This window comes from Leptonychotes weddellii, chromosome 1 (assembly GCF_054177405.1).
Source record: "Leptonychotes weddellii isolate Sample4059 chromosome 1, ASM5417740v2, whole genome shotgun sequence".
In the NCBI taxonomy this organism is placed as follows: domain Eukaryota; kingdom Metazoa; phylum Chordata; class Mammalia; order Carnivora; family Phocidae; genus Leptonychotes; species Leptonychotes weddellii.
Genome location: NC_138369.1, coordinates 67,872,838 through 67,944,926, shown reverse-complemented (window position 1 = coordinate 67,944,926; position 72,089 = coordinate 67,872,838). Strand labels below are relative to the sequence as shown.

Genomic DNA, 72,089 nt, shown 5'->3' with positions numbered 1-72,089 from the left:
AATGGATAAATGGGTAAATTCCTAGGAACATATAACCTCCCAAACCTAAATCAGGAAGAAATAGAAAATTTGAATAGACCAATTACCAGGAATGCAATTGAATCAGTATTCAAAAAACTCCCACCAAACAGAAGTCCAGGACCACACAGCTTCACAGGTGAATTCTACCAAACATTTAAAGAAGAGTTAATACCTATTCTTCACTAACTGTTCCAAAAAATAGAAGAGGAAGAGAAGTTTCCAAATTCATTCTATGAGGCTAGAATTACCCTGATACCAAAACCAGATAAAGACACCACAAAAAAAGAGAACTACCGGCCAGTATCTCTCATGAATATAGATATAAAAATCCTCAACAAAATATTAGCAAACAGAATCCAACAATACATTTTAAAGAACATTCACCACTACCAAGTGGGGTTTATTCCCGGGGTGCAAGTGTAGTTCAATATTTGCAAATCAGGGGTGCGTGGGTGGCTCAGTTGGTTAAGTGACGACCTATGAAATGGGAGAAGATATTTGTAAATGACATATTTGATAAAGGGTTAATATCCAAAATATATAAAGAACTTCTACAACTCAGCACCAAAAAAAAAAAAAAAACATAATGCAATTAAAAATGGGCAGAACACATGAACAAACATTTCTCCAAAAAAGACACACAGATGGCCAAAAGGCACATGAAAAGATGCTCAACATCACTTATCATCAAGTAAATCAAATCAAAACCACAATGAGATACCACCTCATATCTATCAGAATGGCTAAAATAAAAAACACAGGAAATAAGAAGTATTGGGTAGAGTATGGAGAAAAAGGAGTCCTCACGCACTGTTGGTAGGAGTGCAAACTGGTGTGGCCATGTGGAAAACAGCATACAGGTTCCTCAAAGAAGTAAAAGTAGAATTATCATATGATCCAGAAATTCCAATCCTGGGTATTTACCCAAAGAAAATGAAAACACTAATTTGAAAAGATATATGCACCCCTATATTTAATGTAGCATTATTTACAATAGCCAAGATATGGAAACAGCCCAAGTGTCTATTGACAGATGAATGGATAAAGAAGAGGTGGTATTTATCAACACAAAGGAATATTACTAGGCCATAAAAAGAATGAAAGGTTGCAATTTGCAACAACATGGATGGTTCCAGAGGGTATAGGTGAAATAAGTCAGTCAGAGAAAGACAAATAAGTGAAATAAGTCAGTCAGAGAAAGACAAATACCATATGATTTCACCCATATGTAGAATTTAAGAAATAAAACCAACAAAATAAGAAAAAAAAAAAAAAGAGAGAGAGAGGCAAACCAAGAAATAGACTCTTAACTATAGAGAACAAACTGGTGGCTACCAGAGGGAGTGGGTGAAACAGGTGATGGGGATTAAGAGTACACTTATCATGATGAGCACTGAGTAATGCACAGAAATGTTGAATCACCATGTTGTACACCTGAAACGAATATAACACTGTGTGTTAACTATACTGGAATTAATATAAAAAACAAAAACAAAAGCCACTGCCTTTTTTAATAAAATAAAACTTTAATCTCAAGGGCTTGTAGATGTGGAATGGTCTCCAAATGGGATTGGGTGGCCAGACTATTCAAGATTCCCTTGACCTTCTAGGGCTCTTAGTGGTCACCTGTGTTACCACCATGACCCCCCGTTAATACTCTGTAGTGTAGCTGGGACCAGGAGAAACTGTTTAAAGAGGATTTTAGATGAATCAAGAGGTTAACAGGAAGGAAAGAACTAGGCACACATCCAACTAGGTAATCTAGTTTGGGGGAGCTTGGCTGACTCAGTCAGAAGAGTATGTGACTCTTTTTTTTAAAGATTTTTAAAATTTATTTGAAAGAGAGAGAGCATGAGCAGGGGGAGGGGCAGAAGGAGGAGCAAACGCCCTACTGAGCCAGGAACCCGACTCAATCCAGAGACCATGAGATCATGACCTGAGCCAAAGGCAGACGCTTAGCCAACTGAGCCACCCAGGCACCCTGAGCATCTTGATCTCAAGGTCATGAGTTCGAGCCCCATATTGGGTATAGAGATTACTAAAAATAAGTAAGTAAATAAATAAACTTAAAAAAATAAAGTATGGGGGCGCCTGGGTGGCTCAGTTGGTTAGGCGACTGCCTTCGGCTCAGGTCATGATCCTGGAGTCCCGGGATCGAGTCCTGCATCGGGCTCCCTGCTCGGCAGGGAGCCTGCTTCTGCCTCTGACCCTCCCCCCTCTCATGTGCTCTCTCTCTCTCATTCTGTCTGTCTCAAATAAATAAATAAATAAATCTTTAAAAAAAAAAAATAATGTAATTTTTTTTAAAAGATTTTATTTATTTATTTGACAGAGAGAGAGAGAGCAGGAACACAAGCAGGGGGAGTGGGAGAGGGAGAAGCAGGCTTCCCGCCGAGCAGGGAGCCTGATGCGGGGCTCGATCCCAGGCCCCCGGGACCATGACCTGAGCCGAAGGCGGACGCCTAACGACTGAGCCACCCAGGCGCCCCTAAAGTATATAATTTTTTTTTTAAAAGATAATCTAGTTTTACCATTTGGGACTCATTCTGATGCCTCAGGCAAGCTTCTTAGTCTCTCTTGTGCTTATATCTCCCATTATCAACATGAGAGCTGATGCTGTGTGTTAGTAGGGCAATAGTTAATGACAAGGACTCTGGCGTCAGATTGCTGGAGTTCAAACTCCTGTACTCCCAATTCCTGGCAGGAATCATCTTGGGCACATGGCTTCAAGTTCTTGTGTAAAATGGATAACACAATAAATCCAGGGTTTGTCAATAATTTTCCAATTCTATCTGGGAGAAGGAGTATTCTTGGAGTCTGGATGTCTAGGTCAGATTTTTTTTTTTTTTAAGATTTTACTTATTTATTTGACAGAGAGACAGAGAGAGAGGGAACACAAGCAGGGGGAGTGGGAGAGGGAGAAGCAGGCTCCCTGCTGAGCAGTGAGGCCGATGTGGGGCTCCATCCCAGGACCCTGGGATCATGACCTGAGCCGAAGGCAGATGCCTAATGACTGAGCCACCCAGGCCCCTGGGTCAGATTTTTTAGAGAGAAGTATTTCTGTAGTGGAACAAAGGAATCTACTTAGGTCATGATGGCTTGACTGAAATTTCTCGTAAGAGCCAATTTCCTGCCCTCTAATTCTGCATTTCCCCAAGCAATCACTTAATCAATAATTTGGTCTTCCACCTAGACCAGGAATAGCTCTTTTTTCTGCAGACCCTAGGTCTGGATTTTCAGTTTATATATCATCATATAAAAATGGTCCTAACTGTATACTATTAGTGCTCATTAACCCTCCACTCCCTAAGAACTCCTTAGTAAACTAATAACATTAAATTTCTGAATATATAAAGTATATTTAATTCCAATGTATGTCATATGTGACTTGTGTATAAAAATAAATCCTGTTGCATTTTGACATGATCTAGAAAAAAGTTTTATACTAATTTTTTTCCCTAGAGAAGTTGTAATCTGAAATAATGACATATATAGAAATTGACTCCAAATCAGGGATTCCTGTGCTAGTGGTTATCACAGAAGTCCTCTTGGGGGAATACTGGTGTGTAAGTTATGCCTCAGAGTTTGTCCCAACACATAGGAATAAAACTGGGCTTTCACAGACTCCTGCACCAGTTTGTCACGGGCTTAGGGTCACCTGGGGAGAGTGTAAACTCCCAGGCACTAGAACGTAACCTAGCAGGCAAGTGGCACCTGAAGCTCAAGGTCCCAGGTGCAGGCCCTTAGAAACAAAACCACACAGAAGCTGAGGAGGGCAACGCAGAAGCAGTAAAAAGTAAATCTAAAGTGTTCTGGCTGAGCACCAACAATGTCTGTCTCACAAAATTACAGCGCTTTCATGATCTTCTCTCCATTTTTTTTCTGAAAGCATTTTCATTATCAATAATTTCTTTGGCCAACATTTCAAGTCTAATAGAGTCAAGGAACAGTTTTGCACAAATTACTTAGCCTTCAATGTTTTGGAACTTCTTAAAACTTTACCAGTTTTAGATAAATATTTAAATGTGGTGTTTCAAAATACATTTGTGCCTCTAGTGGAAACATAATTGTTTACATGTAGTCTCTTCTATATACAATGATTTTTTTTTCTTAAGTTTTATTTATTTAAGTAATCTCTACACCTAACATGGGGCCCAAACTCACAATTCCGAGATCAAGAGTCCCATGCTCTTCTGACAGAGCCAACCAGGGCCCCTAATGATTTTCTAATAATCAATTAAATATTGTAATTTCTAGGTGAAGGATGTTTTAAAAATCTCACATATCTTAAAATAAACGACAGTGTTCTTAACAAGTTTACCCTAAATCACTTCTAATTTTAAATAAATAGTAAATATATGTTTGACTTTTTAGCTAATCAAGTGTTCAGACTATTCCAAGGAATAGTAAGTTACTTTAAATTTTTCACATCATTTAAAGGAATGTTTAAAATGTACATTAAAATTAACTCTAAAAACCACATTCTAGACTACCTGTACAAATTATTTCTATTTTTAAATATGCTTAGAATGTGTCAGACTTTTTTTTTTATGTAATCTCTTCACCTGATGTGGGGCTCAAACTCACAACCCCTGAGATTAAGAGTCACATGCTCTACTGACTGAGCCAGCTAGATGCCCCTGGGCTTTCAAACTTCTTCTTCTTCTTCTTTTTTTTTTTTTTTAAAGATTTTTATTTATTTATTTTAGAGAGAAAGAGTAAGCATTGGGGGGGGAGGGCCAGAGGGAGAGGGAGAGAGAGAATCCCAAGCTGACTCTCCACCGAGCATGGAGCCCAATGAGGGGCTCGATCCTATGACCTCGAGATCATGACCCCAAGATCACGACCCTGAGATCACGACCCAAGCTGAAATCAAGAGTCAGATGCTCAATGCACTGAGTCACTAAGGCTCCCCGGACTTTTAACTTCTTGAACATAATGCTAACAAGCAAGAAGTCTTTTTTTTTTAAATACATAAATTTTGAAAATACAAAAAAAAAAAAATTACCTGAATTCCACCACTTAGAGAGAACCATGTTATTTTGATTTCTTTTCTTCGAGTTTTTTTTTTTTTTAATTAAAAAAGTCATAGAGGGACGCCTGGGTGGCTCAGTCGTTAAGCGTCTGCCTTTAACTCAGGCCATGATCCCACCAGGGTCCTGGGATCGAGCCCCACATCAGGCTCCCTGCTTGGCAGGGAGCCTGCTTCTCCCTCTGCCTGCCTCTCCCCTGCTTGTGCTCTCTGTCTCTCTCCCTCTCTCTCTGACAAATAGATAAATAAAGTCTTTAAAAAAATCATAGATATTCCACCTTTAATAATGGTGGGATCTATAATTGGTAGAATAGGTAATCTGGACAAGCTCTCCCTCTGAGGACAACTAGAAAGGTAGAACAAATTTTATATATAATTATATACATACACACATATACATATATAAAGTAAATAAAGTATATATATACATATACACATACAAGTATATATACATATAAGTATATAAAGTATATATACATGCATGTAAGTATATAAACTATATGTATACTTTATATATATATTTATGTATATACAGGCATTGGAGCTAACAAGCAGTGAAAACTTATAGAACCCAGATCCAGGAGAACATGGAGAGTCTGGAGAAGATGTGGACTGCTTCTGGAAGGGGTAGCTGAGATGCAGAGAGGCTGAGCAGCCCTCTGACTGTTGGTGGGCTACGATGATAAAAGCGTAGGGATACACCAAGCAGTATAGGAGGAGGGTCCTGATAAACCTTTTACATTTTGAGTTGGGATTCCCTAAAATCTATTCTCCACAAAGTAGCAAGAGTGACATTTCTAAAACTTATCAGATCCTGGTACTCTTGCTCAAAACTCCCCAGTGTTTTTCAATCTCAGAGTAAAAGATAAAATAAGAAAAAAAAAAAAAAAGGACAAAAGGCCTACAAGACTCCTACACTAGCAGTTTCCACCCTATTTTGAGATTCAAAGGACCCAACACTCTCTTTTTTAAATTTAAATTCCAGTTAGTTGACATACAGTGTTATATTAGCTTCAGGTGTACAATTTAGTGATTCAACACTTCTCTACATCATCTTTTTTTTTTTTAAAGATTTTTATTTATTTATTTGACAGAGAGAGAGACAGCGAGAGAGGGATCACAAGCAGGGGGAGTGGGAGAGGGAGAAGCAGGCTTCCCGCCTAGCAGGGAGCCCGATGCGGGGTTTGATCCCAGAACCCTGGGATCATGACCTGAGCCGAAGGCAGATGCTTAACGACTGAGCCACCAGGCGCCCCTCTATACATCATCTTGTGCTCATCACAACTGCACTCCTTAATCCCCATCACCTATTGCACCCATCCCTCACCCCCTCCCCTCTGGTAACCATCAGTTTGTTCCCTATGGTTGAGTTTGTTTCTGGGTTTGTCTCTCTCTCTCTCTCTCTTTTTTTTCACCTCTGCTTGTTTGTTTTGTTTCTTAAATTCCACATATGAGTGACAGCATATGGTATTTGTCTTTCTCTGATGATTTATTTCACTTAGCATAATACTCTGTAGCTCCATCCATGTCGTTGCAAATTTCATTCTTTCTTATGGCTGAGTAATATATTCCATTATATATATCTATGTATTGATACATATAACACATTTTCTTTATTAATCAGTCAATGGACACTTGGGCTGTTTCTATAATTTGGCTATTGTAGATACTGCTGCTATAAACATTGGAGTGGGTGCATGTATGCCTTTGAATTAGTGGTTTTGTATTCTTTGGGTAAATACCTAGTAGTGCAATTGCTGGGTCTTAAGGTAGTTCTATTTTTAACTTTCTGAGGAACCTCCCTACTGTTTTCCAGAGTGGCTGCACCAGTTTCATTCCCACCAACAGTGTAAGAGGGTTCCCCTTTCTCCACATCCTTGCCAACACTTGTTGTTTCTTGTGCTGTTCAAGTTAGCCATTCTGACAGGTGTGAGGTGACATCTCATTGTAGCTTTGATTTGCATTTTCTTGATGATAAGTGATGTTGAGCATCTCATGTGTCTGTTGGCCATCTTCTTTGGAAAAATGTCTATTCATGTCTTCTGCCCATTTTTAATTGGATTATTTGTTTTGGGGTCAACACCCTCTTTTTTTTTTAAAGATTTTATTTATTTATTTATTTATTTATTTATTTATTTATTTATTTATTTAAGAAAGAGAGTGAGAGAGAGAAAGCACGAGAGGAGGGAGGGTCAGAGGGAGAAGCAGACTCCCCGCTGAGCAGAGAACCTGATGTGGGACTCAATCCTGGGACTCCAGGATCATGACCTGAGCTGAAGGCAGACGCTTAACTGACTGAGCCACCCAGGTGCCCTACACCCTCTTTTTTTTTGAGAGAGAGAGCAAGCACGTGTGCATGAGTGGGGAGGGGAAGAGGGGGAGGGAGAGAGAGAATCTCAGGTAGGCTCCACACCCAGCGTGGAGCCCAATCCAGTTGAGCACAGGGCTCAATTTCACAGCCCTGAGATCATGACCTGAGCCAAAATCAAGAGTCCAACACCTAACTAACTGAGCCACCCAGGTGCCCCAACACCCTCTTTTTATAATAAGAATTTATAATGCCCTCTTTATTATCATAATATGAAATGTATATATAACAACTAATCTACAAATATAATTTCAGAAAAATCAATATAATGCCCAAACTGTAATATAAAGGAAATATAAAAGTAATCTATAATAAAACAATATGTATGTCAATATGTAAATTTCTACATATATGTAAATTTCTACATATAGGTCAGACAATATAATGAAGTGATAAGATGGTGTTTATACCTGTATGCAGAATGACTGTAAATATAGCCTGATACAAGTGTGTATGCTATCGGCCACTCGAATACCATAAACAGTGTTGCCATCAATGATCTGATTCCTGAACTGTTTAAAAAATCTTGATAAAGTTCCAAACTAGACAAACAACAACCTTCCCTTCATTCACAAAGTGGTTACACTCTAGAAAATATGGTATATATTAAAACCGTACAAAAAGTAGTTTGTGTTTATATGTGAAACGAAGTTCTAGGCTCATATAATAAAATAAAATTTTCTTTCCCCTCTGTCACTGTGGCAAGACATTTGGAAGTTGTGTCAAACACAGAACAATTCCCCATTGAGTGGGACTGTCCCACACAGTTGCAGGATTTCTGGCAGTCTTGGCCTCCATGAAATGTGGGTACCACCCTTGCCATTGTTGTGACAATCAAAAACACCCCCACCAATTTTCAAAATGCCCCCCGAGACAGAGGAACGCACTCACTGCCTTTGAGTCTCACTCTTACCAGGGACCTGGGGCACAGTTACCTCCCTGAGTTCATTTCCCACTCTTTTTCCTTGTACCTGCCTTTGCAGCTACATTGGCCTCCTTGCTGCCCTCAAATACAATCATGCCTGCTCCAGCTTTAGGCTCTTTGGGTTGGCTATTCTCTCTACCCAGAATGTTCTTCCTCCAAAGACATGACCCACTCCCTCACTTCCTTCAGGTCTTTGCTCAAATGTCACCTTCTCAGTGGGACCTTCCTGGGCCCTTTGTTTAAAATTTAAAATTCCCTCATCCTTGCCCTTGGCATTCCCTCTTCTCCCTTTCTCTATTTATTTTATCCCCATAACAGCACCATCTGACATTCCTTGCGTTTTACTTATTTATTTACTGTTTATCTGGCCACCTTCACCCCCAGAAGTCGTAAGTCTGGTGCAGTTAGGTTTCTTGTCTCTTTTTGTCCACTGTGGCGTTCAATAAATAGCAGTGGAAGGGAGGGGGAGGGAAGGAAAAACGAAAAAGGGAAAGGAAGGAGAGGGAGAGAGTGAGGGAAGGAAGTGGGGAACAGGAGTGGGCTTCCAAAAAGTATCAAAGGGGTATGAGACCCAGATCTGTCTTCTCGCCCTCAACTACCCAGTGAGTTAAAAAATGCACTGTTGCTTCCTTGCCCCAAAGACTGTCTCATTTTTCCTTCTTCTGGGAACTGGGCAGAGACAGAGTTTTCTATCTGGTGTTTATCTGGCGCTGTAATACTAGTTATTAGTCAGTGGATTAGTCAGTGGAGTCTACCCTGTTTTTTAAAGTTGTTGTAAATGGAGAGGTTAATTTTGGGGTGAGAGTTGGTAAGAACCTCTATGAGCCATATTACCCCGAAGCCAACAGACTACAGAGGGTTGGAAAGGAACATGGCTTAGAGCCCTTGATCTCTTTATAATGTGGTGCGTTTATGGACCAGAAAACTCACAACTAAATGGAAACATCAGACGCGATTATGGATACAGAAGGCTTTTCAAGGGATGTTTTGAGTTAGTCCCAGGAGGCAGGCTTTAATAATAGCTATTGTGAGAGTGCCTATAAAATAAGCCTAAATAAACAGGTGTTTAATAAACAAAGAAATCACACAATGAAATTCCACTCATTTGCATAAACTGCTATACCAAATTATATCTGCAGGTCCCTGTCTTCACCTGCAATTTCGTGAGCTGAAGTGTACATCTTTAACAAAACAAACCCATGTAAGGATTATATATTATTACCTACCACGAAATAACTTCCATTGTTTTATAAAGAAATGGAGAAGATTGCAGGTACCTCTCAATGGAAACAGAAGGAACTTGGAGTGTGTTCCCCTCTTGCTTCTTCCTCCAAAGCAGGGTTTTGTTTTGTTTTGTTTTCCTATGGCAGAAATCAGCAATATGAACATTAATGGGATTGTTCCATATGCATTTGTGGTAGGCAGAACAATGGCCCTTCTGAAGACATCCATGTCCTGAATCCTGTGATATTTATACCTGAATCCTGTGATATTTATATATTAAGTTACAAAGCAAAGGGGAATTAAGGTTGCAGATGGAGTTAAGGTTGCTAGGCAGCCAGCCTTGAAATGGGGAGATTATCTGGTGGGCTCAATGTAATCACAAGGGTCCTTTAAATATGAGAGGGAAGCAGAAAAGCAGGGGTGTCCAAGAGATGGGCACATGAGAAGGATTTGACTTCACGTAGTTGACTTTGAAGATGGAAGGGGAGGACAATCCAAAAAATGTGGGCAGCCTCCTACAGTTTTTGGCAAAGGCAAGAAAACAGGGATTCTCCCCAAGAGCCTCCAGAGAGGAATGCAGCCCTGCTAATACTTTGATTTTAGTCTAGTGAGACCTTGGTTGGACTTCTGACCTATAGAACCGTTGGATAAAAAATATGCATTGTGTTAAAGCACTAAGTTGGTGGCAATTTGTTACAGCAGCAATAAGAAATGAATACAGTATTATTCTGCTCTCTCCATTTGTCATTTAACCTCACCCACAGAAGTTACTCTCTCTCCTACCACATAACCCAGAGCTCTAGTTCTCCTTTCTGTTGTCAGTTTGTAAATCACTAGTGGTTCTCAATGGGGGCAATTTCCCTCCTCTCCCTCCCCCCGACCAGGGGACATTTGTCAATGTCTGGAGACAGTTCTGGTTGTCACAACTCGGGACTGGGAGGTTTGGTCCTGGCATCTAGTGGGGAGAAGCCAGGGATGCTGCTAAATACCCTATAATGCACAGGACACCCGTCACAACAGGATTATCCAGCCCAAAACGTCAATAGCACCACTCTTGGGAAAAATCTGCTGTACACACGTATCAGCTTATATAATACATGGGGTTAGGGGGATAACTGCCCACATTCAATGAGTTTTTGTATCCTCCCTCCTCCACCTCTTCCTCCTTCCCCTCTACTCCTCTCTGGACACCCCAGCCCTTACTTTTTTTGGTCTTGCTTTCTTTACACCATGAATTCTCGAAGGGGCACCCCCCCAGGAAGTGAAAATTGTTTTTTAAGGGGCAAAAATACAGATATTACAGTAGTTTGTGGCCCTTCACCCACCTGAAAAACTCCTGTTCCTTAGTACTTCATTTCTCCCATTAGGGAGCATTTAAGTTATATTTATTTATTTTTTCCCTTAGGTGGGTGATAATGAAAAAAAGGTTGGGAAACATGCTTTGCACTAAAGTGTGTTATTAATCACTTCCAAAGATGGTCTTTTCTTCTGACCTTTTCTGTTAGATTTAAGGGGAACTTACTCATAAGCTGTTAGAGCAGTTGTGTTGTTTAACAAACAGTGTTAATGAACAAATGTTTTTGCAAGCTAGTAAATTCATTTTTAAATTTGCATGCTTATGAATTTTTAAAAATGTACTTAAAAATGATGTACAAAATTATTGTTCAACTGCTAACATCTGGTTTAAGATGTTTTGCCCTGTTTTTACTTATTCCTTCATTTTTCCTAGGATAAGTCATTAACTTGAAGAAGGAAAATCTAGGGGTGTGGCACAGTCATGAATATATAACCACAAATAATGAAAATTCGAAAATAGAGTATGTTTAGTTTCATACCACGTAACACTTTTTCACTTTTGTTAAACAATGCTTCCAAGAGTTTAATAAGGTGTATCCTAGCAGCCTAATAAATATTTGTATGAGAATACAATTTTTTGCCTTTTGAAATTTACATATTCATATTACAAATATTAACAATGCTCCTGAGACATTTCTAAATCTAGCTCACCAAAGAATGGCAAAGTAATGACCTGACTTCAATATTAGTCCAAAAGAAATGGGGAGGGTTTGTGTGTGTGTGTGTGTGTGTGTGTGTGTGTGTTTATCATTGGCTCCTTCCTTCCTTCCATCTTTTACGTGCAGAAACTTTTTTCTACAAAGGAAAACCAAACATCTCACCTTTCTTTGCCCCCAAACAAAGCACTCCAATAAACCGAAACAGAACACCAAATGTAATTGTCTCCTTATGTTTTGTCCTGGGTATAAAGTAAGAAGGAAACATCCATTGTAGGCAGCTGTGGGCCATGCTGTCATAATGACATGTCTTTTATGATATTGGTTCTTTGAATGATTAAATGCTTATTCAGTGATTTGAATGATGTCATTCCGTTGCAGTTCCTCTGGCTATTTTGCTTTCATACTGCAATGTGTTAAAAATTTAAGTCCCAGCTTGAACTTTTATTTATGCTGAGATCAGCCCTGTGGATTGTCTCATTATACAGGGCCTGCAGGGTGGCGCTTTTGGGCTGCCAGCCAGCACTCTCGGGTCAGCAGGAACTATTTCAGCTCAATTTATAAAGCAAAAGAAAGGGATCTGGTTGACCTATAAGGATCAACTCTGCAAGAATTAATGCTAACCACAATGGTGATTATTCACAGCTTGCCCATCTTCCTGAGAAAACAAAACATTCTTCAGAGATTTTTTTTCCCTCCTTTAAATGAAAGCATCCAGTTTCTCTCTAGTTCAAAAAAAAAAATTCAGAGAATATCAGAAGACTCAGTACCTAATAGATTTTTTAGAATCTATAAAAGATTGCTTAAGAGATCCATGTAATAAATGATTTCTGAATCTTGAAAGGATGACAAGGGAAAGCAATAGTGATCACTCAGCAGGCTCCTTTCCCCGTCTCATTCACCCACTCTTTCCCTCTGTGCTTTGAAGGTGTTCTTAAGGATTTCTCAGTTCTTCACGTTGTTTTCACATGTTGTGCAAACAAAGATGAACTGCGTGCAGTCAGCATTCCAAGAGCAGAATGCAGTCTCTCTACTGCTTACCAGACCTTTTCTACTCACCAGTCCATAAACTCAAAACTAGCTGGGAGCTTTGTTTTTCCTTTCCTCATTTTACCTGAGTGACTTCATGGTGTCTGTATTTGTTCTCTATTGCTTCTATAACAAGTCACCACAAATTTGGCGTCATATTGCAACCCAAATTTATTAATTTATAGGTCTGGAGGTCAGAAGTCCAAAGTGGATCTCTTTCAGCTAAAATCGAGGCGTCCGTAGGGCTGTATTCTTTTCCGGAGGCTCTAGGGGAAGATCCTTTGCCAACTTCTAGAGGTTGCCCGCATTCCTTGTTTTGTGGCAGCCCTTCCATCTTCAAAACCAGCAATGGCCTGCGTGGTCTTTCTCAGCCTGCATCACACTGACACTGACTTTCTGCCCTGCTCTTTTCCATTTGAAGGACCCCTGTGATTACATCGGGCCCCCCAGGCTAATCTCTTTAGTTTAAGGTCAGCCGATGAACAACCTTATTCCATCCGCACCGTAATTCTCCCTCCTCACGTAACTTAAGATAATCACAGATTCTGGGGAATCACGATACAGAATGCGGACATCTTTGGGGACCATTATTCTGCTGACCACAGTGTCTTTGTCAGGCAGGAATGAAACAACTCAGGTTTCAACCATATTGATCTCATTCCTCAGTACACCTGTTCCTTCTTTCTCATTTGGTCACCTCTACACAGACTTCATCTTCCGGGATCTCTTGTATCTTCCTTTCTTCTCCATTCTTCCACTTGGCCCCCTTCTCAACTGCCTGCCCTCTACCATCTGAATTTCTACTCATCATCCAAACAAAACCCACTCTTTAGTCATGGCATTTCTGACTCTTCCATGACACGTGTTTTATTCCTCTATTATAGCTCTTCCTACACATCATTTATTCATTCATTTCACAAATATTTATTGAGGAACAGCCATGTGTCAGGCAAATGGAATACACCAGTGACCATGATGGACAGGGCCCCTGCTTCCATGTATCCCATATTTTAGTAGAGGGGACAATAAACAAGTAAATGAATAAAATAATTTCAGATAGTGACAAGAATTGTGGAACAAGAATGGAAAGGCATTAAATGGGGATCAGGGAAGTCTCCAGAAGGAAAAAAAGATAAAGTGTGGATAAAATGTGACTCCATGTGATGACCAGAGGGAAAGTCATTCCAGGCAAGAAGGAACAGCAAATTTTCTAGAGGAAAAGAAAGGAGGCCAATGAAGCAGGGATGGAAGGATAGTTAGGGAGAGAAAAGAGGGAGATGAGGTCGGAGACAGAGGCAGGGGCTGGGTCATGTCAGATCTTCTAAGCCATGGGAAAGACCTTGGTTTTATTCTATATGAAATGAACAGGTATCGGAGGGCTTTAAGCAGGGAGATGACATAATTTTAGATTTTAAAAAAGATCACTCAGAATAGATTATTGGTGGGGGCTAAATTGGAGCCTTGATGTCAGGATGGAGAAAAACGAGGTGAACCAGGGAAGTGATGCAGCATTGTAGTTATCTGCTTACTGGCAAAGTCTTAAATATCAACTGTGGAAAAAGATTAAATGTGTCCAATTTAACCAATGCATTAAGTATATCCAATTTAGGGGCACCTGTGTGGCTCAGTTGGTTGAGCGTCAGACTCATCAGAATTGATTTCAGTTCAGGTCATGGTCTCAGGGTTGTGAGATCGAGCCCGTCGTGGGGCTCCATGCTCAGTGGGGAGTCTGCTGGAGATTCTCTCTCTGCCCCCCTCTATATCTCTATCTCTTTCTCTCTGTTTAAAATAAATAAGTAAATCTTTTTTAAAAAATATATCCAATTTAATGAGCATATTATGAAGACTGTAGTAGTCCTCCTTCATTAAAAGCCCTAGAGTTGTCTGAGTAGAGACTAGCATCATTTCATCCTGAGGACTTACTGTAGTGCCTGATATAAAGTAGGTATCTAAAAGTGCTAATGATAAATATTATCTTGTCGTTTCTAGTTATTTGATTTTTATGAAGTAGGACATTTTGACTGGGACTTTACCTTTTTCTTGATCAGCAGCTTGGAGACTCAGTTCAAAATGGGAAAAATGATTAGGACATTTGTTCAACAGTGGAGTTGCCCAGTCATGAACTTTGTACAAATCCTGAAATATCTGAGGAGAATTTATCACATTTTTTCATGAGTTAGATTTTTTTTAAAAAGCAGAAACCAACAGGCTTTAAAAAATCAAATTCATAATGAATATTATGGTAAAAATAAAACTTACAATGGCTGAAATTAAACATGGTAAGATTTGTTATTGACTCAAAAATAATAGAATTAAATCTTGACAAACTGAAAAATCTGCAAAATTTGATAAGGCAGATGGACTTGGAAGAAATAAGTTCTTGAAAGAAAGCTTAATGGGGGGTGCCTGGGTGGCTCAGTCAGTTAAATGTCTGCTTTCAGCTCAGGTCATGATCCCAGGGTCCTGGGATCCCAGGATGCTGAGCAGGGAGTCTGCTTCTCCCTCTCCCTCTACTGCTCCCCCTGCTAATAAATAAATAAAATCTTGAAAAGAAAAAAAAAAAGAAGAAAGCTTAACGGTTGAAGTTCTGATTGGCCAAATAGGAAAAAAAAAAAAAAAGAAAGAGAAAAAATTGAACAATGAATCAGCTATTTTTTTATAAGAATTTTAGGGAAAAGTTTGATGTTTATGAAAATAATTCCAACAAACCAAAATGAAAATGGGAACTACTTCAAATAGTTTAACTTCACCATATAAAAAATAGATAATTTATTGATTTGTTCAATAATAAATTATTCAAGTCACGTTGGCCTGATGGATTTCTCTAGTTAATACTTTCTTGCTGAAAATTTATCAGTATTAGTGTAATTATGGTTTGTATTCATAAAGTTGTCAAAGAGTCAACTATCTATAAGTTTAAAATGACTGCCATTAAAAAAATTCAGTGGGTAAAAACATTAAGGCCAAGTTGGCAGCATCAAAATGGTAAACTCCAAAAACATTTTTAACATAAATATTAATTTTAATTCATATTTTCAAATATTTTCATTATAATATTAGACAAAAATTTTAAAATTTTTTGATAATGCACAAAAAGAAAAAATATCTATACTATCGTCATCAAAACAAAACCATTGTTAAACCTTTTGATGTATTCTTCCATTCTTTTTTTAATGCATAGGATTAAAAAATCGTAATATTACTTCATATGCATTTTTTCATACTGATTTTTTCACTTACATTAGATTATCAACATTTTCACATTATTGCCTCATCTTCATAAATATTCTTTTTTAAAGGCAAGGGGAATTTTCTTCTGGTTGGGTAATTTTGCCAGTTTTGCAATAATATATAAACAGTGCTGCATATTGTTTCACATAAAGATTTTTGTGTATTGAGAATTATTTTGTTAGCATAGATTCCTAGAAATGGAATTATAGGGTCAAAGCATTCTTCTTTCTTTTAACTTGGAAGAGAGAAAGAGACGGTTTTATTAGTAATATCCTGACCAGACATGGGACCGGTGAAAAAGCAGCTCAGACACCTAAGAGCAGCTATAATTCAGCTGTAGATATTTTCTATTATTTTGGAAGATTGTGGTGTTTAAGGGAAGTTGGATGGTTTTTACTTTTTTTTTTTTTTTTTTAGAGAGAGAACGCAGCAGGGGTGGAGGAGGAGGGGCAGAGGCAGAGGCAGAGGAAGAGAGAGAGAGAGACTCTCAAGCAGAGGCCCGCCCAGTGTGGAGTCCAACTCAGGGCTTGATCTCACGACTGGGAGATCATGACCTAAGCTGAAATCAAGAGTCTGTCACTTAACCGACAGCCACAAGGCACCCCTGTTTTTGCTTTTATTTATTTATTTATTTATTTATTTATTTATTTATTTATTTGAGACAGTGAGAGAGACAGCATGAGTGGTGGGGAGAGGCAGAGGGAGAGGGAGAAGCAGACTCCCCGCTGAGCAGGAAGCCTGATGCAGGACTCAATCCCAGGACCCTGAGATCATGACCTGAGCCGAAGGCAGATGCTCAACTGATTGAGCCAACCAGGTACCCCCGGTTTTTGCTTTCAAAGTAATTTTTATTTTCATCAAACTGATAAATTCACACAATTTAAGAAGTCAAATAGTACTACAAGGCTTATGATGAGTAACAGTGGTTCCTTGCCCCATCCTTCCCCATCATTCATCAGATCCTTAAAAATGCTATTTTTTTTTTATTCATATGTTTTAGGTATTATCTACTGACTTGCTATTATGGAAGATGAGAATTTAAATAACACTTTCCTGTCACATGCATCCCCTTTTCTGGTACCTCTCATATGTGTAGGTATGTTAGCACACCCACATGCTTGTGCACTCACATACACATAAACATGCACATTTTTCTTCCCTCTCTTCTCCCTGTCTATGTTATATCACCTTAGTGACTTTCTAAGAAAAGGTGTATAGAAGGGGAGTTTTTTGAACACTTACCTGTCTGAAAATATCTGTATCCTAACTTTGTATCTGACTAATGGTTTGGCTGAGTTTTGAGGTAAAGTATTTTTATCTCAAAATTTGAAGGCATTCCTGGGACATTCAGTGATGCTGTTAAGAAGTCTGATGACATTTAGATTTCTGTTGTTTTGTATGTGATCTGATCTTTCTTTCAGGATGTTTTTATGATCTTTTTATGCCTGATGTTTTGACGTTTCATCATGACATGCCTTGGAGGTTTTTCTTTTTCATTAGTTGTGCAGGATAATCTATGTGTATTCTAATCTGGCAACCCTTTCATTTAATTCCAGGGAAACTCTCTTCAATTATTTCTTTGATACTTTTCATTCTGGTACTCCTGCACTTGGATTAATCTTTAAGTTTAAAAACAATCACTTCTGGGGCACCCAGCTGACTCAGTCTGTGGAGCCTGTGACTCTTGAGTTCAGGGTCATGAGTTCAAGCTCCATGTGGGATGTAGAGATTACTTAAATAAATAAAACTTAACAAAATATTTAAAAATAAATAAGTAAATAATAATAGTTTCTAATATCCATCTTTTGTCTTTATGTTCTGCTTAATGGTGATTTCCTTGATTTCTAACTTTTCTAATACTTTTTCTATTTTGTAAATTGCCTTTAATTTTCAAGAACTCTTACGTGTTTTGTATGCCTTTTTTGTAGCATTCCGCTTGCTTGGATGCTCTGTCTTATCTCTCCAATAATAAAGAAAATTGCTTCTTGTATTGTTTCTTAGTTTCTATTTTCTTTCCATCATGGTAGAATCTTCCTTCAAAAGTCTAGTGATCCATTGCTATCTGTTTACATTTGAGTGAAGCATTAAAAGCTGATTAGATACTGAGTGTGTATGTGTGTGCACCTTGGGGAGCTCTGGGATCCCCCGTTGACTTTAAAGCTTCATTGTAGAGTGTTAGATGGGCCCTGCTGCTTCACTTATGTGAACTTTCAATGAATCCCAGTTTTCGTCTCACTACTCATCTTGGACTCAATGATAATCTTCTTTAGGTACTTAACTCTGCCTATATTTATCTAATCGTCTGTTAGGTCCCTGTGACTTCCAGGGAGTCTCGATGATATCTGGACTTTTGATATCCTTGATCTACTGGTTCCTGCTTGTTATTAGTCATCCATTGCTGAGTAACAAATTACCCCAAAACCTAAAGGCTTAAAACAACCTTTGTTACCTCACAGTTCTGTGGATCAGAAATCTGCATGCAGTTTAGCTGGGTTCTCTGCTTTAGTGTCTTGCAGTCAAGGTGTTGGGTGTGGCTGAAGTTGTCTCAAGGCTCAGCTGGGGAAAGATCTACTTCCAAGTTCATGCATGTGCTTGTTGGCAGGATCCTGTTCCTTGCCGGCTGCTGGCCAAAGGCACCCTCAGTTCTTTATCACATGAATCTCTCGAGGGCAGCTCGAAGCCTTGCATCTTGCTTGATCAGGGTAAGCAGGTAAGAAGAGTCAGGGAGAGAGTGTGAGCAGGATATGTCTCAGTCTTTTATAACATAATCTCAAAAGTGACATACCCTCACTTTTGCCATAGTCTATTTTTATTTTTAATTTCTTATTATTTTTTAAGATTTTATTTATTTATTTGTCAGAGAGAAAGAACACAGGGAGCGGGAGGGGGAGAGGGAGAAGCAGGCTCCCCGCTGAGCAAGGAGCCCCATGCAGGACTTGATCCCAGGACCCTGGGGTCATGACCTGAGCTGAAGGCAGACACTTAACTGACTGAGCCACCCAGGCATTCCTGCCATAGTCTATTTTTAGAAGCAATTCATAGGTACAGTTCACACTCAAGGGGAGGGGATTACACAAGGTAGTGACTAACAGGAGGCAAGGGTCATTGGGGGACATCTTGAGAAGGCTACCTACCACTTCCCTCCAGAGAACACTCCTGCTGCAAAGCCTCTGTCTCCCAGGTGTAGTATTGCTGGGCTTCTCAAACTTCTTTGTGCAGATAGGTCACCTGGAGCTCCTGTTAGCGTGCAGATTCTGTTTCAGTAACTCTAGGGTGGGGCTTGAGATTCTGGCTCCCAGGTAATGCTAACGCTTCTGGTCCAGGACCACACTTTGAATAGTGACGTAGTAAAAAAACCTATGTGCCTTCTGGCTTAATCTAAAAAAATTACATTTGGCCTCTCTTCTAAGACTGAGAGAAGACCCATACATAAAAGATCATTACTAGTCCAAAAGCCTAATATGTTAGTCACAAATTGTAAAGTCTTTGGATGTCCCAACACAGTGCCTTAAAACAATGGAATCCAGACATATGAAAAATCAGTATGCAGTCTCTTGGTTATGATGCACATGGTAAGGTAGTCTTCTCCAATTTTCTTCTATAGAACTGCATCATGAGAAGGAGGAATGAGTTTTTATGTGGATTCAGAAGGTAAGAGCTGGTCCTGGATATTGACTAAGGTTTAAATGACAATCCTATTGTTACCACTATTAAGACATTTTGTTTTTCCTGCACAGCCAGAAAGAAGTGTCTAAGCCTTAGGAATAAATTTACTTTCTAGAATATAGATAAATAAATCCATAGGTAATTAGTAAAGACTTGCTAGCAGTGAGCATACCAACTCATTAGAATAGCAGTTTACTCCTAGAGTCTGTGGGCAGAAATTCATCCGGGTCTGTAGGAAGAACCGAAATCAGAAGCGCATGCAATGTGGGTTTTGCATTTAGAATCCTACCCTGCCATGTACCATCTGGTCATATTATATACCTATTACAGGGCACAAGTCCTGCTCATTTGGGGGCATGGTACAGAAAATCTAGAAGGGGGCAGCCACTGGCCTTATACACTTAGTCACATGGCCCGATAGCCCTGAAATACAGGACTGATCAATTCCCTGGCGGTAGATGCTACCGGCTTCATAAGCAGTGTTTTCAAACTTGAGTGCAGCAGCAGCATCTGGAGGGTTTGTTAAAACACAAATTGCTGGCACCAGCTGCAGAGTTTCTGATTCATTAGGCCTGGGGTGGAGCTCAAGAAATTGCATTCTAACAAGTTCCTAGGTGGTGGTGGTGCTGCTGCTGCTGCTGATCCAGTGACTACAGACTTTGAGAGCCGCTGGTCTAGGTGAAAGGGAGACACCCGAGTCTCTAAGTCCCCTCTGAGTGTTGCTGATAATTTGGGATAGAGAACTTAGGAGATTGTTCAGTTAATGGGGGTCACACTAGGACAGATTCCACTGCTGGGAGGGGTTCTCAATTAGATGAGTTTTCAAAAGTAGGAAGATCAGATGGGAAGATGAGTGAGAAAGTCAACAAGATGTGTTGTTCCTTTAGTGATACAGCATGCCCTGTTGTTAGGGCTAGCTCTTTGTATTTGATGCTTTGGGTTTCTTTTTTCCCCCAGAGGAAGTATTGTAGATTTTTTTTCAAACTGTGATAAAGAGTATTGAAGATAATCAATACTCAATACTCAGTCAAGTGTTTCCTATAGCATTTTAATGTGTTGAACAGCCATGAAACTTTTTCTTCTTTATTTCCATTCTTATTCTTTCCCCAAATTTCTGTTTAGTATGTTATTAAATCAATGGAGCACTTCAATTCAACCAGGGTTTCCATGTCATGTTGTATTGTTTGCACTCATTATATGTAGACATAACCCTTTCTCCTACTAGATTCTCCTCTGAGGGAGCAGTCCCATTCCAATTCCATAAGATACTATTGATGTTGGGCAATAAAGAACTTAGAATAGACAAGAGACTGGGTCTGTATTTGAATGTTATTCTATTGACCTTCAGATGCACAGAGAATAAAACAATGGAGTGGAACCATCCTGTGGAGTGGGGGCCTTTCTGTACCCACTTGTTATCTGACTCATTCCTTTCTCTAGAGCATCCTTTCTCCTTACACCAACACTTAGAAAATGCTACCAGGTAGAGGGGATGACAATGCTTACCCTGAGAAATATATCTTAAGTTTTTGACGCTGCAATGTGGTATTCAGATCAAGGTGGACTGCATATGTGTGCAATTTTTTAAAATTGTACAATGGTTTGAGCAATGGTAGCTGCAACAATATATTCCATCTCACATGCTATTCAAAATATGACCTTGATGTTCCTCTTATGGAGAGATGAGGTCTATGTGCCCTACCTTCCAACCTGGGTATGCTTGTAACTCTCTTGTTACAAACCAATAATGCAGTGAAATCGATGTTGTCTGACTTCGGAAACTTGGTCAGAAAAATTGAAACAACTGCTGCCTAATTTCCTGGAATGCTTGCACTGGAGCCCTGGCCTACTCTGTTGTAAGCAGTCCAGTGCCCTGAGGCCAACAAGCTGAGGGGGACTCCGGAGTAGCCCATATAGACAGACTCTGTAGAGAAGCTCTGCAACTACTGAAGAGAGAGAAAGGAGGGACTAGCCCCTAGCTGCTCCAGGCTCCTGCTGTTCTGGCTCTGCCTACTGTCTGATTGCCAGTGTTGAGACTCTGAGTCATAAATGCCCAACCAGGGGCTCCCCAAATTCCTGATTCATAGAAATCATCAGAGATAATAACATGATTGCTGCTATTTTATTTTATAAGATTTTATTTTTAATAAACTCTACACCCAATGTGGGGCTCAAACTCACAACCCCGAAGTCAGGAGTCAGATGCTTCTGACTGGCTAACCCTGCCAGGCACCCCATGATTGCTGCTATTTTACATCACTAAGTTTTGGTTTGGGATAATTTGTTACACTGCAGTAGTAACCAGAATAATCCCTATAATAGGTGAGAAGGAGTTAAAGCAGTTTTTTTACCTCGTTGTACCAATGAGGTTTCTTTAGTTATAAGAGAAACTGACTCTGGTCAACTGAAGCAACATTGAGATAAATGTCCAAATCAAGAAATTAGAAAAATCAGATTAAAAGTGAATGGAATAAGGGAGATCAAGATAAAGAGCAGAAATTTGTGAGGTAGAAAACAAAAATAATGAACCAATAAAGCCAAAAATTAAATCTTTGAAGAAGCTAATAGATACATCTCTAGTAGGACTGATTAAAGAACAAAACGTGCAAATAAAATTAAGAATGAGAAACTAGAATTGATAGAGATTAAAGAGATAATAAGAGAATATGAAGAATTTTGTTTCAATAAACTTGAAAACTTATACAACATGGACAGACTCCTAGAATGATAATTTATCATACTGACTTGGACAGAGGAAGAAAGACCTTATAAATCTGTAATGACCAACATGGTTACTGTTAGTTAATGTGACTTTTGACACTTGAAACATGGCTAGTGTAACTGAGGGGCTAAATTTAAATTTTATCTAATTTTTAAAAAGATTTTATTTATTTATTTGAGAGAGAGAGAGAGAGAGAGCGTGAGTGGGGTGGAAGAGCAGAGGGAGAGGGACAAGCAGACTCCATGCTGAACGCGGAGCCCAACTCAGGGCTTGATCCCACCACCCCAAGATCATGACCTGAGCTGAAATCACGAGTTGGCTGCTCAACCAACTGAGCCACGCAGGCGCCTCATTTTTATCTAATATTTTTTTAAATTTTATTGTTATGTTAATCACCATACATTACATCATTAGTTTTTGAGGTAGTGTTCCATGATTCATTGTTTGCGTAGAACACCCAGTGCTCCATTAAGTATGTTCCCTCTTTAATACCCATCACCAGGCTAATCCATCCCCCCACTCCCCTCCCCTCTAGAACCCTCAGTTTGTTTCTCAGAGTCCATAGCCTCTCATGGTTCGTCTCCATTTTAAATAATTTAAATTTAAATTTAAAAACTGGAACAGTGTAAAAATATTTTTCTGTTAAGCAAACTTGACTCTTTTGCTAGGACCATATTTCACTTTAACTATTGCATCTTGTAAGGTATTATTATTGCATTATAGTGTGTGTTGGATGTGTGTATCATTTCTAGTATTGCACATAAACACATCACTGATCTTGTTGATATTTTTTCTATGCACAGATATATTGTATTTATTTGAATATTTTATGAAGACATAAAATGAGAATATGATTTACCTAATGATACATATGTATGTCATAATTGAATGTTTATTACTTAGTTATAATATTAAAAAAATATTTATTTATTTAGGGGGGAGGGGAAGAGGGAGAGAGAAACTCCGTGCAGACTCCATGATGGAGCCTGACGCGGGACTCAATCCCAGGACCCCAAGATCATGACCTGAGCTGAAATCAAGTTGGAGCCTTAACTGACTGTGCCACCCAGTCACCTCAATTAAACTACTTTTCTGGTTAAAAAATAAGCATAAACAAATTTTTGAATTTACAGTAAAGGCATACTTTGATGCAGATTTGAGTGATGATATAGAAGCTAGTACTTTGACTGGAACAGTAAGGAAAAAAAGAGCCTGGAAGAAAGTACATCACAAATATCATGATGCCTGGCAATTTCAATTTGCTATGGCAGAGGAAACCCCCAAAGCCATTGACATGTGATGATGCCGCTGCTCTGTGACATTTGTGTTGTGTATTCTTGTGTTTTTAACATTTCTGTTTTCATTTCTAATAGGTAAATATGGATAAATATATCTGACAAAAAAGTCCTTTGTGGTCTTCAATCACTGTAAAAGTGTAAATCAAAATGTTTGAGAACTCCTGAACCAGGGCATAGAGAACGCAAAGTGGAATGTTATTATGGTATTGGGAACTAGCATTATTCATTAGAACATTTTAAAATGAGGAATGACCTTGGACATTTTTTTTTTTAAGATTTTATTTATTTATTTGACAGAGAGAGACATAGTGAGAGCAGGAACACAAGCAGGGGGAGTAGGAGAGGGAGAAGCAGGCCTCCCGCGGAGCAGGGAGCCCGATATGGGGCTCGATCCCAGGACCCTGGGATCATGACCTGAGCCGAAGGCTGACGCTTAACGACTGAGCCACCCAGGCGCCCTGACCTTGGACATTTTTAACTGGCCTTAACTTAAAAGAAAATTCCATCTTCTTTCCCAATACCTCTCTTTCATCAAGGTCCTCAGACCGCAGTACCTCACCTGATCTATTTTACTGGATCTTAGGACTAGAAGACTCTAATATTTAGGCCCTTCTCTTCTTCATCCACATCCGGATTGACCTATCCTGTGTTCAGTTTCCCAGGGCCCCTGGTGTTAGTGGATATAAGGATTAATGAGGAAGCTTTCACAGGAAATAATTTGCCTTTTTAAAAAAGATTTTATTCTTTAAACAATCTCTCCACCCAACATGGGGCTCGAACCTACAACCCCGAGATCAAGAGTCACATGCTCCACCAAGTGAGCCAGCCAGGTACCCCCTAATTTGCATTTTTTTAACAGATGACTTTCGAAAACACAGTCACTTCATTCAGCAGAGTTATTATTTTGGAAGTTGGAGTAGGTAGAAATCCACTATGAATAGTCTGAGAATCCCTACAGACTGAGCCATGGACTCTACAGGGTTAATGCATAAGGTTCCTTGGAATGACAGCAGCAAAAGGCAATTTCCATTGCAGCTACAGCACTCTGGGGACTGTCCAACTCGGATGCTGCTCAGCATCCTCCTCTGGCACTGATGAACCTAACGTTTTCAGTGGTCAGTGGTGTGGCTGGTGACTGAACTGGATTATAGTTTTATAGCCTCTGATAGTTATCCACAATGCCTCCCAGGTAAGAGGTGGCCTTTTGAAAACATGAGGCTCATGGACACAGATTTTATTTCATTTATTTAAATTTAAGATGCTTAAGGGACATTCCTCTGCAATGGTTTGTTTTCAATTCCATTCTTCTCTTTTTCAAATTTAAATGGTACTATCCTCTATCTTAAAATAGGTTTTATTTTTTAGAGCAGTTTACATCCACAGCAAAATTAAAGTATAGCGAGTTCCCCATATACATTCTGTCCCCATGAACACACACAGCCTCCCCCACTAGCAATATCCCACACCACTGGGGTACATTTGTTACCACCGATGAATCTATATGACACATCATAATTATCCAAAGTCTATAGTTTATATCAGCGTTTACTCTTGGTTGTACATTTGACATGTATCCACCATCACAGTATCATACAGAACGGTTTTACTGCCCTAAAAAATCATCTGTTCTCTGCCTTTTCATCCCTCTGCCTCCCCAACCCCTGGCAATTAATGATATTTTTACTCTCTTCATAGCTTTGCCTTTTCCAAATGTCATATAGTTGGAACCATACAGTATGTCGCCTTTTCAGAGAGGTATCCTCTTTTATGATTTCTTTTCTTCCTTCTAGACTGCTCATACTGGCCTCAGAAACAGATGGTGGTTGATAAATAAAATGAAAAAGCAAGCTACTAAGTGTAGCCTGGGGAACTCTTGCATAGCATCACATAGAGTGATAAAGCCCTGAGGTTGGGAAGAAAAGAGAGCACTGTGGTTAGAGAACAGTGTTTAGAGGGTGGCAGGCAAGCCTTGGAAAGAGAATCAGGGCCTACAGCTTGTGCTGGGTTTTGCAGGTCTGGCTAAGGCATTTGAGTTTCCTCAAAGTGCAATAGGAAGCTATTTGGAGGGTTTTGAGCAGAGTAATCTGATCTCATTTACATTTAAAAAATGACACTCTGAGAGGGAGAAATGACTGTAGGTGGATGCAAGGAACAGTCCCTCTCCCCAGTTAGGGAACTATTACAGTAGCCCAGGCAAGAGGTGATGGTCATTTGGTCTAGAGTAACAGCAATGCTGATGGAGAGAAGGATAGAAATTGAAGACATACGAAGGTAGAACAGCTCAGCTTTGTTAATGGATGGAATAGGGTATAGAAGGCAGAGAGACACACACACAGAGGACAGAAGAAATGCAATTTGCTGGTTTCAGGAACTGGCAGATTTGCCAATATAGTAAAGACTGAGATGGGGAAGCAACAAGTGTGTGTGTGTGTGTGTGTGTGTAATGGATTTGGGGGGTGGCAGAAGGAGTGTGGCACATGTAAAAATGTTTTACACATTACATTTCCCCCAACATTTTATTTTATTTATTTATTTTTTTTTTTAAAGATTTTTTATTTATTTATCTGAGAGAGAGAATGGGAGACAGAGAGCATGAGAGCGGGAGGATCAGAGGGAGAAGCAGACTCCCCGCTGAGCAGGGAGTCCGATGCGGGACTCGATCCCGGGACTCCAGGATCATGACCTGAGCCGAAGGCAGTTGCTCAACCAACTGAGCCACCCAGGCGCCCCTCCCCCAACATTTTATACTGGACATGTTCAAAGAGCAAATTGGAAAATAATTTTATGAATACCCATTTATAAGATCTACTTCTATCCATTTATCCATGCCATCAGCCCATCTTACTTTTGTAATACATTTCAACTACAGACATCAATGCGCTTCCCTCTGCATACCTCAGCATACATATCCTTTATTTCCAGTTTTTTCTTTTGATGTAAAATTTATATACAAGGTGAAATGCACAAATCTTAAGTGTGCATTCACTGAGTTTTGACACGTGCATACATACACCTATCCACATCTTAAATTTAAGATGCTTAAGGGACATCAAGGGGGCATAATCAAAAGGGTTGCCGAGAGTGGGATTCTGGAGCTCAGAGAGGTCTCGGTTTGAAATGCAAGCCTCAGAACACGTCTATTTAAGCTACGGGATTGGATGAAATAACCCAAAGGGTGTAGAGTGAAGAGAAATGGGCTCTACCCTCAAAGAGCCCAGCGTTTAACGGTCTGTTGGGAGGGTGGGGGGCGGGAGGAGAGCGGAACTTGTGGGGAGGTCAAGGGTTGGCTCTGCCGGGGGTCTCGAAAGGCCGGTCTGTTCGGCGCCTCGGGGCGGTCCTTGGTAACCATCCGAGGTGACCTGAGGTGTCACGGGAAGTGGGGGGGAATGAGGAGGGGGACATGGAGGGAAATCCCAGTCCGAGACGGGAGGTCGGCTTGGAGGGGAGGGAGGAGGGGAAAGAGGAAAAAGGACTTGGGGAGGAGAGAACGGGGAAGGGGGGCAAGGGGACGTAGACAAGAAGCCAGAACCGAAGGGAAGAGGAGCGGCGGCGGCGGCGGCGCGAAGGGGCGGAGTTGCCGCAGCGGCCGGCCGCGGGGCGGGCGGAGGGAGGGGGTGTGTGCGCGGGTCACATGGTCGCAGCTGCCCTCCCCATCAGCCGCCCTCGCCGCCGCGGTGCGCTGGCTGCAGGAAGCCGCCGCGCCGCCGCTTTTGTTGTCGGGGACTCCGCGAGGAGCGCCGCTCGCCGGCCGCCGCCGCCCTCTCTCACTGCAGCCCGCCCTCAGGCCGCGGGGCCCGGGTTCCGGGCGCCCCGCCCGCCCTGCCCATGAGGGGGCCCCGCGACCACCGCTGCCTCCAGCCTGGGGCGGCGCGGCGCTGAGGCGGAGGCGGCGCTGCCACTTCTGCGGGAAGCGGGCAGGCTCGGTCCCTTCCCGGAGGGCACCATGGAGGTGAATGCGGGTAAGAGCCGGATTGCAGAGGGTGGGGGCACGGCGGAAGGGGCGCTCGGATCCGGTTGGGGCACTTCGGACGGCGGCGGCGGGGGGTGACCCCAGGACTGGTGGCGTGGGCTGCTGCGCGGTGCGTATAGGCTCGGGCTCGGTTCCCGCGTCGCCCCCCGGGCCTCTCCACGGCCGCCCTCCCGGCTTCCTGGAACGCCGCAGCGCGGCCCGCGGCGCCGGCCCGGCCCCCCCCTCACATGGCTGGGCCGCGCGAGCCACGTGCGCGCTGTGTTTACGTTCCGCGGCGCACGGGCGCCGGTTGGCTGGGCGGGCGCGTGACGCGGCATTACATAATGGGCGCTGAGGCGGCGGCGGCGGGCGGGGACACGTGAGGCCGTTCGGCTCGGTGACCCATATTCCCTGGGGCCGCAGGGACACGTGGGGGCGGGTGCGCGCGCGCGCCGGCGGGGAGCGCCGCAGCCTCCCGGGAGGCCCCGCCCCTTTGGAACCCTCCGGGCTGTGACGTGGCCGCGATTCCCTCCTCCCCCGCGGGGTTGCACATTGCGGCGGAGGCCGCGCGTGCGCGTGCTGGACCCTGCGCCCGGGCGGTCCCGAAGTGGGCGCGGACGCCGCAGTGCACCGGCTGCCGCCTTACGGTCGGGGAGGTGACCTCGACGCGCAGAGCCGGGGCCAGGCAGACTGCTTGGGCCCCAGACCTTGCGGATACTGAGGAAGAAGTGCGGGTTTCTTGGGGAAGACTCGGTGTTTCCCCAAAGCGAGACCCCTCGGAGCTCTGAGGAGCTTAGATCCTGAGCAATGCCTGGTAGCTGGGACGGCACCTGCCCTTGTTATGATGCTGCTTCAGTATTTCCAGGAAAAATGGTTGCTCTAGGACGTGACCTGTCTTACACACGGTCATAAAAAAGGCTCGAAAATCCCCTCGGGCTGGGAGCCTATAGGCACACCCATAGCTGATCTTTCAGCTCACGTAGGGTCGGGATGACTCAGGTGATCCCAAGTGACGCCGAGACTTTATGAAAGACTGGTCATTGTTTATTTAAATTGATTTTTTAAAAAGATTTTCTTTCTTTATTTGACAGAGAGAGACACAGGGAGAGAGGGAACACAAGCAGGGGGAGTGGGAGAGGGAGAAGCAGGCTCCCTGCTGAGCAGGGCGCCCGACGCGGGTCTCCATCCCAGGACCCTGGGATCATGACCTGAGCCAAAGGCAGACCCTTAACGACTGAGCCACCCAGGCGCCCCTAAATTGATTTTTTTTTTAAACGCATTGGTTGCTGACCTTTCTTGAACCCGATCCACAGAATTTGGCTTTATCAATATTTTTCTAGTTATATTTCCTGTTACAATGTCACGGAACAGTACTGTGCTCCCTTCTCGCCTTTTGCCTGCCCTTAATGATGGCCCTTACACCTGAGGCCAGTGAGGTTACAGAAGAAGCTAGTTTGTGATGAGCTCTGAGTGTTATAGGCAACTGATAAATTATTGAACACTACGTCTGAAACTAATGATGTACTATATGTTGGCTAATTGAATTTAAATTAAGAAAAAGAAGCCAGTTTATATTTTTTAAGTTATTATATGCACTTTTTAAAAACGATAGCTTGGAAACAAATGTGCTGTGAGTTTTCCACCAATGTAAAAATAAAGACATTTTCTAACTGTGTTTTAATTACCTCTGGGTCTCCTTAGCCTTTGAGGGCATTTTTAAAAATTGGGTAATCTGTCCTGGAATTAAATTTTTGCTTGATAAGAATGTAGAGATTATTAGGGTCAACCTTTTTCAACCTAGCTTTTATTTATTTATTTTTTTTTCAAGTTTCTTCTTTTTTTTTTTTTAAAGATTTATTTATTTATTTGAGAGAGCGAGAATGAGAGAGAGTACATGAGAGGGGGGAGGGTCAGAGGGAGAAGCAGGCTCCTCGCTGAGCAGGGAGCCCGATGCGGGACTCGATCCTGGGACTCCAGGATCATGACCTGAGCCGAAGGCAGTCGCTTAACCAACTGAGCCACCCAGGCGCCCCAACCTAGCTTTTAGCATGAATGAATTCTTCCAGATTTGTAGCCTTGTAAGGTGGGCTAGCTCAGGAGGCTAGAAAATTTTTGTCTGGTTTGAACCTTCCTGGAACAGTATCACTGATTTTAATCTTGCCTTTTGGAGCTACAGATAATAAAACTTCCTTTGGATCACTGTTGAACATACCGCTCCAGTTCTTCCATTTTCAGTTCTCATTACTTGGTCCTTGCTCAGTGTTGTTTTGATCATCATCCTTGTTGCCCTTTGGGCTGTAGCACCCAGAAGTGAACAGACTCCTGTGGAAATGATTGGATAGTTACCAAGTTCCAAGTTTCGGATTCTGCTGCAAATGAATTCTCTGGCAGGCTCAGCTTTTGTGGCTTACTGGCTTTGCTGACTCACAGTAACCTTGCAGTCAACTAGGACCTTTACATGTGAACTATTTTGAAGCTAGGTTTCACCCATTGTGCAGATAATTGACCTGAAGTGTAGGAATTTGCAATTATTTTTAAGTTTTCTCTTGTTCCTTTTGGCTCCATTTTCAACCTGTCTCAAGGTGTTATCCAGTACATTAACAATTTCTGCCATATATCTGTTAGAGGGAGCATTGGGAAGCATTCCCTTCAATTTCCCTCAAATTGCAGATGTTGTCTAGGGTGGGGTCAAATTCAGTGCTGTGTGGCTCACCTCTGACCCATCCGTTTGATTGATACTGTATTAGTACAGTGGTGAATACATATTCAACCAGTGACCATTTCATCTAACTTTTATGACATAATTGTGTCTTTACCTTATCCATGACTAATGCAGATATGAAATACTGAAGTGGCAGAAATTGACTATATACGTTTCTGTCACAGATTTTGGGTGAATATACCAGGTTCCTTAAAGTAAATGATAACTCACTGCACAAACTTCATAACATAGCTGTAATTCACATTTTTAAAAATTTGGAAGACGTTCCCACGTAGTTCATTCTTGTTTTTATAACCTGTATTTCTCCTAACTTGGAAATAAAAATGTCAGAGAGCAGTAACAGTAAAGAAGTCAGTTGGAGAGAGAAGCGGCAAGATCATGGGAAGACTTAGAAGTGAAGTAGACTAGTCAACGGAGTTAAGATATTCAGAAGGTGGTGTGGAAATAACCTCCAGGGAAACCACTGGGTCCATTTGACCCACTCAAAATTAAAGGAATGAAGAAAGGATAGGGAGGGTTAGTTTTGTTTGAATTCTTTAGTATGATGGTAAAATAATATTCACCAGTGTCTTTGGAGTACTTACTATGTGCCAGGCCCTTTACATGTGTCACTACTTTGACACCACACTTTAATTCTATGAAGGCAGGTATTGTTACCATTTGAAGATGAAGAGCTAAGTAGATTGAAGTTAATTAACTTATCCAGGCAAGTGGTGCAGCCAGATTTTGAATCCACAAAGTCCACTTGGGGAGCACAAGCTACTATGCTGTATTAGGTCTAAGCCCATATGACATTTGATAGTATATGCACATCTTGGTGGTCTTGTCTTCTTGGGGGTAAAGGAAATAACTGTGCAGATCCACTTGATTTGTAGTGGTATAGGGTCGTAGCTGATGGAAAAGGGGCGGGTGTTAGTAAAGCCTCCTAATCTCATTCCATTCTTTCAATCTTGTTGCTAGTCAAACTGTTTTTCCCCCAGACCCTAGGTTACATTTGTGTCTTCCCCCTCCCCCCTTCCCCCAGTAATTTACATGGAGAGCAAAAACACTATTTTACAAAATAAGACCAGATTTGTTTCGTCATCCCATTTTTTATTTGTTTTCTTAAATCTCTTACATGGTATATCATTTAATAATTTGCATGTTCTTCAAGACCCCACTTATTGTCACTTTAGCTGTGTTTGCCCCTTTTGATCTTTGCCCTCCTGAGTGCTTTTGTGTGATCCTCAGCAGTTCACAGTAAATTTGTATGAAACAGTGCTCGCATTGCACTGGAATGAATGATTAAGACAGCTGTTTCCTCAGTTGGTCTACAAGGCTTTTTAGGGAAGGGACCACGTTGTTCTATGGAGCCCTGACGCTCAGGACACAGTTGGAAGGTTAGTGCTTCAATTAGATCTATTATACCATCCTGTGAGTAGAAATTATTAGTAACCTACTTAAAATGAGAAAACTAAAGCTTCCAGGTGGTAAATATGTTTTGTTCTAAGTCACAAGGCACAGTCATGAGTTGAACTCAAGCATTCTTTCCAGGATGGTGGGCAGTGGGAGTGAGAAGGTTTTGGTGATGGGCAAGCCTAGAATTGGGGTAAGAAACCTCCAATATATGGCGAGCAGTAAGTGTTTCCCAGCAGTATAAAATTAGATATTGACTTCTGGCTTGTCTGAAGTTGACCACTGGGTAAGCCCTAGCCTGGGAACCTGGCCCAGCTCCAGGGATTTTTTTCCAACTAAAAATAGAGAAGACTGCTTCAGCTAATTTTAGCTTGAGGCATCTAAGAAGTACATTCTGCCTGTTTCTGGAAGTGTTGGGACTTGCTGGTTCGGGGATTTTACCTTTCTTGCTTTATCATCAAAAACCATGTATGTAAAAAGCACTTTAATAATCCCCTTTTATGAACACCATTTCGGTCTTGTAATAACTCTAGCAGATATTCCCATTTTATAGAAGGTGACTCAGTTTTAGAGAGATTGAAAGTGGCTTGCTTGCACAGGTCTTCGCAGTAAGAGATAATAGTTTATACTCTGGCCTTGGCCTTCAACCCTGGCCCTGCCACTTAGTAACAGTGTTTATATTAAACCTCTCCAAGCTCTGAGTTCCTCCTATGAAAAATGGGATAATCGAAGTAAATACTTGTGAGGTCAAAATGTGATAGGAAGTTGTGTCACTTTATTCTTGGTATTCAGTAGGTACTTGAGGACTTGCACTTTTCACTTCCCTTTCTTCAATAGGTTGAGGAACTATTAGATGTACTCCTTAACTTTCTAGGAAATTAAAATGTGACTGTTTGGGTTACTAACCATCAGATCAGTAGATTGGTGTCCGGTAGCAAGAGTGGATGCTAAGACAACTAAATCAGTGTTGAAGGTCTTGCTAGGAGCATGTAGCTGCTTCTAGAGGGTCATCTTTGATACCATGATGCCTGGCACAAATGCTTGTTGAGAAGGATTATTAAACTCCCTAAAGATAGGAATTGATATTAACTGGATTGATAGTAGCTCAGTGATTTTTCTTAGGTTTGATTTTGGAGGTTTTGAAAAGAAGGTGCATTTTGGGTAGTTAGTAACAATACCTTCCATTGCTCAGTCAGTGTTTTAAAACAGTTATTAAGCCATTGGGATAGCTCTGATTTCTGCAAGTTTATTTCTAAGGTGAGGTAGTCAGAATATCTTGTGAACATAAGTGGCTCTCTCAAATGCTGGCCCTAAGAAAGTCTTACTTTAAGGAAAACCATCACTTTCTCATCTTTTACTATCTTGAGATATAAGAGAATTTACCACCTAAAGTGGTAGTACTTTAGTAAGGTAAATAGCTGTGAGACGTTCCTTTGGGAGTTTATTGAAGACTAAGAATAATATTTTCCTTTGCATTCTATTCTGAGTGTGTAGACATGTGAAAAAAGTAGCAGTTTGCTAACACCTGGAATTTTTTTTTTTTTTTTTAAAGATTTTACTTATTTATTTGAGAGAGAGCGAGAGAGATCACAGAGGGAGAGGGAGAACCAGACTCACCGCTGAGCAGGGAGCCCGATGTGGGGCTCGATCCCAGGACCCTGGGATCATGACCTGAGCTGAAGGCAGACGCTTAACGACTGAGGCACCCAGGCGCCCCAACACCTGGAATTTCTAATGTGAACTTCAGATCTCTAAAATTTTATGAAAACAGATGGCACAGTGGTTTTACCCAGTAACATGACATTTGCTAGCCTTCCAGTTAAAATTGTTTCTCTCTGGATTCACAGTATATTAAGGGTATTCAGGCAGTTAGTCAATGAAAACATCAACTTTTAAAACTATGAACCAATTTGTGCTTTAATTTGGTGATTGTAGCTATTCTTTTGTGCAAAGAATTGTTTGGGGGAACTTGTTAAAAATGAAAAATGGTCATTCCTGAGGGGCCTTCTCTAGTCTGGGCAGGACCTTGGAAACATGTATTTTGAAAAAGTACCAGGTGGTTCTCTTGATACATATTTTACATAATTTCTCTGGATGATGAGAATAAACTCAAACTTAGGAAGTTTTTCCTCCTTGTGTTTGGAGTTTTAGGAGTTTCAAAATCAGTAGATGAAATTTCTGTTATCAAAATTACCCTTGGTCAGTGGGGCACCTGGGTAGCTCTGTTGGTTGAACATCTGCCTTGGGCTCAGGTCATGATCCCAGAGTCCTGGGATCGAGCCCCGCATCAGGCTCCCTGCTCCACGGGGAGCCTGCTTCTCACTCTCCTTTTGTCCCCCTCCCCACTCATGCTCTCTCTGACTCTCTCTCTCTCTCAAATAAATAATTAAAATCTTAAATTAAAAAAATTACCCTTGGTCGCATTTTCTTCCATTGAGCACAGATAAAGATATTGGCTTGTGATAGTCCCAGTTTTACTGTGTAACTATTTTATTGTGTATCAGTATCACCAAGAGGTTGATTAAAGTTTCTGATTCAGTAGATCTGGAGTGGGGCCTGAGAACTTACGTTTCTAATAGATTTGCAGGTGATGCTCTTGATCTAGGGACCACACTTTGAGAATGACTGGTTTATAGGTGGGAAACACACTGCAGGTCTAATACTAATCATAAAGCTCTGGCTTCACTCTGGGAAGATGATAAGCACGTGCCAAGAGAACATTTGGGAAGTGGGTTAGTCTAGAAAGACCAGAGTCCCACCTCCTACTTCAAGACTGATAGCAGGCATATGTTTAATGAATGGAAAAGTGGATGGAATTCTCCACATATTTATATTTTTTGTCTTTAAAATTCAAGTACATTTAGTTGCATTTATGCATATTAAATTTGTGTATGATGAACACTGTTGTGTTTTTCTTGGCATGGTAGGTGCTGTTTTAACTTCTGGGTTGTGACCAAAATCCGTAAGAGTTACGGTTTTACTTTACTTCTCAGGAACTTCCCATCCTGGATATGTATAATTGGTACTTAAATACATGTCTGGGATCTTATTTCAACAAAACAGACTAAAAGTGACCTAAAATTCTTCTGTCCATTTTTTTCTTCTCTTTTTGTTCTTCTTGTCTTTTTATTCTTTGGAATTGTTTTGGCCTCAGCATTTTGCTGTGTGTGTGTACTTATAAAGTATGGCTTTTATCTAAAAAAAAGATTGGGGAATCATTTTTCATTAACAGAGAAGTTTATTTCAGAGTGAATGCTTAAATTGCAGTTGTTACTTAGGGAATGTGCAGAACTTTCCAGTTATTACTCTGTATAGTTATCTAGATTGTTGTCAGAAATGCCCTGTTTTGCTTGTGACTTTCTAGTAATGTTTTATGATACTTGGGATCTGTCCATATTATTTTAAAAAAAAATTTTTTTTTTTTTTAAGATTTTATTTATTTGCGAGAGAGAGAATGAGAGACAGAGAGCATGAGAGGGAGGAGGGTCAGAGGGAGAAGCAGACTCCCCGCTGAGCAGGGAGCCTGATGCGGCACTCGATCCTGGGACTCCGGGATCATGACCTGAGCCGAAGGCAGTGGCTTAACCAACTGAGCCACCCAGGCACCCTGTCCATACTATTAAACGTGGGCTTCACAAAGGCAGAGAAGTAGGTCTTAAAAATATTTATGGCAGGCTTATTACTTGTAAAGCATGTATAGAAAATTAAGACACACTGTGCACTTAGGTGCTTATAGGCTAGTTGAGAAAGAGATGGAAACAGGTAAACAGTAGGTTTAAATAAGAGCTCAGGACAGTGATAGAAGAGAGATAATTTTACCTTTGTATCTGATGCACATCGAAAAAGCCCATAAATGTTTGTTGATGATAGAGGGAAGAGGAAAAGAAACCACAGTAGATCTTGGCAGAAAAGATGAGAATTAGTTGTTTGGCCTGGGATTTGGAAAAATAATATATTTGGCTATGAGATTATTCTTGCAGCATTTTATGTCTTTGACAGAAGATGTTTGAAATTATACTCTAAGAATAATTTTAAATACTGTTTCTTAACCTGGGAGGTTTACAGTCTCTAAGAGGCCAAGACCAGTTTTCACCAGGGTTGTGGAGGTTATATTGGTGCAGTTGGGGGTAGTGTTTTGAGAGTAGCTCTATGGAGAGAGAATTAGCGTCAGCCTTAATGTTATTCTCTTATAGCATGCATTCTTTCAGCCTCTTTTAACATTTACTGTAAATAGCAAGTCAGAAGAATAGGTGGTGAGTCTGGATTCCTTAAGAGCTGTTTACAGATAAGTGTGTCTGCAAGTCCAGTGGCAGAAGCCCATGGGGAAGGGGGATCGTGGAACTGGTGATTAGTGGGTAGTCATAGAAGTTTTCAGGGATCTTTTAGGAAATATTCTGGGAGCAATAGCTATGAAAGTTCCCCATTTTGACATAAATTATCTGGAGTTCCAAATGTTACATCTGTTCTTGGTTAACCTGTGTTTTAGCCAAGTGCTGGGGGAGGCAAATGAACTCATTGTTTGTAGGATTGTGTCACTATAATGAAGGAGGCAAAGAGAGGACCAGAAGCAGACTTCTTCATGAGAAAAAGTTTGTTTACTCTAAGCTATGTAGTCAGGAAGGTTTTTCATTCCTTTTAGGAAAAGATTTTTAGAAAAAAAAACCCTAGAAAATGAAAAGCTTTAGGTTTGGATCTTGGTGTGCTCATAATAATTAAGCCAGTGAGACCTTCCTATTTTTTGAATTAGTGGAAATGATTGTGCTTCGAACTTTGTGGAAGCAGGAAGAATAGTGGGGAAATAAGGAAATTACTTTCTCCTTTTAAGGGTGAGTGGATATTTAGTCAGCATCCTGTTTCTAAAGTTAATGACTTTACTATTCAGATTTGGAAAAATAGAAAACATACTGTCATGTATCTAATTATGTGAATTCTCCCCTCTTTTCTAGGAGGTGTGATTGCCTATATCAGTTCTTCCAGCTCAGCCTCTAGCCCTGCCTCTTGTCACAGTGAGGGTTCTGAGAACAGTTTCCAGTCCTCCTCCTCCTCTGTTCCATCTTCTCCAAATAGCTCAAATTCTGATAACAACGGTAATCCCAAAAATGGTGATCTCTCCAATATTGATGGAATCCTGAAGAATGATCGAATAGATTGTTCTATGAAAACAAGCAAATCGAGTGCACCTGGGATGACAAAGAGTCATAGTGGAGTGACAAGTAAGTTACTTTAGTTTTCAAAGGTTGGTGCCATTAATTGCAGGTGGGGTTTATTTTATCAGTTTTTCATTTGGGTGTCATTTCACCCCCTTTTGGGTAATCATAGTTTAGTAGTTAGGTAAGAAATCAGTGATGATTTTGAAAGTTACAGCCTAGGGGTTGTCATAATTGGTTCTTGCCATGGAGCAAGATACATGATATGCACTCTGCCTGCCCATGTTTCCTTTAGGGTATCCCCTTTTACCACATTTTCACAGTTGCCTTTCTTCTGGACTCTTGGTACTGAATCTGGTTTCTGAAACAGAGTACTTGTTATGGGAAGGGGTTTGCTTTCATGCAGTTGGAGCTGGGAACATTTGGGATTAGAAAACAAAGCAGCACTGGGATAACTAAATGAGTGGTGGAATTTGGACCCCTGAGTGAGTGTGGAGGTAAGACTGGCTGATACAGGGGGGAATGGTGCCTGTAGGTAAATTGAACTGAGTATCATACAGCAGCCTGTGGAGACATCTGTTCACACCTCTGTTGATTGACTCTTTTATCTGACTTCTTAATTCTTATTGAGGAAAATTGTTTTTAGTTCTGGTTGCATCTATATGGTGTAAAGAAACTCTAGATTTATAGAATTTCAGTGTATGTTTAAAATCATCAGGCTCTCATAGATATTTTTGGCAGTCCCATAAACTGTGTTTAAAAGAAAACTAAGATTTCTTTGGATTTGTTAATTTGGTGTAAAGATTTTTCTTTCCCATTGTAAAAGTAAATATGAAATATGTATCTTTTGAAAGTACTTAAAAGTTGAATAAAATAAATTGAAATCAGTTGGAAAGAAAACAGTTGAAGTTTTTCTTCCAGCTTTACACTTTTGTGTCTGTTTGTGTCTTAGAATTTAGTGGCATGGTTCTACTGTGTAAAGTCTGTGGGGATGTGGCATCAGGATTCCACTATGGAGTTCATGCTTGTGAAGGCTGTAAGGTAAGCTACTGATTCTGGGGTTAAAGAAATTGGAGTTAGCCTTTCCAATTTCCACAATTGATAACCTGGGAGGATGAGAGAAGTCAGCAGCTACTCTTAAAGTTTTAAGCATTTTATGTAGTATATAAATGTAACTTGTTTTAAAAAATATATTTTTATTCTTTATTTTTTAAAGATTTTATTTATTTATTTGACAGAGAGAGACACAGCGAGAGAGGGAACACAAGCAGGGGGAGAGGGAGAGGGAGAAGCAGGCTTACTGCCGAGTAGGGAGCCTGATGCAGGGCTCAATCCCAGGACCCTGGGATCATGACCTGAGCCGAAGGCAGACGCTTAACAACTGAGCCACCCAGGCACTTCAAAAAAGATATTTTTAATTCAGTGAAAATATTTCTTTTTTCTTTAAGATTTTGATCAGAATAAATTTGCTATCTCACTCAAACTTAATTATGGTATGAAACCAAGTGCACAGATGATTATTCATTAATGCATCAGGCACTATTCCAGGTGGTGGGGAAATAGCAGGGAGCAAAACAGACAAGGCACTGCTGCCTTGTTGGAACTTAGTTTAAACCAAACTTTGAATAGGTCTTCTCAGATATGTTGACATTCTGATATGTCAGATATTCGGAGTCGGGAATAATTCCTACATACTTGTAAAAATGTGGTATCTTCAGAAGTAGTGCCAAGTGAGTAAAAGAATCTTGAATATAAATTGAACACTTGGGAAACCTCATTTTATTTTTAAGGTTCGTTGAATATTTCTTGGTTAGAGGGTCAGCTAATTCCAAGTGAGATAGTCTATACCTCCTACTTATATCCAGGGAGTCTCTCTCTCTTTTTTAAAAATCTGACAAAACTATTTCTCCTGAGTATCAAAAATTAATATGGCCAAGACATTTGCTCTTGCTGTTTTCTCACTGAAAGCCAGGAGCAGGAATCCAGCTTGGCAAGATATGATGGGTGAGCAAGATAAAGAATATACATGATGGAAGAAGAAATATTTTCTAGGGTAGCTCTGAATAAATTGTGAGTTTTGTAGCTCTTAATGGCTGGGTCACTTCACAAGACTAGTCAGTATTTAATATAGAAGTAGCACTTTTCCACTGTATAAAAAATTCTGTACTGTTTTACTCATTTTTTTTTTTTAATAAGAATGTGAAATAATTGTAGAGCAGGCATCATTCTCAGTTTATTGCTAAAGAAACAAAAGCACAAGCAAATGAGCCTAATTGTGTATCCTTGGTAAATACACATAATTGTTCTATACCTTCTTAGAGATATGTCTAGTTCATATATTTTTGTGTTCAAGTATAATATTGCAGTAATAAAATTTAAAAATACTGTATTTCAAAATTACACAGATTCATGAAATGTGTGGTTAGTTATGATATTCAGGGAAACTGCAATTTAAAATTTTGGTAATTATGTCCTTGACTTTTCTGTTCTTCTGAGACCATGAAGCTGGAGCTCTTTAAAGACCCATCACAGAGCACATGCTTAAGTTGTTTGTATAGCAAAGGCAGTTATTTGTAGTCATCTAGCTGGGGACTGTCTTTCCTTGGATTGCTAGCAGCTCTGCGGGTGTGTGGCGTCACACGTACCTGTTGCTGACAAAGTAGCCAGGAATGTCTGGCACATGCAAGTAGACCTTGCTGGTGTCAGCAGGTGATGATGCAGGAAAGACCAAGCTCTTCTAATGGAGTCCTTGGTTCTAGTGAGGGAATTATAGCTATGGAACACATTTCACTGTCAACTCTTTAAAAATCAGTCATTCGTATTTCAAGAGTTTTGGGATTTGTATGTGATTAAAGTTTGGGCTGGAAAGTGTGGCTGCAGGCAGGGGCAGGTAACAGGGTAAAGCGTGGTAAAGGGGTGCTTGGCAAGCTCCAAGATTCTGCAAAGGGAAGAAGGGGAAGAAGAGTTTGTTTGGCTAGGAGGCATAGGCGCTTACTAACAACAGTAAGAATCTAGTTAAATTGTGTGTCATGTTATATATCCCTGTGTTCTAAGCCAAAATTATTTCCCAGATAGCTAGTAAAATACTTGATAGTCAGTTGTGGAGGGAGTGCTTACAAGGATTTCATCTGGATGTTTTTAAATGGCTGAGTACATCTTCCTTTGTTCTTAGGGTTTCTTTCGGAGAAGTATTCAGCAAAACATTCAGTACAAGAAGTGCCTGAAGAATGAAAACTGTTCTATAATGAGAATGAATAGAAACAGATGTCAGCAGTGTCGCTTCAAAAAGTGTCTGTCTGTTGGAATGTCGAGAGATGGTATGTTCCCACTTGAACGAGCACTCTTCTTTTTGAAACATATGGAGCTAGGCTTTTATTCCTCAGCATAAACCAGACCTATAGGCCAGTTACCAGTGGCCTTCTTGTGCTTAGAGTGAAGCAGATTTTAGAAAACACATTTTGATGCCTTGTAAGATGCCAAATTCATTAAAGTTAAAGTTTAGTGTTACCACCCTGGAAAAATAGCTTTTGGCTCTCTTTTGGGGCTTCTTGTAAAACCGCCCCCCCACCCCCCCTGCTTTTTTAGTATACAGTTTGAATACTTTTTTTCCTAAAACAAGAATTCATTTCCCTTCCCTTCCCTCCCTTTCTCTCTCTTTTTTTTGGGGGGGGGTGAGTAAAGGGGGCTGGGGAGAGAGAGAGAAAGAGAGAATCTTAAGCAGGCTCCATGCCCAGTGTGGAGCCCAATGCAGAGCTCGATCCCCCGACCCCCAGATCACGACCTGAGCCAAAATCAAGAGTTGGAGGCTTGACCTACTGAATCACCCAGGTGCCCCTCTTTTTTTTTTTTTTCCCCCCTGTATAGGAATCCTTGGCTCTTTCTCCTTGATTTCTTAACATTTCTTAGGAACCCTTTCTCCTGTGTGAATTATCTCTGTGACTTTCTCAGCTCTGAGATGATAATGTGCCTTTAGGGCACAGGTTCTGAGATACAAAATTGAAAGAAACAGTAGGGTCTGGAGTGGAGGTGGTTGCTAAATTCTGGCATGATCCATTCCCATAAAAAATAAAAGTTAATTTGAGGTACTATTAGTATTTTCTGTGGATGATATCACTGGAAAATTTGACTCTTCTATCATGCTTATGGAAGTCACTTTTGGATAGTCTCATTTAGTTCTAAGTAACAGAAGAGTATGAGGTTTTCAGAGGGATTAGTTTAGTAGGATTAATTAAGAGTTGTTAAGAATGAACCTGATATTTATCTAGGGAAGCGTCACTTAAGCAGTCCCTTAAGTTACTCTAATATAGTACACAAATACTGTTGTAATAGAGCTTCTTGAGTAATGGATTTCAGCGGTTGATGTTTTAGATTTCATTTGCCTGAAAATTTTTTTTATATTACTAGAAATACTGATCCAAAGTTGGTGGATATTGTGATTTCCTCAAAAGAACAAAAATGGCAATCATTTGTGAAGGAAGGAGTAGAGATAGAGTGAAACATGATAAAATTGCCCATGATAGCAATAATATCAGAGGCTACAATTAGATTAGGAAGGCGTTCTTGCTGGGTGGGTATATGGGATTTTTATTATCCCCGTATAAATGTTAGACTAGAAAGCTTTTCTTTTCTGTCCCTCAGGGATAGGAATGTTGGAGACAGAACACATTCTAAAACTTGGCCTCTAAAATAGTGGAGGATGAATGATTTAATTTTTGTTTCATTGATTTTAATTAAAATCCAGCAAATTTTCAATAACTACATTTCTATTGACTGTGTTTTTTTTTTAATTAAAAAATTTTTTAAAAAGATTTTCTTTTTTAAGAAGCTGGAAAAAGAGCAAATCATTTAATAGTTGGGTCTTGAGAATAGGGTTACAAAAATGAATTGACAAAGGTTAGATGTTCAGGGAGTGCTTGTACCTACTAGGTTCCATTAACATTAATGGCTATGGGTAGCTGAATCCCATGTGCCTTCTTAAGAACCCAGCCTTCAGCCTTGTTAATAGGTGCTGTGTAGTAATGCTGATCTGTTTCAAACTATGATTTTTACTAGTTAATTTCAAATTTTTAAAACTTTGCTTCTAAAATACCCAAGACATAGATCTTCTCTTAGCTTTGTTTTGGGAGAAAAATGAAAAATTTTTCTCCTTTTCACTTCCTATGTACATCAAAAATATAGCCAGCAAATTTAGAATACTTTGGGCCAGAGACATACAGATATTTTTTATTTGTATCACTAGAGGCCATAGTTAACAGAGATAATTTGGTGCTATTCATTTGTATAAACAGCTCTTACTTAGAATATAGATGTTAAAATATCTTTTTCTTCAATAGCTGTTCGGTTTGGTCGCATTCCTAAGCGTGAAAAACAGAGGATGCTAATTGAAATGCAGAGTGCGATGAAGACCATGATGAACAGCCAGTTCAGTGGTCATTTGCAGAATGACACATTAGAACATCATGAACAGACAGCCTTACCAGCCCAGGAACAGCTGCGACCCAAGCCCCAGCTGGAACAAGAAAACATCAAAAGCTCTTCTCCCTCTTCTGATTTTGCAAAGGATGAAGTGATTGGCATGGTGACCAGGGCGCACAAGGATACCTTTATGTATAATCAAGAGCAACGAGAAAACTCAGCAGAGACCATGCAGCCTCAGAGAGAACGAATTCCCAAGAGCATGGAGCAATATAATTTAAATCATGACCATTGTGGCAGTGGGCTTAGCAACCATTTTCCATGTAGTGAGAGCCAGCAGCACCTCAATGGACAGTACAAAGGGAGGAACATAATGCATTACCCAAATGGGCATGCCATTTGTATTGCAAATGGACATTGTATGAACTTCTCCAATGCTTATACTCAACGAGTATGTGATAGAGTTTCGATAGATGGATTTTCTCAGAATGAGAACAAGAATAGTTACCTGTGCAACACTGGAGGGAGAATGCATCTGGTATAGTGAAATCGATTTTTTTGCCCAACTTGCCTCAAGGATGGCTTTTGAAGGTTTTCTTTTATTTGGGGGCAGTATACCAACTTCAGGGGCAGGGGTGGTGTCAAAACTTGAGACTTACAGAATCAGTTTTGTGCAATATTTTAAGTTAAATACTTCTAATAACATCATTTGTTGATTGACCTAATTCACACAGAACTAGGTAAAAGCATATGATTTGATTGATATTATGGTTGGGATTAGGATTTTATATAAAATATGGATCATGTAGAATTGGTCCTTTAATTCTTAGAAATCCCTTTCAAAATTTAAGCATTCTGATTAATCACTATCTTACTAGCTTTGGGATTTTCTCAAAGGGCTGATCATTTAGTTTGCCACAGTTAGTAATCCTTTGATTTCTATGGAAAGTGTTTTCTTTAACCATTATAATGCAAAAAGGTCTTTGAATATAGAACATTGATAGATGTTTTACTGTTTGAGAATTTAGGAATATTTTAATACGCTGGTTTATAAGGATTTTCTCAGACTTCATCTTATGAGATGAGTTAATGTTATTCAAGTTTTTTTTTTTTAATCAAATACAACAGTCTACATGAAAGTACAGTGTTTATGTTCAGCCAAAATTTCATCAAAAACAGCAGTACTGCACCATTTCCAGTATAAACCATGAGGTCCTTTGATAGTGCTTGGTATTTTCTACATCCAGGTAATTAAAGTCTTCTTTTTTCATTTTCAAAATAGCTGACTCTACCCCAATTCTTTTGTTGTTTTTTTTTTTGTCACTTGCAAGGATTTGATTCCATGGGTCTGAAAGGTGACCTTATATTTTATTAGACTTAGTGGCTGCCTTAAGGAGGGAAAAAATCTGTAAGCATTTAGGTTCTAATTTTGTGGTATTCTCCATGGTTATAGAATCATCCCATTCCTGGATCTCCTATGGATTTAGTGAAAATTTAAAGGCGATTTTACTAATAGAATATACAGTGAATGTTCATAATCTTTTTAGTGTTCTTATACCTTCTTTGGCTTCCTGGTTTTTCCTCACCAATCCTTATGTAAAAGCTGCCCCTTGTATCTCCCATCATTGTTTCCTAATTGAACAAGTGGAGGCCAGTAGTCACACCACTGTTTATGAAATAAATGGTTAATGACCTTTTTAAAAAAGTGAGGCATCTCACTGTCCTTTGAAATTATAATACTGTAATTGTGCCATTTGGAAAAAAGTGAGTTTTGAAATATTAACTAAATATTGAGTTCTAGGCCTGTGACTTCTAGCTGTATTTAGATAAACTTCTTAGAATCTCATTTCCTTATCTAAGAAATAGTAACTGTAATATCTGCCACAACTAATGAATATAGGATTGACAATGAAGTATGTATGAATTTGTTTGAAAATCTCAAAACCAGCATCAGGTGGCAGCAGTGTTTAAAAACAAAAACAAAAATTCTTAAACCCATGCCATAGGTTTTTGAAATAGCTTAGCCTACCTCTTTTATGATGCGTTAATTGCTGTTCAGACTAGGTTGCCGTGAGGCTTTCTAACGTAAGGCAAGTAGCAAGAAGAGAAAGTGTTACTATTAGTAGATTTTACCTGTGTCTGAGAGTTATTTTCACATTGGGGTTTCCAATGATCGAGATACCACTTTTGAAGTTTCTTTACCATCTCTCACAATTTAAGAGTTTTTCTGTTTTGTGCATGCTAGGTTTGTCCAATGAGTAAGTCTCCATATGTGGATCCTCATAAATCTGGTCATGAAATCTGGGAAGAATTTTCAATGAGCTTCACCCCAGCAGTGAAAGAAGTGGTGGAATTTGCAAAACGTATTCCTGGATTCAGAGATCTCTCTCAGCATGACCAGGTCAACCTTTTGAAGGCTGGGACTTTTGAGGTAGGTTTTATTTATCTAGAATATCGATGCAGGGTGGGTGTAGTATTTTATTTTCATGTATCGTTTCATTCTTTTCTAAAGAAGTATTTATAGTCCAGAGGCTGAAATTACCAACAAAAGAATAACCATCTCAGAATCTTGGGAAGAAATGAGATAAATCCAGAGATTCTTAGGACTTGAAATACAACTGCTCTGTGTTCTCAGCATACAGACTTCCTCCAGGTTCTAGTATTATTTTCAGGTGAGGACCGCAGGCAGGGTCTGAAAGCCTAGCCTGGTGTTTCAGTACAGAGTACAAAGAGTAAATAGAATGTGGTTTTTCTCTTTAAGGAGATTGTAGAATATTTCGGGGTTATGTGAGACGTGTCTTACGTGCTACTTTAGACTCTGTTGGCTTCACCTCATCCAGAATCCTTGCTACTTTTTTTCCTCTGGCTTCTCTTGCTGTGATGCATTCTGCCTGGACTTGGGGCAGCTACTGTTGCTAACCTGAGTAGGACACAGAGTGCCTGTCTCTGTGCTGTGTTAGGTGCCTCCCACCTATCTTCCTCAGGGCTTCCCTGGTGCTGCTGAAGTGTGAGGAGCCTCAGGACTTGCTCAGAGCTCACTTAAACATTATTCTGAAATGCAGCGTGGTGGGTGGAAGTTGGTGTCTAGTGGGCCACGTCTTAGATCAGTGGGGGACGGGAATCGGGATATATTTTCACTTTTCCCTGCTGGTCCCACAGACTGAGCTCTCAGTTGTTAATGATACTGAGTGGTGGCTAGCTCAGTAATTCTTCCTCTGATAATTTGCTGTCATCCCTTCCCAGTCTCATTTCCTTTTTCCTCAAACCTGTTCTCACATATGGTACTGCACATTCTGCATAAACTTTTGCCTTATGCTCTGTTTACGGGGGCACCTGGACCAGAATGGAGAAGGAGCCATATTCATAAATAAAATACCTATGGTATAATTTAAAAGTAAAGCTGTTAGGTTAGGATTTTCAATGTAAAGGAAAACATTAGAGGTAAGATTTAAACTCTAAATCTTAAGAGGGGTGTCAGTGATCAAGTTCAGTTCGTCCATTTTTTGAGGTTAAGTAATTGTGGTCCAGAGAGGTGAAGAGATTTTTCTGGGATTACCAATAAATTTCTGACAGAGGACCATAACACAAATCCCAGACTCTAGCACTTGTGTTCTTTCCACCTTGTGATTTGTGTTGGGATTGCTGTGTTCTAGTTAGTGCCATCTTCATAGAAGGCTCACTCTCTTTGGATTGTCTTGAATAAAACAAGTCTTTGGGAAAATTGCAAAGGGGAGGTGTTTGTTCAGTATTCCTCTGGTTATGAGAGAAGTATGTGACCTAGGTGTTGCCATTTACTCTAGGAGGGGAGTGCTGTAGATAAGCAGTTGTTGACTGATTTGGTTTGGATTTGAAATACAACTTGGTGTCTGGAACACTTCTACTGTAATAGTTTCCTTTGTATATTGTCTCTTTGGGTTATGGTTTTTTAAAATAGTCTAATTAGAGTTTACCCGCTGCATTTGCCTTGGCTGCATTTGGTGTTTTGATGTCTCTAAGTGTTGTTGCATTGAAATACTGCTCTTTTTACTTTATGGTTTAGAGACCATGTGGTATACTTGGTAGCTTAAAGAGTTTCTTAACGACTGAGCCACCCAGGCGCCCCCTTAAAGAGTTTCTTTAATGCCTTTGGCCAAGGCCCAGTTTCAGATTTCTTGGCATTATTGCCTGCTTTAATTTTATATTTGCTTTTCAGAATCTTTATTAATAGAGTTTCAGAGTATCATAGGACTCAAGTATTTTGCCACTGGTGGCTGGAATTTTTTTGATGTTCTTGGGATATTTATTGTTTTGGTAGAGAATTTGCCTTAAGGAAATGGCTCTGGGTAAAAATAAACTTGGTTTTTCTTTTACAACTTTCTTTTATATGTAGGATGTTTCTTAATTGACTTGAATACTGAATATTGTCTTAGTATTAGTACTGAACTCTTTCAAATACATTTAAGTCTTTTTTTTTTTCTTTCCAGGTTTTAATGGTACGGTTTGCGTCGTTGTTTGACGCAAAGGAGCGTACGGTCACCTTTTTAAGTGGAAAGAAATACAGTGTCGATGATTTACACTCAATGGGAGCAGGGGATCTGCTAAACTCTATGTTTGAATTTAGTGAGAAGCTAAATGCCCTCCAACTTAGTGATGAAGAGATGAGTTTGTTTACAGCTGTTGTCCTGGTATCTGCAGGTAAGCAGGCTGGTTCAAAATTGTGCCGCACCCAGAATACAGTTACCAAGTGGGGAGAAGGTGGAACTATGTTCCAGCAAGCTATTTATAAGGCGAGAGGGCCTTAAGCAGATGCTGGACTGTGTGAATCTGTTATTTTTGCATAATTAGACAGTAAAAATTCAAAAAGTGCTGTATAGTAATAAAATGATGTTTAGATCTAGGCCTCACATTGACCACAAGTCTTAGTCTTTAAACTTCTGCTCATAATTTTTACAAGTCTAAATTGTTATTTTTGTGGATTTAATTTTTGGAACATTAAGTGGTTCTGATACGAATTTAAGTTTTAATTAAAATGTGTATTACTTGAAAATGTTAAAATTATCAAGATATATTAGTGTGGTTTGTTCCAAAAATTGGTGAATTACGAGTAGGCTTTTACCCAGCTTTGCCACTGAATTTTCTGTGTGACTTGTGTAAATAATTCTGTTCTTTTGGGTCTTGGTTTCCTTATCCTGTGGAAGGAAGGGATTGTACCATGTGAGCCAGCCTGGGGTCTGGCACAGAATAGGTACTTAGTTACTGTTTGAATGAGTGACAGAGATTTTTGAGTCCTAACATTTAATGTTTATTTATATGAGTCATTGATGATGTTTTCCAATTTCCCTGCCACCTTGCATTATAGCTATTTCTGGCCAACATTTCAATTTAGATAATTGCTATTAAGATAATAGCAAATGGGAAATTGATACACAGTGACTTTCCTGGGGATATATAAGTAAGTACCAGCCATTTTTAGGTATCACTAACTTTATTTTAATACATTTGTTGAGAATTTTACAGTATTTTGATATGACTTACTTTAAGTTGCCTATTTGCTTCCTACTGTGTAAAAGCCATTGTACCAGGTACTGTGGGGGTTATAAAATATAAGTTATAACCCCTGCTTATGTGGCTAAACTGTAAATCAGTAACTCCTATAAGTTTTTTGTATATCTTAAAGGACCTGTACATCAGTGGTATAAATAAAGACTTATGTCATTTGGAAGCATAACTTGGCTACCTATTCTGATCATCTCTACCTAGGTAACTAAAAATGCACTTATGATATGGAATAGTATGAAAGTTAACAGGTTAATAAGGGATACCTATTTTCTTAGTAACCTTGTAATTAATGCCTCTTGCACTTTACCTACCATTTTGCATTCTCTTGATAAGTAATCATTAATGGTTTGAGTTGACATCAGATTAATCTATTATTGTGAAACTAAAGGTAATCCATACTTGTTAATTTCTTTATCTGATCAATATGTGCGAGGGGGGAGACAACAAGCATTAAGACACAAGCTTGTTCTCCAAGCATTTATGTTTTATTTGGAGAGACAGAAATAACACAAAAAGCTTTATGGTATTAAGCCATGTGGTTCTGACTGAGGAAGTAGGGGTTCTAGGAAGGAAATTACCTGAGAAAGCTTTGTGGGGAAGACGGAAGTAGAGCTGGAATTTGAAGGATGGGTTAGTAGATTTTCCCATCAAAACAGTGATGGAGCAACTTGGGAGAGCATGAGGTAGAGTAGGGGCAGGTGGCTAAAGCCCAAAGTGTACATCAAGGAGGAAAGGGACAGAAGGCTTATGAGTTGAAGGGGCACCAGGTTACGGAATGACTTCGAGGAGAACTAAGCAGAGAAGTTTTAAATGAAATATGGGGCAGTGGAAAGTCAGTGTAGGGGAATGATGAGGCATAACAAAGTGATGGTCTGACATTAGAATTTCTGCATGTTTATCTTAGGCGGATTAGACAAGTGATTAGAGCTGGAGAGTCAGATTGAGAGGCTGTTTAACCTCAGGTAGGAGGCAGTGGAGTGAACTCTCCTGAGATAGGTGTAGTAGAGGAGGTGAAGCAGGAGGGACTGTGTCAGAGATGGTGAAAAGGAAGAAATGGTGGCAGGGGATAAGGAGGAGCTCTGTACCAGGAAATGTGCTATTTATTTATATTTTCTACCAAGTGAACATAATTTTATTTTGTTTTAATCTCCTTTTGAAAAAGCCTTGTTTACTGATCATAAGAAGAATATGGGTTTTTTGCAAAAGTAGAAAATACTAAGATGAACATAAAGATGATAATATTGCTACCAAAAAAGATCACTGTCAACATTAGGGGGTCTCTATCTGTTCACCTGTCCATCCATGTACCATTTGCCTGCTTACTGATTTATGGTACATAAAAAAATACTTGACATACCAAGTGGAAAAGATTGATTATAGAAGAATATAATGCATTCTTATTTTTGTTCTGTCTGTCTATATGAAGGTATACAAGCAACACATACACGTGCACAGTTTCATGCATTTTAAAATAGTACGTTGCTTTCACTTAAACATATGATAGTGTTCATGTCAAACTTAAATCTTCACCACCTAAAAAGGACTATTGTTATTTTTAAAACAGTATCTGTATAGGAAAATAATATTCAGAAATTATAGAGGAGGATAAAAGTCTCTCCTTCCTTCTCCCAGCCTACTCTTCAGAGAACTAGAATTCTAACCATCTTTCTTCTTAATTGTTCTGACAGTTGCCCACTCACTTCTAAATACTGTGTTTATACCTCTTTTTATTGAGTAGATATAACTGACAAAAGTATCTTCTTTTTATAAGTTTTATTTTTATGTTGCTTTGTTTTATATAAAATTGTAATATGCTCGCATTCTTTGACTCTTCATTTTTACATAATCTCTCAGATAGTTTAGATTGAATCTTCTCCTTAGACAGGAAGACAGTATCCTTCTTCCATATCCTGGCTTCTTTTGCTATGCCATTTCTTTTACATTGTCAAGAATGAAAATATTTACATTATGTTCTATAGGTGTGATTAGTTTCCATGCTTTATCAGATGATTCTAAATATTGAAAAGTAAAAAATATTCATTTACAGTATTAGGATTATGTAAATAGTACAGTGTTCACATAGCGGGGTTGAAATGGTAGACAAGGTAATAATAAATTTTTTTTTTTTTAATTTTATTTGAGAGAGAAAGACAGCATGAGCAGTGGAAGGGGGGGCAGAGGAAGAGTGAGGGGGACAAGCAGACTTCCTGCTGAGCGAGGAACCTGACAACGTGACAATGTGGGCGATCCCAGGACCCTGAGATCATGACCTGAGCTGAAGGCAGATGCCTAACTGACTGAGCCATCTAGGCGCCCCAAGGCAGTATAAATCTTGCCCTAAACCTGTGCCTCCCAAGGGGGAATGTTCCAAGTATCAGATAACAAATGGATTATTTATATTCTCTGTTAATTGCTTAGAATTAAGCAACCATTATATTTGCTTTATATTTAAAGTAACTTTTTGTTTTTCTTGGAATCTACAGTTACCATCTGGGTTTTGTTTTGGTGGTTGTCAGAAAAAGTGCTAGTTAGTTTCTAGATCTCATTATATAATTTTATCCTTACAACAGACCTCTGATGTGAGCTAGGATATGTTATTCTCAAATACAGGCTAGAAATTTGAGGAACAGAAGGATTAATATGCTCAAGATTGTGCATTTTAAAAAATTGGCTGAGCATGCATTTGAACTGTTAGTCTAGCTTCACAGCCTTTCTGCTATACTGCTTGTTAACAGAATAGCTCTAGCTGCTAAGGTAGAGAGAATCTCAGACATGATGTTTGCCTGTGAGGTTAGAAGACTCTTGATATCATGGAGAAAAAGGGAATTATACCTGGAAGGTAAATTCTTCTTTAGATTGTGTGAAATGGCAGCAGTCACTTGCGGTTGAGGATTAGGGACAGGCATATAGGTGTGAGAACAAAGTTCATCTGGATATGGATTTTACTTGTCCTCATAGAGGTTTTTGTGGAAGGAATTTGACTTCCATCTTGTGTATGTTCATAGAGAGGAGATTTGGTGAGATTTGGTGGTGAGGGATGAAGAACTTCTCTAAGCTTGAGGAAGCAGAGGACAGGTATATTGTGAATTAAAACTATACTATAAACTATAAAGTAAGTAGGGTAGCATTTAATACACCATTTAGAAGATTAATTTTCATTTCAATCTGTACATTCTATTGTTACAGTTTCTAGAGGATTATTGTTTATGATCCAGCTAGATTTGTAGGTAGGTTATTTGGCCTTGAAATCATGAAATCATGGTTTTAGAAATTGCGATTTTAGAAAAATTTACATTTTTAGGTATAAGAATCCATTTTCCTAAAGTTGTGAGTTGTATAGAAGAAGCATAGGTCTTTCCAACACAGAGTATTCACTGAAAGACTCAAAATACTAGTTCCAACTCAGGTATCCTTCTCTGCTTATCTAGATTATTTTGTTTGTAGGGCTCACTGTCATTCTTTTCCCGGTTGTTGGTATTGTAAATTACTGATGATATGATTCAAACCAGGCATTTTCTTCTGCTAGAAGAGCTCTCTCAGGGAAGGAGTTTTGGTTGGTTATGTTGACTGCTAATTCCCTAGCACCTATCCCATATGTAGCCATAGACATTCAGTAAGTGTTTGGTGAGGGAATTAATAAATTGCAAGGATGTTGAGGAAAACAATTACTTGATTGAAAGCAAGGGAGACTCTTGGAAGCATTATTGACGACTTATTTAAGTAGTTTTATATGGCCCTTATGATTGTATGACCACAGTCAAATGTTAAGAGGTCTTTTGTCCATGTAACAATTTTGTCTGAAAGCATATGACCCCCCAAACCAATAGTCAACATTCAAATTGTTTGTTTTTCTGTAATAATTAGCACATAGTTGAATAATAATCCACATTTTATTAAATGTAAGATAAACCAGTTTTCATCATTTTTTTCTGCATTTAGAGTTAAACTTTTCCCTTTACTATGAAATTTTAGTGTTTGCATTGCAAGTGGCCTTTTTAGCTACCAGTTACAATGCAGAGCATAAATACCCTTGTGAATAATGAATAAAAAGGGTGTGAATGGCCAGAGATTTTTACTTCCCTCGCAGTATCTTTCTTACTAATTACACCTCCCTATACTAGGAGCCATTGAGTATTTCTTGTGCTCTACTGCCTCCTATTGTAAAGGGAAGAAATAGCCCTTGATGATTAAAAAAAAAAAAGTCCATGGGCAAACAGCATTAATTTTAAGATACTTTCCGGGGCACCTGGGTGGCTCAGATGGTTAAGCGTCTGCCTTCGGCTCAGGTCATGATCTCGGGGTCCTGGGATCGAGTCCCGCATCGGACTCCCTGCTCTTTGGGAGCCTGCTTCTCCCTCTGCCTTTCTCTCTCTCTCTGTCTCTCATGAATAAGTAAATAAAATTAAAACAAAATAAAAATAAAAATTTTAAGATACTTTCCTTTAATGCTGGCTTATACTACATTACTAGTTTATTAACATTTTGTATGACGAGCTTAATAAACACGGTATGTTAAATGGAAATGAATGCAGGTTAATATAACTAGGTAATAAAGTTGCATAGTGTATTAGTTATCTATTACTGCATAACAAATTACCTTAAAACTTACTGGCTTAAAAATGCAAATATTTATTATCTCACAGTTTCTGAGGATTAGGAATATGGGTAATGGCTTAGATGGGTGCCTCTGGCTCAAGGTTTCTTGGGAGATTGTAGTCAAACTGTGAGCAGGGCTGTGGTCGACTATGAAGGCTCAGCTAAGGAAGGATCTGCTTCTAGGCTTATTCATGTGGTTGTGGCAGGAGTTATTTCCTTGCAGGATGTTGGACTGAGTGGCTCAGTTCTTTGCTGGCTGTTGGCTTGAGACAACCGTCATTTCCTTAGCATATGGGCCACCTCATAGGCAGCTTGCATCATGGCACCTGGCATCTGGCTTTTCTCAGAGGAAGTATGTCGAATATGGAAGCCATTTTTTTTTTTTTTGTAATCTAATATTTTATTCATCAGTAGTGAGCCAGTAAGTCTAGCCCACTCAAGGGAAAAGGGATACACAAGGGTGTGGATACCAGGATGAGGTTGCCATTTTAGAGATTGCCTGCCATACATGGTAACATACAAATGTGGATGTATTCCATATGAAGAAAAAAATATATTTGTAAACTACAGTATTCATTTTATTTTGTCAGGAGCAGTTGAAATTAGCAGATGGCATCTAATTTTAAAAATCAGAACCTCTAGTTTTGTGAACAAAATACTAAAGAATTTTGATTTATCAAGTGTACTGTGTGGTATCTCTTTATAATATAACAAACAGGTACAGAAATTTGCCATTGGGATTTAAAAAATGTTGTCAACTATCTTTTGCCTTCATTCCAATGTATAAAACCTTGTTTTGGATTCATTAATGAGATTTATGAGCAAGAATTATATTTATATTTAATATTTTCTCTTTATATTTAATGTTAATAACATGTCCTCTTATTCATGTCTGTCTATTCATTACTCTCTTTTAGATCGATCTGGAATAGAAAACGTCAACTCTGTGGAGGCTTTGCAGGAAACTCTCATCCGCGCACTAAGGACCTTAATAATGAAAAACCATCCAAACGAGGCCTCTATTTTTACAAAACTTCTTCTGAAGTTGCCAGATCTTCGATCTTTAAACAACATGCACTCTGAGGAGCTCTTGGCCTTTAAAGTTCACCCCTAAGGCCTTTGTTTATTTAAACATGAACTGATTCATGCTAACTGTACCTTTTGTGCTAAAATGCTTATTTATATGTGTATACCATATGTGGAGATAGAAAAGACCTTTAAGACAACACAAGATTGTAGGCTATCTCTGTAATCATGCAGTAGCTGTTTGGATTGAGGTTTCTCCAGCCATGGTTAGACATTGACCGCATTTCCCCTATAGACCAATCAGCTGTGTCGCACTTAAACTGGAGAAGTTACACTGAATTATAGTCACACTGAATGTTAGACTTTTTCATCTGCCAAAACCAAAAATCATTTTGATCTCCCTGTGGTATAAATATAGCGCACAATCACAAATATGTGAGAACTTAAAAATTAATCCTTTGTGGTAGAAATTCTCTTGTATGAGGAAGGCTTGATTTCACCACAAGACCATTTGATCTGGTAATTGGAGACATTGCAAGTTAGGAGATCTTCATGTCTGTATTTTGTTCTGCCGCTTGTTAAAGTGTATGATCCCGGGCAGGTTAGTTGGTTGTGGAAAATGAAAATTGATAGTGTACTTAATGCCCCACCTCACAGATACTAAAAAATGTCTATAAAGCATATTTACCTCTTGGGAGATAGGCACTATGTAAATAAGGTAAATTTTTTGTTATTATAATTATTCATAATATTCTTCCCTTATTTCTAAGTATTTCTGAGAAATCATTTCACAGTCCACACCAACCTATTATTCAGGGTTCCTGCATATGTGTGGGGTATCCTCCTGGCACACACATATTTAAAATTTATGGGTACATCAAATATATAGTATGTACATAATATCTATGTGAATATAGTTATACATAAACACATTTCTTCACAATATTTTAAACTGTGAAGAACTTTATCATACAGTAAACTTAAAACAAGTGGTGTCAAAGACTCAAATTAGGTGCATTTTACCTGTTGATGACATAACCATTGCTTTAAATGTTTAGACAGTAGATTATTGAACTTATGCTCTATTTTTATTTAAGCAGCACTTAATGTAAAAGTACAACAGGCAGTTGAGTCCAGATTTCAAAAAATACATATTTTAGAGTTCATCTTTGGTTAAATCTTTGGTTCAAGGTACTAGTTTAAAAGTTCATTCAGATTCTTACCTTGTACTAAAAAAGGTTACATTGCTGCCCCTTATATACATGCTGCAGCTTGATAAATATTTTGATTCTTTTTGGAGAACCAATCAATGTTTTAAGAAAACTGTTTAATGTGTTGGTCCTGCGTGTGGTGTGTGTGTGTGTGTGTGTGTGAGAGAGAGTGTGTATGTATGTATGCATTTGTGTGCAAATGTGTTTTGAGTCCACTGTTTTTTTTTTCCTAAATAACACTACAGGGATTTTGTCAAATTAGATTTACTCTGTAATTTGAAAAATCATTTAGTGTGTGAGACCTACAGACTTAGAAGTGGTACAGAGACATTTCATCCACATTTCTAATATTGGGCTTTATTAAATAGAGAAGATCAGCCTCTGCTTATGGCAGTGGGAGAAACAGCCAAAGTTGAGGATTTTATGTATGTTTTTCTGTTTCCCTGGAAAATAGCAATTAATTGGAATTTTTTGGAAAAGATTGCCTTCTGTATAATTTTTGGATTATATAAAACTTTAAGAATGGAAAGAGCCCGCTTTACTATACTCAGCCTGTTACTTTAATGACATGTGAGCAGAATGCCTTATTTTGTAATCTTGTTTAACTTGTTGCTACTGGGACTTGAATTTCTGTGGCACTTGTTAAGTAAGTCAAAAAAAGAAGTTAAATCCTCTCATTATTAAAGAGGAAGGGTGATGGTGATGTCTGTCATACAGTATAAACCATAATTGTGATTTACCTTACATAGGTTAAGACTTTTATGGGATATACAGTATAGTTTTTGTGAATTCTTTACGATAGCATTATCTTTTTATAATTTTTTTTCTTAAGATAAATGCATAGTTTTCTTCTATGGGGGATAGAAACGGCTTTTTGAAGTAATCCTGAAAACCTCAAAGATCATGTTTATTCTTAGTTTTTGCCTTTTGCATAAGCCTCTTTATAACATGTTATCTTTAAAACAATTACTGTCTTTAGGAAATGTGTAACCAGAACTATGTTAGTATTGCTTATAAAACTTTAGTTAGGTTCAATATATACATGTATACATCTATATATAGGTATATATAGGTTCGCATTTTGTCTTGTAAGATTTTATTTGAACAAATTCTTCCTGTAGGTAATGGGAAACAAAAATAATAGTTCATGTGCCATTTGTAGCATCTCTATATTTGAAAATAGCCCAATATTAAAACTACTAAAATTAAACCAGCAGCCTATTATAAGCACATTCTTTGATTGAGTCATTGGGTAGAAACTTAATGTGGGGAAGACAACCAGTTTGGAAAACTTCTGGGTCGGTGGGACACTGTTGATTAATTGATAATGTACTGTATGAATTAAGTGATGCTTTAACTCTGATTTTACATTTTAAATTAAAATATGGGCATTATGTCAGCAAACTTAAGGGCATTATGTTAGCAAGCTAAAACATTTTTTTTTCTGTGCTTTTAATGTATCTCTTCACATGATCTGAGAGAGGATTCAAGCTTTAGAAATAGCTGAGGGAAAGGGGAAACATCTTCTTGAGTTGAAGCTTTTCCTTAGGGCGATGGTTTAATTACAGATTAAAAAAAATTAGAAGGCAATTTCAGTGGATTAAGTGTATAGCTTTTGTATCTACATTTCAAGAAATTACCATTGTAACTTGATAAGAAATGATTTATTTTATGTAAACATCATTGCAAAGCAAGGTGTAGAAGCTCAGCTAGATTTATTACTGTGCACGAGAGTAAGTACCTATCTCAGTTATTCTTTTTCTTTTCCAATATAAAGTTTGCTGAATGTACAAGAAGAGTTTATCACTTAGGATATAGAATTTTTTTTAGGGGTTGGGGGGATGGGATCTGTCAGGAAATTGCCTATAAACAAAGATTGTCTTGATTTGATTCAAAACATAAAACTTGAAGCTATTCTTGAACTAACGTGGAAAAATAAAATGGCTATTGTTTAAAAAAAAGTGATAGAAATATATTGTCAAGATATGAATTAAGTTTATTTTCTACAAACTTATTGATGAGGACATGGATAATATCTTCATGTTTCTGAAAAGTAATCTGTACATGGGGGGAGGGGATAATAAATATTATTTCTAACCAAGTGTGGTTTTTGGTATCTATCTCGGTGTTTTTTGTAAGACTCTTAATTTAATTTACTACTTTCCCCTGAGCATAGCAGTACATCTTAACCTAAATCTCTGACTCAGCATGGTGGAACGTATATATGCAGGGCTCTTTGGATTTTAGTTTGTTTAGTGAGTCCAGCAAGGGTTGTTGGGTTTTCTATAATGACAGCTGAATAGTGGTTCGCTCTATCTGGTAAGGTAATCATTCTTAGAAGGGGTTAGTGAGAGAAGAAGGGGGTGCTTGATCTAGCCAAGACTCAGCCTTGGCTATGGATGGGATAAGATGCCTCAGAAAGACCACCACCTCCTTTCCCCTTTCCCAGGGGTTGTAGCCATGCTGGCGAAGTTGAGGCCAGGTACTTAAATCTGCATTCACTACAGTTGTTTCCTAGACCAGTAATACCCACTATTCTGAGGATGATAATAGATGTTAGGTGGGAGAATTGGTCTCCTTGATTGAATAAACTTGGAAATGCTGGGTTAACAAGGTTACTGAGATGTCTTTATGTCAGTCCCATTCTCTAATGAGCAAGTGTGTATCGTGAGTTCTTTTAGGAAGGGCTTAGTGGGATGCAGTCTTTCCCAAACTTCCTCTTCCAGGTAGCGCCCCCCCACCCCTTTTTCTGTGTTGAGCACTTCTTGGGGCTCCTTGGAAGGTATGCTTTCAGGAGAAAAAACGTTAACCCACTTTGGATGTTGATCAGGATATTGATCATATTCTGTGGATTATTGTACAAATTTGTATTTTGTCCCATTTTTGCACTAGCATAGCCAAGTATAATAAACATTGAGCTCTAAATAAATGTGTGGTTGATGAAAAACAAAATAGATTAAATTCCTTTTGAATTTTGGAAGTGCTGCATGTGAGTGAATGAGTGAAGACAGCCAATTCATGGATCTGGTTTTAGTTTCACACTCATTTGGGCCTGTTAAAATTTGTCACATTTGCTTTTCTTAATTCTTGGTCTGTCTAAAGGTTTAGCAACAACTATGGCCTGTGTTCTAGTAGTCACATCAGAGTTGCTCTTCACAATGTCAAAAGTTCTGGGGTGGCTGGGTGGCTCAGTTAAGTGTCTGCCTTTGGCTCAGGTCATGATCCTGGGGTCCTGGGATTGAGCACCATGTCGGGCTCCCTGCTCTGCGGGGAGCCTGCTTCTCCCTCTCCCACTCCCCCTGCTTGTGTTCCCTCTCTCCCTGTGTCTCTCTCCGTCAAATAAATGAACTCTTTAAAAAAAAAAATTGCTTTCTATGGGGCACGTTGCCAAGAACGTAAAGATGGTCTCAAAAATCAGCATTTTAATATAAATTACTAAAGAGGGTGAGACCAGTGTTTCAAAGAAGACTCAAATACCTGGGATGAAAATGGTGTTTCAAATTTTCTTTCTCTGTTTTCCTACTGGTAATCATAGAATTGAAATGATCTTCTGAAAAGTCTGTGAGTTCTGTGTTTTTTCTTTTCTACGGTTTCATTTTTCTCTGAATTCTCCTTATCCGTAACCCCAGCAGTTCCCTCGGCTCCCCCCCATTACTTCGTTGCTTTGCTTGTAAATTTTCATCTATTCCCCCCCCCTACAACAGCCATTTCATTTCCTATTTAGGTTCTGCAGTTATATGTAAGTAGGGTAGCTTCCAAAGTGGAAAGCACCTACACTTTCATTCTCTCTTGATCATCTTGCTCCCTACAGTTAGGCTGCTCTCTAAGCTGTTTTATCTAACAGGACTTTGGAGGAATAAACTGAGGTTTAGTTATTCATTATACATTTATTGAACATAAATGTATGGCTCAAGAATTTTTTTTTTATCCAAATGCAAAATTAGTTTCCTTGAAAATGCAGGGCACTGATCCAGACAGTGTTGTGGAAGTTGTGTGCACATGAAATAAATGGCCACCAATCACAGCATCTTAAGTAGTAGTTGCCAGCAAATGCTGTTTTAGCCATGGTGTGCTGGAGCCAGCTTATAAGGTCTCTTGAGGTCTCACTGTTAAATTGCCAGGAATTTATGGAGCTGGTTGTTAGAAACAGCCATTATTAAAAATTAAATTATATAAGCTTACAATTGAATTATATTTGAGAAGATACTACTCAAAACTCCTCACTTCCTAATTATCTTACATTTTACTGTTATTTATGCTTTTGAGGCTCAGTACCTTTATGGATATGGAGGCAATACTTTATAATGGTGTTCCTGCACATCTCAACTCCCTAAGTGACAGCCCATTGGTAGCTCAAAATTGGCTGTGGTAGGATTTATACTATGCAAAGCTGCAAATGCTATGAATCAGGGCTTGATGTAGTTTGTTGGTTGTCTAGATTTAAGAACGTGATGGAGAAAGTGTTAATAACACAAATTGAACTTGAAAGTGTGTCATGCCTATAGCCATTGCAAATAGAAAAGTGACGAAATAGTCCAGTATTTGAAAACCATTACCTGATTCAGCAAAGAAGTTGCTCACATCTTTGGTGAACAAATCAAGTTCTGACATAAATTTTGTTTCATTTTTGTTTTATTAATATACTTAAAATAGCAACATTCATGTCAGAACTGTTAGTTGACGTCAGCAAAAATAAAGGAATGCATTCTGTGAAAATTAATTGGTTTTCTTGGATTTATAGTAGAGATATTTTATTTCTTATAAATACATAAATTGTGTGCTATATATCCTTTCAGTAAAAATAAATACATACACATTCATAAGGTATTTTCCCCCCCAGAGAGGTAAATGTTTACCAGCACGCCACTATTAACCCCAAGAAATAATTCTGTTTTCTAGATAAAGGAAACCAAGGCTCAGAGAGTGTAAGTAATTGGCTCAAGGTCAGACAGCTACTGAACGGGAGAGTTGGACTATAAACCCCAGATGTTTGGGCCAAGAGTTTACTCTCAACTTCCGCATAATAGAGAAGCACTGGGCTTGGGGTCTCCTTGGCAGAGTGGTTTTAGTAAGTCTACTTTGATCTATACATATGTAGAGCTCATGTTTATGGGATTGTTTGGAGATAGGTAAGAGGAAGCTCTTTAGTCAGGATTCAATACATAATACGAGTTTAATGTTATCCTCCAACCCTTACCTTTTTCTCTTATCTGTAAGAAGTATAAACTACTTAGAGTGATTGCAAGACTAAATGAGATGTATTTAAAAACTCTGCGGTGATGTCCTCTACAGACATGAGGTAATTGTCTTTCCTTAGGAAATGACATAAAGAAGAGAAGGGAGAGTTTCCTGGGGAGGGGGTGGGGAAAGCGAGGGCAGGGCCCTGGAGGAGGCTCTCCCTGGGTCAGTCTGTGTGGCTTGGTCTCTCACAGGCATGTTGGGGCTGACGTGAGGAGGCAGTTCCCGATTTAGGCCTTTCTCAGCGGGGTACTGCTCGAACCGTTGACTGTGGTGACCGCAACCTTCAGATACTACTGATTTCCAGTAACTTCCTCAGGAGAAGCTAACCAAGTGACAAAAGATGACCAAGTCCGTATCCCATTTCCAAGCCCTCATTCAAGAATACAGTACACCCCCTGACCAGCAGTTTGGTTTTCTGCAGTTCCAATAACCTGCCCTCAGCCCCGACCGCGACGGGAAGTAAGAGCCCAACGCTGCGTCATAGGGTGGCGACGTTCGCCTCTCGTCATCTCCTCACGTAGGCATTTTCTACCTGCTATCATCATGAGGAGAAGGGTGAGTACAGCGCCCTAAGATATTTTGAGACAGCACATTCACATAACTTTTATTACAGTATATTGTTATATTATTCTTTTTAAATTATTGTTAATCTCTTTTTGCGCCTAATTTATAAATTAAGCTTCCTCATAGGTTTGTACGTTTAGCAAAAGTCATGCTATATTTAGGGTTCGATAGTTCCGTGGTTCAGGCATCCACTAGGGGTCTTGGAAGTTATACCCCTGCAGCCAGGAGGATGCGGCTATATATAGGAAGGTCCTTAGTATTCCAGCGGATGCTATCGTTGTTCAAGGTGTACATCTGTCCCAAGGGGCAGGGATAATGGGCTCGATGCTCCTTCATAGTAAACATAACATAAATACCCTGAAAGGGTAGGAAGAATTGCCATGTCTTTGAGTTTTGAATATTCTCATCATTTATTGAGGATAGAGGATACCTTTCTAGTTGTGATTCTGCTCTTCAGTGATCTTGAGAAGATCCCTTCATCTTTTTCAGCTCCCCTCTGTGAAGTGAAGGAATTTAACTGTATGCCCTCCCTCATTCCTTCCAGGGCTAACATTTGTGATATGATGATATATAAACAGCAGAGTTAAAAAAGAAAAAACGCCAGAGAGTGAAGAATTTGTTTTGTCGGGAGTGAGGTGAGGGAAGACAAAGAAACAGTTCCTGCAGCTAAAGGTTGACCAATCACACACTTGCCTTAGCCTGGTGTGACATTGCACCCTGCTGGCCATCTGTCCACGGTTCTTGTGGTGTGACTCCCTGCTCCCTGACGCCTGCCTCACTGCTCAGTGTTCACAATATCTTTAGCTCAAAGTCACCCTAAGGTCAGGGACAGGAAGTGTGCTGGGGAGAAGAGGGATCATGTAGGAATTTCATATCCCCCAAGGTTCCCAATGCCCAGTGGAAGGGGCAACTGAAACTGGACGCACAAAGCACAAGGAACATCAGGAAGCCCCGAGCCCAGTGGCAGTGCTCTAGTAGGTCCTGAATTTTTAGGTGAAACAGTTTATGTTCAAGCTGAGCCCTTTCCTGCATGGCAGCACTTCCCAGTTTTTGATCATAACAAAAATCTAAATTATTTATTTATTTTTAAAAAGATTTTATTTATTTATTTGTCAGAGAGAGAGAGAGAGAGCACAAGCAGGGGGAGCGGCAGGCAGAGGGAGAACAGGCCTCCTACTGAGTAGGGAGCCCGATGTGGGACTCGATCCCAGGACCCTGGGATCATGACCTTAGCCGAAGGCAGTCGCTTAACTGACTGAGCCACCCAGGCACCCCAAAAACATAAATTTTTGTAGTTGAAGTGTGAAAGAGTGTAAAATTTTTTGTGATTGATTCTCTTGTCTCTTCCCCTAAATCTTTTTAATTTTATTCCAATCCTCAAGATAGTCAGGAAAATTTTTACCATATAAAACCAAAACTTGTACCTATTGTTACTTTCCAACACTCTTAGCTGGCAAAATCAAAAGAATTTTATAGTGAACATCCAGACCCCTCCACCATTAACATTTTATTATACTTGTGAATTACAGAGCTATCTGTCCTTCCATCCATCAGTCTATCTTGGGATTTTTAAAAATGCATTTCAAAGTAAATTGCAGTCCTTAATAAACTGCCCCCTAAGTTTTTCATCTTGCATATAATTTACTAGAGTTAAATATTAATTTATAGTTTCTTCTTTTGATATACAATTTATAGACAATGAAATGCACAAGTCTTTAGGGTATATCTGCCACTTTATTTTTACAAATGCATTCTCACTGTGTAACCCAAAACCCAGTTGAGATATAGAACATTACCATCATCACAGAAGGTTTTCTCATGCACCTTTCTAGGCAATCCCCATCCCTCAGAGGCAATAGCTATTGTTCTGATTTTTTCCACCATAGATTAGATTAACCTATTCTACAACTTTATATAAATGGTATCATTGCCATATGTACTGTCTTGTGTAAGATTTCTTCACTCAGCATAGTGTTTTTGAGATTTATCCATCATAATTTTATTCTTTTTATTGCTAAATAGTATTCCTTTATATGGATGTACCACAGTTTATTTATCCTGTCAGTGGATATCTGGGTTCTTTCCAGTTTTTGGTTATTATGGATAAAGTTATTATGAATACTCCTTTGTATTTGCTGTTGCACTATATCATGACTTGACCTTGGGGTAGAATTTGTTAGTTCCACGAGTGCAAGAAACAGCATATAATGGAAAGCATGAGAAACAGAGAATTAAATCTTAATTCTTTCTGCTTAGAGTTCTTACAGAAAAAGCAGTTCATCAACTAGAAAATGCTTAAGACTTATCTAAAAGGGAGTTCAACAATAAGGATATTTATTACTTATTTCCTGCATAAGACTTCTGGAGGCAGGGCAATTCCAGGCTGGTTCAGTAGCTCCAAATACCATTGAAGAACCCAGGAGCTCACCTCATACCCATTAGATTGGCCATTATCAAGGGAACAAACAAAAACCAAACAAAACAAAGGAAATAACAAGTGTTGGTGAGGATGTGGAAAAATTGGAACAATTGTGCACTCTTGGTGGGAATGTGAAATGGTACAGTTTTGTGGAAAACAGTGTGGTGCTTCTTTAAACAATTAAAAATAGAAAAGAAAATTAAAAATAGAATTACCATATGATCCAGCAATTCCACTTCTAGGTATATACCCAAAGGAATTGAAAGCAGGGTCTTGAAGAGAAATTTGTATATCCACGTTATAGCAGCATTATTCATAATAGCCAAATGATGGAAGCAACCCAGTGTCCACTGATGGATACACAGCATGTGGTATATACATACAATGGCATATTATTCAAACTTAAAAAGGAAGGAAATTCTGACACGTGCTACAACATGGATAAACCTTACATTAAGTGAAATATGCCAGTCATAAAAAGACAAATACTATGTGATTCCACTTATATGAAGTACCTAGAGTAGTCACATTCATAGAAAATAGAGTGGATAGAGTGCTAGTTGCCTGGGGGTGGCGGGGGAGGGGAGGAATGTTTCAGGGTTTCAGTTTTGCAAGATGAAAAAGTTCTGGAGATTTGTTGCACAACAATGTGATTGTACTTAAACACTACAAAACTGTACTCTTAAAAATGGTCAAAGTGGTAAATTTCCATGTTATATGTATTTGACCAAAATTAATTAAAATAAAAAAACAACCGAGTAGCCTTTAGTCCTTCTTTGTCATCTTGTGCATATTTGCAATGTTTTCTCTCATGGTTGCAAGATGGTGGGTGCCACTGTTAGACATCACAGCAGAAGGAGTATGTCCAGAGAATAGGAAAGGTCTTCCTCTTGTTTTTTAGGGAGAAGGCTTTCTCAGGAGGCCCCAGCAGACTTTCCCTCTCAGCTCCCATTGGCCAGATTGTGTCTCATGCTACAAGGGAGTTTGGAAAGCAAGTATGTACCATATTTCGGCCTTTGTAGAGAGCAGCAGACTCTTCCAGAGAGAACAAGGGGTTGGGGAATGGCTTTTGGGTAGACAACTAACAATGTTATCTTCTGAATGGAATACTGTTAGGGAGGTTGGGTCCTTCTTTGTGAGCTCAGCACTGATAGCCACTGTGAGTGGTGACCAGAGCAAATCTTGGTTGATACAAGGATGATGCCCTTGGCTTACCTTTAATATATGCAAGAATACAAATGAAGACCGCCAGCTTGCCCTTGTTTTTTTCCCACTCCTGCCTTTTCCCATAGTATGAAGGACTTTTTTTGTTTTTGTTTTTCTAGGATTTTTGTGAGCCAGTTGACTTCATATTGATATCTTGAAATTGGCCACAGTGGGAATATTGATACTATGGAGATCAGTAAATGCTACAGATTAGGACTCTTTGCACCCCAAGTACCAGTGCCCTGCTGAGCCTTTCACACATGCTCATGGACACTCCAGCTCCTAGGTCCAAGCTCTATTCATCCACTCTCTTTTACTATCCCTTGGGCTGAGTGCTGTGCATACTGGCAGTGTGGTCTGGCTGTGGGAGGACCAAGGAAAGAACCTTCTGCAGGCCCTGAAAGCAGGCCCAGGGTCATTTGGGTAGGGAGTTCAGGTACTGGAGCATGATCTGGAATGGGATATGGATTCTGGGCATACTTGGCCTGAGGAGAGTGGCATAGCTTTAGACTTGGAACTTCTACAGTGTGACTCCCGGGCAGGGGACCAGTAGCCTGGGTGGTAGGGTGGGCAAGAGAGTGAAATACTTTTGTCCACTCTCCCCCATCTTCTGCCTTTGACTGGATGGAAGGGAACCCTTCCATCCCTCATATACCTGCCTAACTTCTCAGTGAAGTTAATTTATCAGAACCCATTCATAGGCCATGTTTTAGTAGCAGACAGGGTTATTGTGTCTTAAAGTTTAGGATCTCTGCAAGATGCAGCTTTTATGATTGCAGTATATGGGGCAAGCTCACCTGTGACTGTACCTGGGTGTGATGCTCAGGTTAGAATCCTTTCCATTTTAGATTCAGGAAGGAGGGAGAAAGAGGCCTCCTGACTTGAGTCTGTTAGGATTTGATATAATCTGTACCTCTTAAGAAGAGTAGTTCGCAAGGGGTAGTGCTTAGACCAGCAGCAGCATCACTTGAGAACTTACTAGAAATGCAGATTCTGTGGTCCCTCCCCAGACCTCTTGGATCAGAAACTCTGGGAGTAGGTCCAAGAGTGTCTTAGTAAGTCCTCCAGGGGACTCTGATGCAGGTAAAAGATTGAGAACCACTACTCTAGAATATAACTTTAGTGTAATCATTTGCTAGGGCTGCTGTAACAAAGTGCTGCAGACCAGGTGGCAAACAACAGAAATTTACTTCTTACGGTTCTGGAGGCTGGGAGTCTGAGATCGAAGTGTTGGCAGGGTTGTTTCCTTCTGAGGGCGATGAGAGAATGCTCTGTTCTAGGTTGTTTCCTTCTGAGGGCCGTGGGAGAAGGTTCCTCTCTCCTTGGCTTGTAGATGGCTGTGTTCTCCCTGTGTCTTCACATCATCTTCCCTTTGGGCATGTCTGTGTCCAAATTTCCTCTTCTTATAAGGACACCAGTCTGATTGGATTAGCACTGACCCTAATGACCTTGCTTTAATTTAATGACCTCTTTAAAGACCCTATCTCCAAATATGGTAACATTCTGAGGTACTGTGTGTTAGGACTAAACCATACGGATTCTTTGGAGGACACAATTCAGCCCATAACACTTGGGAAAACCGGTCATATACTTTATGTGCCTTTCACCCCAGTCCCCAGTTATGAGCTTATTAGAGGTCAGAGACTGGGTCTTCCTTTTTTTTTTTTGTAGCTCTAGTGTCTTACAAGATGCCCAACAGTCTTTCGGTAAATTTAAATTGACTGTGGATGGAAGAACTTTTTGATGTTTTATTGGGGTTGTAATCTTAAAACACTTTTTTGTATGTGTATGTGCAAAGCACACATCTCAAAGCTTATTATGGTCTCAGGCCTTTTTTTCAAGGAGGTCTGATGTAAGATACTTACTGGCTGAGGTTTTACTACCTCATGTTGCTATAGATTTTTGAGTTGCTTAATCCTGCTTCTTCCTTTTGTGTGTTTACATAGTGGGAGCTTTCTTCTGGGGCCATAGAAGATGCTTGACATCTAAACTCTCCCAGAAACTTGTTTGTTTGTTTTCTTCTTTTCTGCCTGAGAGCTTTTGAAAAGAAAAGAAAAAAATTAGCCCTCCTTCAATCAAACATAGCAAAGGATTCTAGGTGTTTGTATTTTGAAGAACTCAAAACCAGACTGTGATAAGCAGATAATTGTCACTGAGCAGTATCCCAGTTTATTTGCTAGGGATTTTCTATTGTTGCTTTTCCATTTAGTAAACAGTAGAATTACAAGTTGCCATGGCAACGTATCCATTGCTGAAGTTGCCTGGGCCTTAAAGACACAGAAACCACATTTGGTTTTATTCCATAGAGCTGACATTGTTATAAAACAGAGCACAGCAGAGTGAATGCGGAATTAGAGCAGACATCCTGCCCCCACTTCTTTTCCCTTCCTCCCCTCTTGTGGTTTCTGTGTTTACCAGGCCCCTGAATAGCCCAGTGTTAGAAATTGTATAATTTGGTCTCTGGAGTTCTTTCAAGAAAACAACCACGTTGCTGTGTCCCATGCAGTTTTGTTACTTTTGTTAGTAACAAACTATGGGAGTTAAGGAGGTTTGGGGTTGGTTGGCATATATGTAGTTAAATTCACACTTCATACAAGGTTTGACAAATGATAGACTTCTGCCATTTCTGCAACTGCACATCTTTCATTCAGGTGGGATAGCAAAAGAACACTCCAAAGAAACTGAAGACTGGTTCTCCAGACATTTCCAACTAAAGGGAAGCCAGAAAAGCCTGGCAGACCCCGGGACCCATTCTTGGTTATGCCCAGAAGTAGAATTAACTGGCTAAGCTTGAGAAAACACTGGAACTCTGGCAACTGCTCTAAATGAATTTTCTCGTTCCTCTGAGCTTTGCCGGTAGCCACTGTATGCATTATGTTACAAAGCTAATTATAAAAGATCTTGAGAGCCAAGGGAAGGCTGATTCATCTGATAAGCTAATTTGAGAGCATACCTTGAGCCTGGGTTGTAGTACTTCCAGTAGGCATGATTGAGAAGTTAAAGAATAAAATAAAACCTCCCCTTGGCTGCTGAAATTGCAATTGCCTGAAGTTTGCTGGCTCTGAAAGTTTAGATTTTACTTGGGTGTATTTATTTCCAATCTTGCTTAATTTCTTTTCAGGCTGTAGGCCATCATTCAGTGCTGATTTTTATGGCTACCTTTTTTTTTAATTTTTAAAATTAATTTTTTTTTAGGGGGGGAGAGAGAGAGAGGAGAGGGGCAGAGGGAGAGAGAGAATCTTAAGCAGGCTCCATGCCCAGCATGGAGCCCAATGTGGGACTCGATCTCACAACCCTGAAATCCTGACCTGAGCCAAAATCCAGAGTCAGACACTTAACTGACTGAGCCACCCAGGTGCCCCTTTTATGGCTACTCTTAAGGGACCAAGGAAGGACCTCCTTTTTTGCTATAGGAAGTACTTTATTTCATGGGGAAAGTGGGATCCATTAATGAATCAGTTACCCACCCAGGCACTGGGGCAGTTTCGGCTTTTACTAGGACTTCTTTGAGCACTCAGGGCAATCCCAGACCTTCCCAGTTAACTATATTTTTGATATGGATGATAATAATAGCATCAGGAATTTAAATTGGGGAGGTCACCTGTTGTAACATTTCCCAGACTTCTCTCATCTGGAAACACGTAATGGGTGTTTTAGTTTGGTTCTCCAAAAGCAGACTGGAAGACAGGAAGTCGGGTGCTGGAATTTATGCCAGGAAGCAGAGATGAGGGAGGGAGTGCTGGAGAGAGAAGGGAAGAAAGCCAGTAGAGGGGGTATTAATGAACCAGCTGCCACCGAGGCCAAGTGTCTCTCTGTCATGTTGGGCACCACCTGACTTTACCTCAGAACTGTCCTGCCAAGGGATAAGGAAGTTGAGTATTTATTCACTGACTATTATTGATTGAGGGTTGCCCTTAAGGGCTTAGCTCCTTCCTACATAGAGAGAAAGCTCTTAGGCTGAGAAACAAAGACCTGGGCCCCTGAAGTGGGTCACTGTCAGCAATCACAGGGACTGTCCTCTGCAGCTGTAGGTGAACTCAGACATGGACCAGGGCAGCAATAATGTCTGTCTTACTCTTTTTGAGTATCCATGGTTATCATGGTGGTTTTAATATCTCATCTGCAAATTCTTGGCATACTTCCCATTCAGAGATGGGGATCTATGGCTTTTTTTCTCTTGAATCAAGAGAGCCTTGGGACTGCTTTGACCAATAGGATAAATAGGTGATAAAAGTGATCTATGTGACTTCTAAGGTTAGGTCATAAAAAGCCATGCAAATTCTACCTTTGTTGCTGGGACACTTGCATTTGGAGCTTTGATCTGCTATGTAAGAAGTCCAGTTACTTTGAGGCTGCCATGGTGCAGAGGCCATGTGTAGTCAGGGGCCCCAGCTGCGCTCCCAAGCAATGGCTTCCAGTCAGCTGCCAGCCATGTGAGTGAACCATCTAGGATGTCTAGCCTAGTTGAACCTTCAGATATCTGTAGCCTCGGCCAGTATCTGACTGAAACCCCCAGGGAGAACTGTCCAGTCAAGCACTGCCTGAATTCCTGACTCACAGAATCTATGAGAAAAATAAATAAATGTTTTACACTTTTACATTTGGAGTACTTTGTTATACAAGAATAGTAACTGGAACACTTATCCAGGAAACTTTTGGTATCGAGGAAATGCTCACATAACACCTTTTGGGGTAAGGGTAACCTGCCATTTTTCAGAGAAGTCACTGGAAGCCCAAGGAGGTAAAAATATTCACCTGAGCTCACATTAGCATTTTTTCCCCCCCAGCTGTGCTATTAACAGTTCCCCATCTGCTGTCTGGGGATGCTGCAATACTGGGAGATAATATTTTAGAAGGGCTTTGTGAAGAGCCTGGTAGCACCTTGCACTCATACTGTGCCTTCTCCAGTGTTACCCTGTCCTATTCAGTTGCAAGATTGTATGGACTGCTGTTTCATAGAGAAACCTTTTCATTTTCTTTATCCAAAGCAGTTAGAATCAAGGACAAAAGAAATAAGGGGAATGACTTGTTTAACTAATCTGGAAATCTTTCCATCTTTGAATATTAAATTTGGACAAAAACTCTTAAGAACTTGATGTTCCAGGGGCACCTGGGTGGCTCAGTCAGTTAAGCGTCTGCCTTCGGCTCAGGTCATGATCCCAGGGTCCTGGGATCAGGCTCCGCATCAGGCATCAGGCTCCCTGCTCAGCAGAGAGCCTGCTTCTCCCTCTCCCTCTGCTTACGACTCCCCCTGCTTGTGTGTGTGCTATCTCTCTCTCAAATAAATAAATAAGATCTTAAAAAAAAAAAAAAAAGAACTTGATGTTCCAGTCAAGAGGATGTTTTACAAATTCTGGGACTCTTTGAGGGGCTGGGAGAAGAAACTTCTCTGAAATTTTAGCCTCAGAATCATGTGAACTTTGAAATAATTCTTACAAAAGAGAATGTCAGTGTTGTATAGTGTAATGCACTGTAATGAATGGAGTGTAAATACATTCAACAGCACATGGATTCCATTTTCCTTGATAATACACTTGGATTTAGAAATGAAGGAGAAAAGCCTTAAGAAAATATGGTTTTGGTTTTTTAAATATGTAATATTAGTTAAAAAGAATTTCAAAACTCTAAACTGTTCTGACACCAGATGAACCCAAACTCCTGTCATATTTAGTTCATATTGCATTTCTAGTTCAAACACCTAGACTGATTTATTACCTGCAGTTGATAATAATCAACCTGAAGTTGATAATAGTCCTTCTTTATGTCAAGGAGAATAAAAATTTTGAGATAAAAAATGATTAGTCTGATGGTTTTCCGTGACTCTGTGTGAGTCATAAAGATTATGTGGCTGGGTTTCAGAGACTGACGGCTAAAATGGTCCTAAAAAAATTTAACTGAGAAGTGATCAATTCAGAGACTGCATATAGATAAATCTTCGTCATAGGTTCTAAAGTGGCTGGACCTCAACATTCCTTAGGATCCCTGAGATGCACCTTATGTCTTCTGTTTACAGAACACTGTAAACCGTATTGGGACTAATTTAGGTTTTAGGCACAGTAAGGAGAACTGCTGAGGAAATGTGCACCCAAAGTTCTCAGGGCATTCTCTAACTTAAAACAACTAAATAAGATTGTAAATTGATATGTGGATAGAGTATGTCTATGTGTGTGCTTATTTATGTATACCTGCCTCATTGCCAAATAGAATTTAGCTTGTTCCTTTATCCCATGTATTTCCTGTAAACTGGAAACTACAACTAAAGACTTGATTAGATTCAAGTTAATTATTTATGGCTACATTGCACTATAGGTGATGTTGTAGTTTCATATAGCTTCATACCTATTTATTTAGCTCATGATTCTGAAGGTCATTTTTCAATTGGGGCTGGGCTCAGCTGGGAAGATCTAGTCTAGGCTGGGCTTGGTGGATCTTGGCTGGGTTTATTCATGTAGCTGGTCAGTTGGTAGTTTGACTGGTTTGATTGGCTTATACAGGCACACCTCATTTTATTGCACTTTGCAGATACTGCGTTTTTTACAAATTAAAGGTTTGTATCAACCTGGGTCAAGCAAGTGCTATTGGTGCCATTTTCCTAACAGCATTATCTCACTGTGTCTCTGTGTCACATTTTGGGAATTCTTGCAATATTTTAAACTTTTTCAGCATTATGTTTTGGTGATCTGTGATCAGTGATCTTTGATGTTACTATTGTAATTGTTTTGGGGTTCCATGAATGGCACCCATATAATAAGGATGAACCTAATAGATAAAATATTGTCTTTCTCCCTCTCTTCTGGCCTCCCTATTCCCTGAGACACAACAATGTTGAAATTAGGCCAATTAATAACCCTACAATGACATCTAAGTGTTCAAGTGAAAGGAAGAGTCAGTCGATGTGGCAAACTTCATTTTTGTCTTATTTTAAGAAATTGCCACAGCCACCCCAACCTTTGGCAGCCATCACCCTGATCAGTCAGCAGCCATCAACATCGAGGCAAGAACTTCTATCAGCAAAAAGATTACGACTTGCTGAGAGCTCAGATGATGGTTACCATTTTTTAGCAATAAAATATTTTTAAATTAAGGTATGTATATTGTTTTTTAGGCATAGTGCTATTGCGGACTTAATAGAATACAGAGCAGTGTAAACATAACTTTTACATGCCCTGGGACACAAAAAAATCAATTTGATTTGCTTTATTGCACTCTTCATTTTGTTGTGGTGGTCTGGAACCAAACCTGCAATATCTCTGAGTTATGCCTGTAATGGATTCAGCTTGGATGGCTCAGATGACTGAGACCTTTCTCCACTTATCTTTCAGCATGCTATTTTAGGCTTATTCATATGGCAATTCAGGGTTCCAAGAGTGAAATCAGGAACACACAAAGCCTCTTGAGACATAGGTTCTGAACTTGCACGATACCATTTCTAACGGAGAAAATCTCAGGGCCAGCCCAAAAGTGGAGAAAGACTGTACTTCTTGATGGAAGGAACTACAATGTCACATTGCTAGGACATAGGTACAAGGAGGAAAATAATTTGTGGTCATTTTTTCAGTCTACCACACCGGGTTTGTATTTTTCGTGAATGGGCCAACTAGCAGGAAAATTTCCCAGGCTACTGTTGAAAATATAAGTTTCTGAGAAACCAGGTACTATGAATGTGTTGGAGTAACAGAGAAGCCCTGAAAATGAGAATTTTGAGTTCAGTTGAGACGGCAAGCCAGCAGTTGGTGAAGAGCTTTTTACAAAAGCGATTGTGGCAAAAACTTGCCGTGGCATATATGTGTATATATGAACATGTTTGTATATGTGTGTGTGTACAAAATTTTGCTTCGGTGTCTCAGCTGTAGAATACGGACATCCAGTTAGCTCACTTGAAAATGTAACTACTTGAATATAAAACCTGTAGGGTATAGCATATACTATGGACTTTTGCAAGATATAACAGTGGTATGTAGAGTGGGATCACTTCATAACAAAATACCATAGACTGGGTTGCTTGAGCAACAGAAGTTTATTTCTCACAGTCTAGAAGCTAGTAAATCTGAAGTTAGGGTGCAGCATGGTCGGGTTCTGGTGAAGGCTCTCTTCCTGGCTTGCAGACTCTGCCTTCTTGCTGGGGAGGGAGT

General features: G+C 39.6%; 1 protein-coding gene across 2 annotated transcripts; it reads left to right on the top strand.

Moving 5' to 3' along the window:
* The first annotated feature begins 27,194 nt into the window (after positions 1–27,194).
* Positions 27,195–56,628, top strand: NR1D2 (nuclear receptor subfamily 1 group D member 2). Of its 2 annotated transcripts, XM_081825756.1 has the most exons (9): positions 27,195–27,487; positions 36,541–36,807; positions 37,694–37,782; positions 39,914–40,058; positions 42,075–42,694; positions 44,402–44,587; positions 46,620–46,830; positions 50,700–50,769; positions 53,208–53,344. In XM_081825756.1, exons 1-8 carry the CDS (start codon positions 27,472–27,474, stop codon positions 50,726–50,728), a joined length of 1,563 nt encoding a protein of 520 aa, XP_081681882.1. In that variant the 5' UTR covers positions 27,195–27,471; the 3' UTR covers positions 50,729–50,769; positions 53,208–53,344. The 2 variants fall into 2 exon arrangements, with proteins under 2 accessions (XP_081681882.1, XP_006745110.1); XM_006745047.3 differs by lacking the exon at positions 50,700–50,769 and having other exon boundaries at positions 27,198–27,487; positions 53,208–56,628.
* The last annotated feature ends 15,461 nt before the right edge of the window (positions 56,629–72,089 follow it).

Excerpts from the sequence above, each read along its gene's own strand:
- NR1D2 (XM_006745047.3), top strand. Across the intron at positions 37,783-39,913 it reads ATGCTTGTGAAGGCTGTAAG|GGTTTCTTTCGGAGAAGTAT; the intron begins GTAAGCTACTGA and ends CTTTGTTCTTAG. Across the intron at positions 46,831-53,207 it reads TGTTGTCCTGGTATCTGCAG|ATCGATCTGGAATAGAAAAC; the intron begins GTAAGCAGGCTG and ends ACTCTCTTTTAG.